Raw genomic sequence first — 72,089 nt, forward strand, 5'->3', positions numbered from 1 at the left:
AGAAGGCAGCTGGGGATGTTATGTAACAGCCTCCACATACAGTATGTGGGCCTATGGGGCTTATTGTACTGTCATCTATGACCAAGTCAGACTCAGTGATAAACAATGACACGAGTGAGCACAACATGACAATCTAAATCTACTGCTCTCCTGATCAGAGTTGAAATCCCTGCTCCATCTTCTCTTTAGTTGTCTCTAGTTTTAAATCATTGGACTAACACAACTTACAAACTTGTTTCCCTCTTTCTCTTTTTAGTGCTTTATGAGCCTTAATACTGACAAAGCCTTGGTAGGTGTATGCTACTAACATAACCAACTAAACAACTAAAATGATAACAGGAGTTTCAACCGTTTGGACAGCATTTTACATTCTTTGACATTATTAAATACACCAATATCAGTCTATTGCAGGTGCTCAATAGTTATAATAAGATATTTCTTTAGTCATAGCCTGTAATGGATCTAGTGGAAATACTTTTTCCCCTACAGCTCTGACACAGGAAGTTGGTATCGGTTGTCCTTTTGCAGCATGCTAGCTGTAATACAGCACAAGCCTGGCATGTTACAGTCTCAGAATCCCCTGTCTGGTATACAACACAGTCTGTGACGTCAGAAACCTCTGTGTTTATGTGCGTGTGTGTGCAGGCCTTGCTGTCAACCCCCGCATGGCTTAAGAGGAGGAGGGGTAGTAGATGAAGTGGGATGGAGGGATGGAGAAAGACAGACGTGGGCGGGAGGCGGGCTTTATGCTGTGATGTAATTTCATGGAAATTGTTTTGTGTGGTGATGCTGCATCCTACAGAAGCATTAGACAGCCCAGCCCCCTACTGGCAGTGAAGACACAGCATGAACACAACATGAATATAATCCTGACTGGAAAAGTATGAAGTTTAGCAGTCTGCCCTCACCCACACAGATATAATTTGAATATATCAATTAAAATAGCAGTGTTTTCACTAATATTGCTGTCTGTTGATTGTGGGTTTTAAATTATCCTCTCTATTGCAGTATTTTGTTCATATTAAGCAAAATGCGTTATGGCTTTTGATATAAGAAATGCAAATCACACACATGAATATGACCATTGAGAGAATATACAGACATATGTTGTGTTAAAGGAAAATTTGGTACAGGTCTGAATACTTGGCCCCTACAGTGAGGTGATCTGGTAGCTCTGTTATACCATGGGGGGAATTAGGCTAGCATGATTTGGGTCTATTTGTCTCTTCAGAGGGAAGGGTCCTTGCAAATCATAACAAAGTTGTTCTGGGTGATCACTTTTATCCTATGATGAAACATTTCTATTCTGAAGGAAGTGGTTTCTTCCAGGATGGCAATGCCCCCATCCAAAGGACAATGATGTGAATCACATTCTATAACCTATGCAGTCACCAGATTGCAAACCAATTAAACACATATGGGAGATTTTGACATTATTGTATTAGGCAGCACAATCACCAAAATCATCAAAACACTAAATAAGGGAATATCTTTTTTGAGAATGGTGCCCAACAATTTACAAGACATTTTTTGTTGGGTTTTTTTGTTGCTAGTCTGTGCTTGGACCTATTAAAAAAAATAAACAAAGAGCGCCATCTGGTGGTATCATGGGTCCCTACATTTGAATGTGTCAACTAAAAATGTTCAATTCTATCTATTTGTAATTTGAGTTCTTCATGGATGCTGCAAGTATTGGGATATATTTTACCAACTGCCTAATAGAAACATTTCTGCAGACGAGTACATGGGACATAACTTGACATATAAATGAATTACAGTTCACAGAAGATGTAAATAAAAATGTAAATTAATTCATAATTACATGCCATCAGTGCACTAAATGTTTTTGACACAAAACATACTGTATTTAACCACACCTTTCCATGAGTAAAAAAATGCACTCATTAATTTAACAACAATGAAACACAGGATATCAGCCAGTTATCCATGAAACTGAGTTTAATAGATTGTTAAAAATAAGGCTATGATGCTGTTTTAGCAAACATTGATCAGGAGGAACAACCGTTGTGGTTTCCACAGAAGTCCGGTACAACGGCTAAACGTGACCATTCTCTGGAGTATTACAGATGGACATAAACAGTGAGCACACATACACTGCACATTTGCAATATCAAACACACAGGGACAAATGTGTCTCGCACTCAGACATCTACGTGTACTGTACACACACACACACACACACACTCAAACATAGACATCCATCCCACCCAAAACGGTGGCAATAAACAGATTTAGCAGATAACATAGCAGTGTTCTCTTAAAAAAACATGCATAGCTTAGTACATGAACGTGTTGTTTGAAAACCACTAAGTTAATGTTTGCAGACTTTGATCTTATGGTTTGTCAAAAAATTTCCAACATGATCACATTACAGTTTTTTGTTTTTTTATTTTATTTAACCATTATTAACAATCATGTAAACTCATTGGACTATCTTGTTCACAATAGCCTCTATTTATATTTTGCTCATGTAGAAAGTTACATTCTGAACCAAGATAGGCTCGATAACAAAGGAAATAAATACTGGAATGGCAGAAACACAATATAAAGTTACAATTGTGAATGATGGAAAAAATGGACTGAAGACCGATCTTGGACCAACTTTTCAGACATAAAGACAAACTAAAACACCTGCTTAATATTGGTATTCTGCCTTCATGTGACATTAAAATACTCATTACTTCATAAAAGTGTCCCACAGATACAAAACAACAGCAACAACAAAAAAAAAATTGCCTCCCAGGTCTCCAAATGCATTTGTAACAATAAAACAAGGAATGATGAAGCAATCAGGAGACTCTCTTTAGTGCTATGTGCATGACCATTAGAAGGTGCCACGCAAAAATGTTATTGTCAGTCAAATTCCCTTATTCAAGTTTTTTTCCCCCCTAAGAGGACATCCTAAAAATATACATGTATACGCTTCAAATGATTAGACTCACAAGACTGTTTAAAGTTGGAAAATAATGAAATTCAGTTTCACGGTGCTTCTTCTTTCGTCCTTTGGTTACTGGGGTGATGAATTGATATAATATTTTTTTTGTTTTTTAACATATTGTTCCCTTCACACAGTTGGCACACAGTACAGTAGTGTAGTGTACATTACCATGGGTATTTTTCCAAACCTCAAGCGACTAACATCTAACATTTTAAAGTGCCAAAGAGCTGAAGCAAACAGGAAGCACCACACTGGTGGCACAGGCACATTCTCCTCACACAGCAGACTAGGGTTGAGCTTTAAAATGGCCGAGCAGGCACACACACTTGGACGATAAAACGGGATTCCCCCCATGCAGGCTAATGCTAACCTACAGTACGCTGGTTCTTCTATTAACAGGAAACACTGTGTACCCAAACTGCTTAGACATTATTGATATCACTAAACTTAAACCTGTGGCAAAATAGGGCTGGGTATCAATGAGAAGAAATGTATACAACCTCTATAACAGTGTTTTCTTCTATTAGTTTTACATTTACTAATGATAACCTAATTCTTTTGTGTGTAGTACTACTTGTATGTGTGAGAAGATTTTCTAAGTCAATCACTCTAATCAGACAGTACAGTATAGTAATCAGCCTTATATCACAGGTGATGATTCAACTTTTTAAGATTTCCTTCACCTTTTGTTTTGTACGCATCACATTTTGACACCCAGACCTGATGGTAAATATTATAAAAATGGTCAACACAGGAAAGATGTCCGTGAGAGCATACACACACACCTCACGCTCACACATGTACAGACATGTGGTATACAAATGTAAAAGTCTTACGTGTATAATATAAAATATACTTCAGTTTAAATGAAAACTTGCTTCCTGCTCCCTTTTTAATGACTTAAAAAATGCTTCAAGCACTCTTCCCTTTATAGTGATCACATCCAGACTCTTTTTTTAACGTTTGTGAGACAAAAAAATCGTCCATACTTTACCTGATCAAACTGCCCACACCTTTAGGTGTGTTAACTTGGCCCTTTTCCTGTGTGCAACAGCTTTTCCAACATGAAACCCAGCAAAAGGGAACACTTGGACCTTGGACGTATTCTTCAAGTTAACATAAACTTCACCTTACCGATTTTAAATTCATAAAGAATAAACTGTACAAAACATGGACTAAAAATAATTGTTTTTGTTTTTTTACAAAGTAGTCAACTACTCAGGCATTAAGAACAATCAGTAATATCAAATTAAAAACTTAGAGAAGGGCATGCAGGGGTTGGTGGGCGGCCCTGGCGGTGACACAGCCGTTTGTGATTTTCTCAGTCGTGAGAGGTTGTGACCTGCCAGACGATGAGGTGGCTCCGCTCAGCCTTGGTAGGTGCTGACTGCTCGCTGGCTGTCTGCTCTGATAAACCGTCTAACTCACTGCCTTCATCACCTGAGGAGGAAGACAATGAGTTAATGGGTCACAGGTTTAACAGTCAGAAAGTACATTGTATATACAGTAAATGCAGCAATTCATATTTTCAATTCTATTAGGAAGGAGGAAATATGATTGCTATGTGTTTACTCCACCTCATTTTGCACTACATGTGGGCTTTTTATTACACCGGTTTTTCTTTGGCAATCCTTTGTGTGGATTTTTAATGGTATATTGTTTTTAAATGCTTTATACAGTATACAAATGCCCACACACAGACATGTACACATACATATGGCATACTCACCAATTCTGAAGTCAATATAACCTTCTCCTCCACTCATGACCAGGTATGATTTGGGTTCAGAGGTTGCTGTGTCAGAGGATTCAGACGCAGGATCATCAGAGCCTGAATCAGCACTACCTGGAGGGGGCATCGCCTGACCTGTGAGGAAAAGTCAAATAAACCAACAGTCAAAAACATTTCCAGTTTATAGTAATACGAAACTGAAAAAAAATGGTTTTATAAGCTATAATTAGGAAGCAGGTATCATTATTATGTGTTATTGACTTAACAAGTGGACGTGATTGTCAAAGTTTTCAGCAACTAATTTCCTCTCAATTGATTATTATTGACGATTACACAATGGAGCACAATTACGATGCAGAAATACAGAAATAGAATATTGATGTCTCCTCAAAATCAGATGAAAAATAATGTCAACTAATCTGGCCCATACAAGTGGCTGGCAATTTTTATTGAATTAATGGGTTTTGCCGTCTATTCATTTCTCAGCCCTCATTGTTCCTGCATTTATTGATTACCTGGCACAGTGACAAAAAACTTGACAGCATCTCGATGTCCGTGGAAACACAGCTGGGCGTGGGCCATGGAGCAGTATGGCACGAAGCTGCCTGGCATGTCACCGGCTGCACTGTCATCACTGTAAACCCGTACAGCACTGCCGGGGCGATTTGGCACTATTCCTGTTGTCTTGTTGGCTGCAGAAAAATAAAGTACTATTATTACTAAGAGCTAGTATGATCACAGTGGGTACATTATCTTATTTTCAGACGAAAACATCTCATTTGATTTGTGAATTTTGCTGTGTTGTATTAAAGCAGGGAAGGAAAAGACTGATTCTACATCCAAAACATTAGAAAGCTAATGAGCAGAGATGGCCTGCAGGCAGGGTCTCTGAGGGGTCTGTGAGTTCATGACAGTCAGACAGCAGCTGAGCATGACTGGTCTCATTGTTTTTGAATAAACATGCAAAAAGGGAGCTGTATGCCTCTGACCAGTGAGCAGGATCCATAATGGAGAAACAAGAGGTTTAAGAAAAAGAGGACCTTGCTCGCCAAGGCTTTTTCTCATATTCATACTCCATGACAACAAGAGTACAAGACAGAAAACAAGTGCAATAGAAAACTACACAGAAAGAGACAACAAATGGAAAAGGAAGAAGATGGGCCCAAGAAATGCAATGAAAAACTTTCTGAAGAGCCAGACAAAGTTTGTGGATCTCTGGGGGAGATATTTTCATCATTTCAGACTAAATCAAACACCAGACTGTAAAAATACTTTGCGGAAGGAGACTGTAACTCCCTCTCAGTTACCAGATTAGAAAACCAGCTTCCACGCTCAAAAAAGTTTCACTATTTGAAAGTCCTCAACTTCTTCTGAGCACAGTATGCCAAACAGTGTCATGTTTGCTACACAATGACTGTAAAACTTGTATCCATAGCAACTTGGTCGTCTCTTATCCGGGAAGCCTGGGTGGTAACAATTGTTGACTGTCTGAACAAGCCGTAAGAGAAATTGAGGTTGCATCGAGAGGATGTGCAAATATCATTTTGAAGGGGAAAAAAAAAAGTCAAGCTCTCTGAAAGAAATGCGAATCTACTTAAATCATGTGGTTGAACAGAACTTTACTTTTACTGTACTGTAAACAAAAGTGGATATTTAGATCGTAGCATGGATTAAATCCGAGTGGGCTGTTGATGCTGTGTAGGTTGGATACCTTCAGACAGTGGGATGGAAATTATGACGCCGTTTCCTGTCCCCACCCACAGTCGGTTGCAGGACACCACCAGAGCTGTGATTCTCACAAACGAGAAGCCCAGTTTACCCGTACCTGCAACACATGCAAAGAACAGAGTTTTTGCCATTTCTATTGATATCCAAAAAATATTCAGTATTTATCTATAATATAGAGATGTTGGTAATTCCTTACTAGTTCATGCTCAATATTAAAACAAGAATGTGGGTAGGTATTTAGATCCAGAACATCTCAGGCAAAATGTCACAGCTTTATGCAGAACTGATTATGCATGGCCTATTGTCCATGGTACAAAATGTTCGAACTTAAATCACATTTTTACATTAAAGCCAAAATTATGTTGTTGTGTTCCGGAGACTGTTAATATAACCTTCAATGATCAAACGTTCGATTAACTTTCATAAGGTAATTATTGAGAAAAATGGTCAGTAAACAGGTAAGGATTTCTGTGAGTAAGCTGGTAAGCAGTGACAAGCAGACATACCCAGCATTTTGCTGACATAAGGTTCGATGTCCACATCCTGGAGGTGCTGGTAGGTGTGGGCGTGAAACAATCGCAGGGTAGAATCCAGTCGGATGGACACCCAGATACCATCTCCAACCCAGGCCAGCTGCCGGACCTGGCTCTCCTTGCGAGGATGAGCGTCAAATGACTTCTGCTCAGGTATGACAGGGTGAGATGATGCAACGTTACAATACTGTGGAAATCAGTGCGAGATGTGTTTTTGCTGATTTCTGTTTATTTTCTTTACCTGTGATAAAAGATTAATTGTTGCATGAACAAAAGTATACTAACTATCAGGTTAAAGAATAAAATGTGGGCGACTGGAAAAGAAAACTCATATAAGTGACAGAATGTTTATTGACTGTAATGAAAGCTGTACCTCTATCCTCATTGCCTTGGGCTGGATGATGTAGATCTTGTTCCTGTAGCCACACCACACTTTGTCGTGGACTACTGTCATACAGCGGATAGAGTGGTGGGGCCGGCCCAGATCCAACAGGTGGTAGTTGGTTAGATCCCACTGACCATCTGCTTGGAAGAAGCACAGAGACTTGATGAGATCTTTGTGGCAAAAAATGGCCATCAGAGGTTTTGACAAAACGGTTCAGACAGTATAAACACAGTTAGATTGCTTGTTGAAAATGTACAAAAAAACCCAACAGACTTACCAATGCCTCTGTGGAAAATTGCTAAAGTCCCATCTGCTAATGCTACCAGAACTCTGCCTTTAACATGCCTGTAACAAGAGATGAAGACTTTTCTTTACACTGTTTTTCCTGTAAGTAAAAAAGTATGTGTGTATGTCATAAGCAATGTTATACTCACACTATGCTAAGGATGGAATCTTTCAGCTTGATGGCATGGAGACACTTCCTCCATCGAGCCACAGACGAGTGGACATAAAGACTTAAGAGAGAGATAAGGAGATGAAGAAAATGTCAGACAACAACCCTCCTATTATCCTCAAATATTACTAACACATTTTATCTGCTTCCAGAAAATGATTTAAATAAAATTGTGACCAAGTTTTTGTGTCAGGCACTTTGTTTATTTATTGAAAACATAAATAACCCCTTGATGAAACTTATTAGCGAGTTGACCTTTCCTCTAGCGCCACCATCAGGTCAAACTTAAGTCATAAAGTCATTATTCAAGCTCTTCATATAACCATCAATTGAACATATTGTACTTGGGATGATCATTTTAGAGGGGAGGTATGTGTAGTTGACTTGGAAGTGATCGAGCCGCAAGCCGACATTAGCTTCCTTATTTTGGCAGGAGTTCACAAGTCAAGTTATTTCCCATATATAAGGCTTGATTTGCATGCATTTGTCAAATGTAAGAACAGTTTTATCAATTAAGTTAAACTTCCATTTCACATCTGAGTCCATTGGTTAGGATAAATGTGGAATTTGGCCTCTTGTATTTTTGCTGTACTTAGAGCACCATCTAGTGGCTGTTGCCCTACTCACCATCCATTCTGAGCTCCCAGCCACATGGTGGGGAGGGCGCTGCTCATCCTCAGAAATTCCCCCTCGGAAGGGTCCGAGTCCTCTGCTAAGGAGGTCACACCATCCTGCCCAGAGCCTCTGTATCACAGATAGAAGATCATGTACACTTTATAATAAACTACAACACTTGTGACAGATGACCACCTAGTTAAATATCATGTATTAACGTTACCAGGGTTGTTCTTGCTAACATTTCTGTTCTGAGGGTTAAACTTTTAATGCCAACCAGGGGAAGAAATTTAGATTGAAAAGTATAAATGTAGGCTTGACACTATTTCTTTGGCATAGGCAGTTCATCTCCACTGAGAGAGTAAAATTATAAATAAAGCCGTCACGTTGAAAATAAACTGAGGATGTGGTACTACTGACAGCAAAGGCCAGTTGAAAATTAGCTACTGTAGCAAATGTTTGTGTTTCTACTGTAGTGTTGTTGAAATGCTGAAATCAAGAGAGATTAGTTTTTAGTTCAGGCTGTTAGTGTTTACACCCCACAATGGCAGAAATTATAATCCTGAACATGACTCTTCACCTTTGTGTGTCAACAGGAGAAGAGTCGGTGGGCCCCACACCCAGTGGGTCTGTGAACACATGCTCTGTGTACATTCCTGGCTGGTTCTGATCTGCTCCCTGGTCCTCCTCTCCTTCTGCACCCACACCAGCATTGGCCTCCGTTGCTTCTGTTGCCTCTTCCGCTGTAGGAACCCCATCCTCTGCTGGACTGCTCTGTCTTGACAGTTCAGCTGTGGGCATTGTGGGTTGATCCGAGATTAAGTTAAGGTTAGGATAGGGATTTCAGAAGATGAAAATATAAATGTCTTTGCAAGGGTGGATTGTCCCTGATACTTGGGGTGGGATGTTCTCATTCATGACTAAGTTTAAGATGAAGCACATAGTGATGAAACAGTGATAACTGTAGATAGATGGATAGATTATCAGTCGAGAATCCATTTATTTTAGTAACAAAATTGTTTTTCACAGATTAAGGACACACGCTATCAAAGCATAATTCCAACAGAGACATACCTGAGCCAGAGATGGCACTATGCTCAGCTGGCTGGTCAGTGACACCTGCACTGGCCGTCTGGGGGATGGCAGTGGTCCCCTCTGCTGCCATGGCACCATCACTGCCTGTTGAGCCCACACTGGCCACACTGCCAGCCAGCGACGCCCTGTCACCTTGACTAGCCTCCAAATCTTGTGGTACCTCCTCACCCGCCAGATAATCAGTTTCCAACACACCTAAAAATTGACATTAACAACCTTATAATCCAAATTCAGTAACTAGGTAGTCATGGATGACAGAGTAAAACCAAACAGCCAACCCCACACAAATAAACAATGTGACTAAATCTAAACCTACCAGGCACACTTGCAATACAGACGACATGGGTGTTGCAGGCGTAGAAGCTATCAAGCAGGTCAGAGGGTTGACTGGCATCCAGCACCATAACCTTGGTGGAGGAGTGGGTGCTGGTGCACACCCATACCCTATTGGATATTTCATCCTGAAGGATCAGCTCCTTCTCCTGCTCCCCTTTCTCTTGATCCTGATAGAGAAAATTAGCCCATGTCATGACACTATTCAAACCAAAGTCTGAAGAACTTACTGAACTCTCTGGACCTACAGAGAGCAATTCATCATAACATTAAAAAACACTATAAGTTACAATAGCTTCTACCTTAAATGACTCACCCTGACCTTACTATCTTGCTCCAACTGGTCCAGGCTACTCTGAGAACCCTTTGTCTGCTTAGTGAGCTCTGATATGGGTAAGTTCCTTCCCCCAGACAGGTTAACTCCTGCAGCACACCACAGCTAGAAAACAGACAAGGGACACATTAAAACATATTACGATGATATCAACTAGTGTGATACACTGTACTAAAAAGGCATACAGTATGTTCTTTGTATGTACATGCTACATAGCTGTTTATGTATGTACCTTCATAGAAGCATCTTTCTGATCCAGAGGTCTTAAGTATACCGGTACAGGCAAGTTCATTTTGTTCTCCACCTGGCCACCGTTTGCCACCTGTCAGGGTCAAATTTCATAACACATTTGATCAAAATACAGACTATAATGTGAGAGCACTGAAAAGTATTCAACACAAACAAATCTGCATAAAGCCAACATCTTTCTGTAGTCTCCCTCTACAACAATTATAGGTCTAAAGAAAACATCATGGCGGTAGGATGAAAGGTTATCTGATAAGCATGATAAGATGAATCAGCCACAGATTGCACCATTAAGTCAATTGTGAAGATACAGGGTATATGTTTGATTTCAGTGTCCAATCATGCTAAATGTTACTTTATACCACATGACACAGGTGGACAAATAAAGTATTTTTAAATTTAAAAATCTACCAACTCTGTCTTTTAATTATTTTGATGGCGTAATTTAGCCCCAGTGTAACTAAAGCTACATTTTGCTGAAGTTACACAACACAGACGTGGCAGTTAACTGAAACTGGCCATATAGGCACAGTAGAAAAGAAGACACTCATAAGTAAATGAAATGAAAACAAAGTATTTTTCAGTCACTCTCAGAATGTGCACGTAAAGATTCATCATGCTGATTTTATGCCACTTGTACCTACATATACATCTCTCGAGGTTAAGTTCTATCTAGTGGACAATTTAAATGAATATGTTTTCTTTAAGGGTAAAATCAATATTATCCAACTTTAAACTGACAGTCTTGATCATGAACATTGAAAAATAACAGATTTATTTTCAAACCTTTTCATTTCCCACCTTGTATTTACTGGGCAGGCTCCAGCCATGTGCAGTGACTCGTCCATCCTCCTTTTGCATGTGGGCTTTCACCTGTCTGTACTGGGCTCTCTTCTGCTCTTTACGTGATGGTGAACTGCACTGGTCTTTTCTACAAGAGCAACAGAAAGAGAAATGGGATCAGCTGACATGTACATTATGCACATAAATGTTATTACGGGTTATTAGGTTTCCTCTAAACATTTTTGGAATGATGATCATCAAACTCAAAAGGCACTGCAATGTCTTGAAAGTCAAATTATTAAATTGTAATCATTAAAAGTAACTGTTATTTTAAAATCTTTGACCTTGTATCATTTTAACACATTTCACTTCAGAACTTCTCTGCACATTGTCCAACTCACTCTTCATTGAGGAAGTCGAAGGTCTTGGACTTCTCCGTGGGGAACTGGGAGAAGGTGCTACTCCTCTTCACCATGCTAGATTTTACGTTGGGCTGGGGCTCCATCTTCTTTATAGCAGGGGCACTGGAGGAGGAGCTAAACAGTCTGCTGAAGCTGGAGGTGGCGACGTTACAGAGAGCCAAGAAGGACACAGAGCCAACAAGAGTGCAGGGAAAAAGCAAGGTAGGGGTCACCAACCAACCAGATAACCAAGGGTCACCAAGTACCACCAACATTTACTGTACGGTAACGTAAAGCATGCTGGGAGTCGTGGAATAGTTGAGCGCTACCTATAATATCTTACTAGAGCTAGGTATTAAATATCAAATACTGTCTTTAGCATCAAGTATCAACATTATCTTACTGATACATGAAATAGCTTTACACTGTTAAAATGTAATTTTGTATACGGGGGAATGAGAGTGAGCTGTCAGTGTAAAAAAAAAACAAAGGAATACCCAGTGCAAAGTCTGTGAAAAAAGCAGATCTGCCTCTCTATAGCACACATACAGTAATTAAACCATTTAGCATGTGTAAAGAAAGAGATGCCAACAAACAGACAAAAACAGACAAAAACATTATGGTTCAAAATGTCAGCAGAAAGTTAAAATATCTCAATATTGAATTCATAAATTCTTATGGTTTCCAAAATCTGCTTGAGTCATGCTGTCCTGTACAGTTCTCCATATAAACTGTACAATATAGAAAAATACAGTAAATATGCTGATGTGTCATTTCCCATAATATACAAGTTACTAGCTTATTGCATTACTTCTTCAATATTTTTTTGAAGTCTACTAAAGTAGACTTAATAAAAACAAGGATAACACATTTACTATGTTCTGTTAAAAATGTCTTATAAGAAAACTGACTTCAGTGTTGTAAGCAACAGAACATGTAAATGTATTCAGGCTGCTGAGGGACCCCCATGATCCCTCTTTAGCTCCCTATGAGCAGACAGAGTAGGAAAACATCAAAAGGCACACAGCAGGCAGGAGACAGGAAAGTCCAGGAGGCACAAGGAGAGTCATGTCTGAGCAGTTAGTGGTAACAAAAAACTGTTACACTGCACGGAGAGTAAAGATTATGGAGAAAGACACATCAAAGTTGGATCCATTTGTAATGGAGGAACAGTTCTGTGTCAGTGGAGGACAAGATAGAGGTTTGGCAGGGAGAAGATTTACTAAACCATCTTTACCTAATGCTGCCAATTCAATGGCACATCCCCGAAAAGATAAGAAAAAACATTTATTTGAATAATTTGAGAAAAAATATCACAGGAGTTAAATGAAGAGTGTGCACTGACCTCAAAAGTAAGTTTAAAGCCCTTACACAATAGTGGATAATGTTGCAAAAACAAGAAACTATAAATTTAAGAGGACTCACAACTGCCAAATGCTGGATTTCTTCTTTTCTGCAAGAGTTGGATTTTCCCTTGAGGCCCTTCAGAAGAGAACAAGGTGATGTCATGTTATCTGTTGTCAGCTTGAAGTGCAGGTGGAGGATGTAGAAGGGGTCAGTGCAATCTGCTGCATCCTTCTGCTCTGTACAATTAAAGCTGAACTCTGCCTTCTTTAGTTAGTAATGGCATTATTGTATTCATCTGACTGGTGGTGAAACACTAGAGGTGGTGTCCATGTTGCCTGAGCATTTCACTTCATAAATTCACAACACACTCATTCAGAATATTGTTTTGATGAGTGATGTTTTTACTGCAAACAGACAACACTGCTGGAGGTTTTCTCATCTTTGCCGTTGTAATAACATGCAGGAAGTTATGGATTTTAGCTTTAAAATGAGAAATTTTAAATTCAATTAAATTTGAATCTCATGAATATTAAGTCCACTTTACCGGATCATCTCTGTCCACCTCACAGCTTCCTGCAGCTCCATCAGTCTCTCTTTGTACTGGTTCCTTTCCATCAACACTCTGGCCATTTCCACTCTGGTGAAGCGCTTCCTCTGGGCTGTAGGTACATCACTCTGTAAACCCGCAACATGACCACACAGAAACACATTCATTGTTTTAGTGATAAGCTACATTTCGATAAAGGTGGGAAATGTTATAGAAATTGTTGTACAAGACAAGACTCACATCTTCTTCATCTTTAGTTTTGTGTTTCACTTCCTCAATCTCCACTCGCACTCTGAAAAAACAAAACAAAAAAAACATTTACTGCACTTTAAAAGATATACATGGAATAACTTACAGTATTTGTAGGAAAGACTGTAAGGAAGGCATTAAGTGTATTTTCCCTGTATGTGTTCACATGTTTGTCCAGTAAAGCTGATTCCGAACACAAAGTTGTAGCTATAACAGCAGACAATACTTCAGATATACATGTTATTGCAAAGAAGCATTATACACATCTTCAACCCAGAAGCACAGAAGATAAAATCACCACAGTCTCAAGGTGGCTACCCAAGATTAGTGTCACCAGTTCAGTATCAGACCAAACGCAAAATATGGTCTTCTGATCCTGAGGTATGGTGTTAAATAATGACCAGAAAAGTGTTGATGCAGATCAGGACAACTGGAAAATATTATGTCTCTGGCCACAACTGTCGCTGGTGCAGAGGTATTATGGTACCTGCTATGACTTACTTTTTGAGTTCCTCCTCAAGCTCTTTGTTCTTATCCTCCATCTTGGTCTTGGCCTGCAGCACTGCCTCCAGCTCCCCCTGCAGCATATCCTTCTCACAGGTCAACTCATCCAACTTCAATATCAAGTCTTTATTCACCACATTCAGGGCATTCCTATAGAGAAAGGGAAGAAGAACAGTGTACTCATACTGTACAACACTGTTGATATTTTTTCCTTTCAAGTCCTGGGCACATTTTAACTGGTACAATGAATTAAAAAATGATGGATATCAAATACCAAAACCTTTATACAAAAAGACATTAAAAAGAGAGCTCCACCATCTGTTTACAGGCCATGGGGGAGTACTACTGCATATGTGAAAACTATTGTATAAAGACACATGAGTTTGTGTGAAATCAGATAAATTGCTGCAAGTGATGTCATCTTAGTGATCATCAGTCAAGGATGAAAACATAAAAGTTTAAAAATTAAAACATTTTGGGATTGTGGTGTAAAAAAGAAGTGAGGTTACCAAACCTCTGTAGCCCACTCCTTATTTCTGCTTAAGACTGAGTGATTTGAGATGAGATGCATTGTGAGTAATGTAGGTGTGTCTTTTTTCAAACAGTCCATTATGAGTCTCACAGTGTTATAGTAGTGCAATGCTAAATCGGTTAAGTATTCTTAATGTTTTGTACTTACTTTGTCTCAAGCAGTTGGGAATTTTCCTGAATGAGATTTTCAACTTCCCGTCCCATACCTGTAAAGAATTGATGACCACAGTGGAGTTTTATTTCATAACAAAACTTTGACCGCAAACTGGAGCAGTGACTACATAAGCACTACATATTAACCACTGTAAATTATTCTTACTAAAATCAAACAAAACACTACACAGGGTGAGAAATATCTCCTAGTAAGATATCATTGACTGTATATAAGATGGACATCATGACAGCTCCCCAAAGGTGAAGCCAAAATATCTCCTGGTGGCTGGCTTCAGTATATGTCATAAATCCCACCCCTGCCATGTTAGCAGATATGAGCTAAGCTAAAAAAAATCAAAGGACACATCAAATACCTTTTTGCCAAAAATGGTTTCTGTCATTTTAGATAGTTCTCATCATGCTGATGTATGTTCAAGTGCTCATTTTTCTAAAAAGTTTGTTGTTAAATAGTTATTTGACACTATAAAAATGGGGGAGACGGACATCATGATTGACAGCTGTGATAGCCACTCTCAAATGTCCGTCAGACAGCGGGACAGCTGAGGGGGCATGTCCCAACTCCAAATGATGTCACACAAGCAAGATGGCAGTTCCCATAAAGGAGATATTTTGGCTTCACTTTTGCATAGCGGTAGAAAGTGGTAACATGTTGTCCGTATATACAGTCAATGTGAGATATGTGTTACTGTAGGTTTCACAATACAAGAAACTTTGTGCAGAAACAACCACAACACACAAAACCCACAGCACAGGAGAAGGATGGATAGAGAGGGTGAGGTCTTACCAATCAAACTAAGGTCTGAGAAAACCATGCAATCCAAGCCAGGCGGAAAGAATAAAGAAGAGAGAGAGAGAGAGAGGGAGAGAGAGAGAAAGAAATGCGGATATAGTTTGAGACAGTGGAATGACCAAAATGATGGAGGAGCCAGAGCTAAACATGTAGCTGCTGACTCCACAAGCAAATAGGAAAATATGCTGCTGGGTCTCTAAGGCTAATCGCAGCATTGGGGAGAAGGAAAATACAAAGGCAAAAAAATATTTTAAGCTGTAAAAAGAAAAGTTAGACTAACTTTATGGAAATGATGCATCATTTGAAAAAAGGAAACACTGAACTCCATCATCCATGCACCAAACTTTGTCTAAATGATTGCATATCTGTGTGTTTTAGCTCTGAGGCAGTCAAAAGTAGACAGCTGAAAAGCTACACACAGTGCATTAGAGAACCTATGCCAACTGTTATCAAACAGAATGAAGAAGAGGCTGTGAGCTGTAGCGATGGCGAATATGGCAGAAAGTGAGTTGTGAATAGAAAGTCAAAGGGAAACCACGAAAGAATGTTTAGCTAAGGAAAGGTTTGAGGTCATACACACCGGAGTACTCCACTGGGATTATGGACAAAAGCAGGGATATGAGACACGGGAGAAAGAGAGGTGATGTTAACATAGGTAGATGGCCAACACTGTGTATAATAGCTGGACCAAAGCAGGTGGTGTAGCATTGCAGCATAAAGCAGGCTTTGGAGTTATTAAAAACGAGTGCTACCAGTAGAACAGCTGCTAGCCAGCCATGGTACAAGAGCTTCAGCTTTACAGTCGTTTAAAAAAAAAAAACAATAAAAGCAGAAATCAAAGACATAAGAAATATACAGGGTTATTTGACAGTTATTTTGAATGCACTAACCCAGGTTTCAACGATACAAGAAAATAATGATACAGAAATAGTCCATTAAATTATGAAAAACTGTGATGTGTGATGTCACATAATTTCTTGAACACATTTTACTTGCATGATGTGTCCTAACAAAAAAGTTGAAAATACACACGACCTGAAGTAGAGTCTATCCATTTTTCTGTATATTATTAAGTATATTATTGTACACTGGGCACTCTCAAAAGAAGCAAAAGGTACATTGTGTATTAAGTTGTCAGAGCACCAATGATCAATCAAATTGTAAAAAGTATACCTCCTCATTTTATATCTATTTATGTTCTCTAAATCACTCAAAGGCCTGCAGCCATTGAGTTTTATTGACCTTTATTTTAAATTCTAACAAATTAGAAGCTTTTGATCAGATTTGTGTTAAAGATGCCTCAACAGACCTGTACAATTTTAAAAAGACACCTGCCAGCCAGTTACAAATGAGTATCTTTCATGGCTGTGATATCATAGTACACATAACTGTACTGTATATGCTTAAGCTTTACACAACATGCTAAATATTGGTTGTTTGGTTTTTTAAAGAGTAGAACTTCAGAAGTTTTATATTTCAATCATTATGTATTCTAAAATGTGAAATACCATTTTGAGTTAATTCATAGTTGAATCAAGTCATTTCATCCAGACTATTCCAACATTAAGCAGGTGAGATATTTTCAAGATATTTTTTACTTACCCAGCAGGTCAGCCCCTTCATCTACATCCCCTATGAGCCCGGTGCCTGCAGACGACAGCTCTTCAAACAGAGAGTCTGTATTGCGGTCAAATGCCATGTTCTCAATGCCTTTGGTTGGGGTGCTGGAAGAATAATCACAGCAGGAGGTGATGCTTTGCTGCCTATTGAAACTTCATCTAAAACTGGCCCGACAGCATGTTCTCAGTACTACCTGCATGCCTTGTAACCAATGATATCCATGTCCAGCTCAGGAGTGGACTCAATGATGTCCTGCACATCTGAGCTGTCCTCATTTTCAGGCAAACCTGTGTAAGACATATGACATGCCAGAACAATATATGAGTAAAAATCTACAAAAAACATCAGGTTAGGTTAGGTTTCAGAATTTGTTTTGATTGAAGAAACAAAAACTTTCTATGATGCATCAACAGCATAAACAGAGTATACCAAACACTTTGTTCATCTAGTGTATATGTGAATGACTAATGGATGATGATGGATGATGTTTGACCCTACCCACTGATATGGATCTGGTCCCTGGTGCAGCCTGCACCTCCATACTCTTACTGTTCGCATCTTCCTTCTCCATGTCCGAGGCTGTGGTGGAAATTGGTGTGGCCGACTTGGAGCCGGTGAAGTCTGACAGCTCATCCTGTAACAACAGGGGACTTATTCACGGCAATGAACAGATAGCTAATCCAAGTCAAGGGTCAAGCTGACACTCAGGTAGATCATAAATGAACCAGAGCAAAAAACAAGAAATAAAAATGTAAAAGGACATAATACACATTAAAACATATACACAACATATACACAACATAACAAGACAGCTTATGATCTAACAGGTAAACGTGAGGCTGAACAGAGAAACATACGCTAGACAAGACACACAAGTCCAATTTCCTCCAGCTCTTACATGATGTAGTGCAAAAGCATTATGAAGATCTCAGAATGTAGAAAATCTAACTCTAAAACTTTTAATTAATGTACTTCATTCTATATTACATCAGGGTACAATCCTTTTAACATAAAGATCTGCAACACTAAGCTATAGGAAATTGTTGGGTTTTTTTAGAAATTGGACTTCACGAAAACATTAGGACATCTAATAGAAATACTATGAAATACGCAACACAAGAAAAACACACAGCAACACGAGCAACACACAGCTAGCACACAAACACTAAGTGGACACAGAACCTCACAGACTGCAGCGGGGGGTGGGAGGGTGGGGGGGGGCTTCACACAATATCAACTGAACATAAATCATGGCCACAATGGGAGTTGCCATTCTGCCTCGGACACACAAGACAACACAAGATTCACAAACTAAAAACAGTTTAGAAGAGGCTGAAATCATATATCTATTGGACATTAAATCCAATATTACACAACAACAACAACAGAGACAGAGTACTATCTAAATACATGATGCTACATTATTGCACGATGAAAGATCAGAAATGTTACTGTAATGTTGTGATCTATGTGAATGGAAGCAAACTACAAAGAAGCATGTGAAATCTAAAACTACCATGCATTAAAACTGAAATGAAAAACAAACTAGACGCCAGATGCAACCAAGCTGTCCTTGACTTTGACTGATTAATAATTCACTGTTTCCTTCCATGACACAGCTGACTGTTGTGTGCCTTTAGATTTTAAAAAGAACCCCAATGTAGCCTTCACATACGGCATGGTTGCATGTAGCATAGTCCATCACAGGTGGTCTGTGAAGTGATGGCCCACATGTGAGAGGCGACGCTTGAAAAGATGAAACAGCATAGTGGAGGAGACTACTGAAGCCCATACACGCAAAAACACAAACAGTGTGCTGCCCAAAGCCAATGCAGGCGTGCTGCTGTTGGCACTTTCACCAGCCGCCACTCATCCAACTACCTTGCAGTCGTCTGCCAGTGAATTCCCCCAAGAAGAGTCTTGCGCACTCTTACCCTCCCTTTCCTTTGGGGGGTCGACAAAGTCCAACTGCTTGGGGGGGGAGAGTAAGAATGAAGCTCGTACTGTATGTGCAGAAGCAGTTCAGCAGAAATGCAAACACTGCAAAGTGTGCATGTCTGTGAAGTCAATGGAAACGTTGTGTGTGGCAAAGTACATTCATACAGACAGGTGACAAATTAAAGGAAAAACCAGCATAAAGTATGTTAGTAAAGTGTTGGGTCACCATGTTTCACCAGAACAGCTTCAGTGCACCTTGGCATTGATTCTCCAAGTCTCTGAACTCTACTGGAGGGATGAACACCATTCTTCCAAATGATATTCCCTCATTTGGTGTTTTGATGATGGTGGTGGAGAGTTCTGACTAACATCTTGGTCCAAAATCTCCCATAGGTATTAAATTGGCCAAAACTGGGCCTGTTTAGCATTTTTATAGATGCCACAGTTATTTACTTAATTGAATACTGTGGTACACTCATGTGGAAGTAACTGCATTGCTTATGTTTCTCCACTCATTTATTCAGGTTTTAACTTGTATTTGTCACTCCCCTGTGTGTGTACACAAGTGGCAGGTTTTAGTTTAATCTACAGCCAAAATGCCATGTACATTAATATAAACAGTAGAAACCAAAGCAAATGTTGGCTTTTTTTTTTTTTTTTTTAAAGTTTACCGCAATGTTTGGTATTTTCATTGAAAGGGCTCTGCACGGCCATTGTACACCTGCACAAGTGATTTCATGCATTTTGGATGATTAGAGCTCTTCTCAGGAGCGTGCAGACTGTTGGTTGACATCTTTGAAGCACCTGACAAGACAAATTATATTTTATAATTCTTACTGGTGCCTAACCTGTCAAGATTAAGTAAAAGCACCTGTGCAGGTATGCAGGGCCTTTAATAAAGACATACAACTATTCATTATGAAAATGACAAATAAATATTTGCAGAATTCAAATCCATAAATGCTCACAAAATTATGTCACCATGTAATGCCCATGTGTTGTACCAGTTGCATATCCTCTGATGTGTTTAAATACTTTGTTTAGGTCCCTTTGAATAAGAAATGATTTAGGACATATAATTAAACCAGACTCGAAGGCAATGGAATGAGCTTACTTATATGACTCATATTGCTGATGGAGATTAAATCATGACATGCACCTCATTAACCTACAGTTACTTTTCTCTTCCATATATGAATATGATGGTTAACTATAAGGGCATGTATGAATATCAAAGCCACTCATACTCAAAAGATTGTGGCTCAACAATAACCGTCCTGTGGCACTGATTACATAACGACCAATCACATTCCAGCTAGCCCTTTTTCTCCCTCAGTGACTGGCTGCGAGCCATACAGCGGCATCACTCCCATCATGCACCGCGACACAGAGCTGATGTCCCAGTTTTAACAAAAACACAGCAGTGGGATGAAATAACATTGTCACCCTCTAGGTCCTAAGTGCCACAGATACAAACAAAACCTACGCACCCAAAAATGTCAACTATTTAGAGTAACAGCTACATTTTAACAGAAGGAAAATAGCTATTATATCATCTATGTGAGAAGATCGAGCTGCGTTCCCAGCAGTATTTACAGCAGTTTAACATGAATTAAAATAACTGGAAACAGACGTCATACAAAGAAGAAAATTCAAAAGGAAAAATAAATAATTCGTGTCGGCATCAAATAGAAAATTCCTGCAATTATGAATATTCATGTGATGCATTTAATGATCTCCTCTGACTAATGCTCCAGGTGATCAGACAAGTCTGCATATTCATCAATGACTTGAGAGGATGTCTGAAAATAGAGACGGCCTTGTCAGATGCCTACTGAAATATGCTTAAGCGCGCCCAAGCCTTATCAAAGGCTCTCTATTCTTAAATGGATCCAAAGCCAAAAACCTCTATCTTCTAGCACTGGCAGAAGGACTGGAAACACTCTAAGGAAATGGGATAAGAGTGATTATATTATTCTCTATATGTTTGCATTTTTTGAATACATGTATACTGTTGACACTCATTTTGACCTGACAGTAGAAATGGTCAGAGCGTTTAGGCAGTTAACACTCAGCTATCAAATAATTTGGAGTATGTTTTAATTATTTACGATAGATCATCATTATCCAGACCGGAGGATCAGCTTTTAACATGCTGCCAGATACGACACACTACACTACTGTCTCTCTGGACCACAGATACTGATGAAGGAAGTCCAGATGAATTAACAGTGACTGGGGGAGGAAATCATTTATTAGGCTGATATCATGTAAGTCACCTTTTTTTCATGTAAGTAAGTTTAAGTGAGGGAAATAATGACTTGTTTTGCCATCCGCACACTTACCTTGAGGCTAGTGTTGGACCGTGGCTGTGCTGTGTCAGTGAACCTCCAGCCTTCTGCGTTTGGTGTCTCTGCTTTAGCCTGGGGGTCTGGGATAAGCAGAGACGCCCCACCAGATGATGGGAAGATCCCCAAAGAAAGAGGCCGCTCTCTCCTGGAGAGGTAAGAAGGGTTTTTTTTCTTAAATACAGAATCTGTAAACTAAGGGTTTGCTGTGTTACCGTTTTCAATTGTAGGGGCAGTTTTTTCCCTTTCCTTTTTTTTAAACTTTTGCTTTTAACTTTGAAAATAATAATTTGAGAAACCTGCTTTTGTGCTCTTGAATGAAGTGTTTCTTGTGAGGACTTACCTGACTCGGCCAACACCGCTCGACTCTGAAGTCTCACTAATCTGCTGCATTTTGATCCTCTCTACGTGCTCCATATAATTATGGATCATCTGCAGAAGTTAAAGCAAACAACCCAGAAGAAAGTCATCATGAATGTCACTTATGATTACAACTCAGCAACACCACCGCTCCCCCCCTTACCTCCGAGTGTCGCTGATGGAGGGAGTTGTATTCCTTCTTGAGCTCCAATTCTCGTTCTTCTAACCTGCCAACTGAAGAGAGCTGCTTAGGTTAAGGTAGTGATATTGAAATGCACAAGACAAGGATCCTACTTTGCCAATAGATTATGTGTAAATGAGAATAAAAATGATTTAAAAACAGGAATCAGGCATGAAAATTCAAAATCCTTAACAATTAAGGAATTATATGTGTATAGCAAGTCTATGAGTGCAGATGAGATGTTGATTAAATATTTTACACCTTCCTCATTATAAAAGAGCAGCACTATTATTTCAAATGTGACTGTTGACCAATCCTGTGCATCCCACTCGCATAATTTTGCCACGTAAGCACTGGGACAAGGCAGAGGGGGTAATCTCACTCAAATAGGTTTCAATGTTTGGCCGACTTATGAAGTGACAAAAACATCTAATCCCCTATTAGCACGTCAGGTTTAGCCTAAGCCACACACAGAGCTGCTGCAACAGACACATACATAAAGCCTGGATACTATCAATTACAGCGGCTACAGTACAGCTTCCGCATGTTGTTATGCCTACGTGTGTGTTCTGACACGGCCGAGGGATTTCATTCTGCTATCATGATTCATGGAGACAGGTAATGAAGCCAAACTCTGCGCATAAGGGAGACAACTGAAGTCTCTAGAAGTCTCTCTTGTGGGTTTTGCATTTGCGATGTGCAAATAGCAGCAGTGTGGAGACGCTGAACATTAAAGCAATAATATTGATTGAATTTATTTAGCTAACATGTGTCTAACACTGACAATTAAGTACCTTGACTTCTGTAATATCTACTCCAACAGGGTATACAACTGTGTGGCAGGCAAATGGAAATACAATAAATAATAAATCCAAATCATTGCCTGCTAACTAACTGTGGCCTTATTACTGTAACACTGTAGTAGCTGTGGACTCCTGGACAGGGAATGACTCAGGTCACAACCAGCTGAGGTTCTGCAATGTAATGAATGAATGATTTACCATTGACTGGGAGCGGCAGAGAGGCACTGTGGTTTGCTAATAATCAATCATCAGGTGCCACATGCACATCTGCAGTTTTCGCAGGTGCCTACACGCTGCTGTCTTGTTCCCAGTTTAGTACAAGAGTACACAGAGTGAATTCATTATTTCAGAAAAGAAAGAACGTGTGAGCCCATCACTTTGCCTCCATTCCTTAATCCACCAATAAGATGGGCGGTAATGCAGTGCCGCATTAGGAGGATGGGAATAACAGAAATCCTATAATCCCATTACTGTACCCGCAAAAAACCAGAAAGAGGGGGTGTGAGTGTGTATGGTTTTGTGTGTGTGTGTGTGTGCGTGTGTGCATGTGTGTGTGTGTACACTGAGAGAAAAAGTAGGCTTAACAAACAATGACAGAGATAAATAGAAATGTTAAATTATACTGGTGTGTTTCTTCATGACACAGTGGAGGACGGTGACTATGAGAGGAATGATGTGCATCCGAGGGAAGCGAGGTGCAATAAATGACGACATTGTGTGTGCATGACCCTGAGTGTGAGCCTGCGTTTGTTCTTACTCTGGTCTGCGTAGTTCTTGATCTTGAGTTCCAGCTGCCGGGAGTGGGACTCCATTCTGTCCATGTGGTTCTGCAGGTCCTTCTTGTCCTGTTCATGGGTGTCCTCAAACTCAATGAACTTCTACTCGGAGACACAGAAACACAAACACACACGGAGCTCAGTCAGGCTCGCTGTCACTCATAAAAATTCAGCTGCTACTGTTATGTTTGATGTGGTTTAAAGTGATAAATGATAGAGTGCTTTTTTCTCATTTACTAACATAATAGTAAGAAACAAGGGGAAGCTGAGGTCACTCATGTCTCACTATAGCTATATCTCACATGAGTGCACTATTAATGGTAGTAAGGTAATAAATCCATTACTACATTTTTTTTTTGTATCAGCCTAACACTGTATGTGACATAAAACACACTATTTGTATGGATCAGAGATGCAACTGCGACAACATAACTTTTCATAACATGTTGATGAAGGTGGAGCTAAAAATATGTGTAAATCAGGATCTTGAACTCATCAGCACATTAGGAAATTCCGGTTCCTCTCAGTTTCCTTCAGGGGCTGACGTCTGAATGAGTGGGTGTGTGTGTGTTTGTGTGTGTTTGTGTGTGTTTGTGTCAGCATCTACATCCTGTCCAGCTGAGCGAGCCCCAGCCCTAAAGTGGCTGCCCTCTTTCCTCTGGATGAATGACTCTCACTGAACTTTGAACAATGCACAAACACATGTTACAGACTTCTGGGTACTGTATGACAGCTATATCCATAAAAAGCACAATGTATTTTTGGAGTAAAATGAGAAACTGGAGAAATAAAATGATCTGCAAATAAATGATCTGCACAGCTGGGAAGATGAACGATTTTCATTATTATCATCAGTAATGTATTTGTGTTTGTTTGGCTATGTCTTCAATTAACATCAGAGATTAGAGGAAACAAGGCAGATAAAAGAACTCAGCGGGGATGAAGATGCTGCTATCTGTTTCATGTCCGCGCCCATTACACAAACAAACACTATACTGTCTTAAAAAGCAATGAATGACCAATTGAGGATGCAAAAGGACTAAAAAAAAAAAAGTCAATACATGTTAATTGTTCCTCTCAACTGTATGCAGCCTCCTGAAAAGAAATGTGACACCCTTTTGCTACTCTGGTACGGGAGGGGAGTCAATCTGTCACACCAGAATTTGACACTAAAACTCAAGACGGAAAACAAAAAAAAAGGGAAAATGCAAGCTGGGGGATGTTTCCCTTTCTGCTACTTTCTGACAAAGGATCACATGACCTGGAAGTAATACTTTGCTACTCCAACCCACAATCATGCTCAGTGTTCCCCTCGCTCACTCACTCCTCCTCATGGGTGTGGACAAAGAATATTTCCCCATACAATCACAAAGACGCAGGTTTAATGTGAACATTTTTTACATAGTGTGTTGTTATATCCACGCAGGATACAGTACTATCGTCAGCAAATGTTTATGTGCCTGGCTGTCACACTGTTTCAGTGTCACTATGTCCACCACATACTGGGCCTGTGTCTCTGCTGGCCTGATGCCCTGAGTCAAGGAAGCTTGTTGGAACAGAAGGTCCGAGTCAAATCACATTGTGCCTCATAGAGAGGCTTGGGGCCAGGAGGCAAAACATTCACACACCCAAACCACACACACACACACACACATATCAACCATTATCCAAGCCAAAAACACAAGGTACCAACACATATACATTTGAGTTGCATGTTTGCTGGAAACTAACAACTGAGAGCTTTTGCTAAGAAATGTAATATTTTGGTTGTGACCTGCTGCTATTACTTTAAGAGAGAAATACTGACTTAAAACCATATTTTGTGCCCACAGCCAAAAAACAGTATAAAGTATATATGGAGGAAAGTATAACTTGGACATGAATGAAGATGAAAAAAATAAATAAATACAATTCGGCCCTGGCTCAGCTGTCCTGTCCCATTCTGGATTCAACCTGGCACCCCCTCCTCCCCTGGGACGCAACCAGAGATGCCCCCCAACAGCACTGTAGCTTCTTACTTTCCCTTTTTTTCTCTCTTCTTCTTCTTCTCTTTTGTCCCTCCTGCTCTCTCTCTGCCCTGTATATATTCACACACACAAACACAACACCTACCCACCTTAATTAGTATTAGTCTAAACCAAAATTGTATTGAATTTGTTCATGTTGTGGTTTTGTTTGGACACACACACACACACACACACACACACACACACACACACACACACACACACATTTGACTGTTTTTATACTACAGTATATTTGGTGTCTTGACTTGCTGTACACTGTGCAGAACAGATTTGACAAAGTAACTGATATGTGGCAAATGAAAGAGGCTAAAGTGCTTTGCACAGGGGTGAATGGCAGAACTGATGATCTGCTACCTGTACAGGAGTGCTGACAGTAACTATGCATCTGATTAAATGTGATCATCATAGGAGACAGCCTGGGTAATGCTGTGGTGGGATGTTTTGAATATTTCTTTTGAAGCATAGATGCTATGGCAAGCAAATATGTCTCAAGCATCTCTCTCTCGCTCTCTCTATATCGCTCTCTTGCTACATTATATGACTTATCTCTCAGCGATGGCCCAAAATGCTGAGTCACTTCACCTGCTGTTTCTTCAGTCATGGTCCCACAGGGTCCAAACCCTATCTGATGCAATAGGCGATTCCACAGATTATAGGTTAGTTTGTCAGAGATGTGGCAGTTTTGCTTGTTAGACTGACTCTGCTCAGGTAATATGAGTTAAGCCCTCTCATCCTTGGATTAGAGATGCAGCTCTAAATCAGTGACTATGCTAGAAAGCATGGCTAAATACAAAGAGAGGGCCATTCCATTCTGACGTTAGCCATGACACTGCCTTGTTTACATCCTCAATGATGGCAGGACGGGCGGTATGCAGCCCCGCCACGTGCAGGTTAATTCATCACACAGGAATGCTGGGAGGTGAAAACACCTGAGGTTACCTTTATTCCTCCCTGTATCGCTTTTTCCCTCCCTCAGCTCCATTCAACTCACCTCCTCTGCATGTTTCCTCAGCGCTTTCTCCCGCTCGTACTGAGTGATGAGCTGCTCGTTGTCCTCCTTCAGCAGCTCCAGCTCCACTTCGTGCTCCTGGTTCTCCGCGAATACCGAGTCCAGGTTCTCCAGGACGGCCACGACCAGCGGCATCAGCTCCTTCACCACGTCCTCGTCGTATTTGCCAATGAGCCTCTCGAACTCGCGGTAGATGGAGTTGGCCAGGCCCGACACCCGCTCAGACATCATCGCTGATGTCCCCGGGTCGTCCTGGTACACAACTCCGTCTTCCAGCTCCATTTTAGTCCTCTCCCTTTCAACAAACAGGACCAATGTGGTTTATTCCGCGTTATCCCGCCACTATGAACACCGTTATCCGCTTAATTGAAAGCAGCGTTTCTTTAAATAACTGGACACATTGAGAACATTTCACGGCTGGACCATTACGATGCAAGAGGCTACGTGGATTTCTTCCTCTTTTTTCCTCACTTGTCCCATGCTGCCTTCAAATGTTCCTCCAAAGCTTGTACTTCACACTTTCACCGAAGTTCCGAAATCACACGCTCTGAAAAACACGTTTATTTTGTAAGAATTAAATATATAAAATGTGAAAATGTAAGAAGATCAAATCATGGTGTCTGAGTACAATATAGCACTCTGTTCACAAATAAAATATGTCCAGCGCCACTATTAAAGGAACTATTCACATCAGAAATGCATGATTTATTTAATAGCTAATATAATTCGCTGAGTTTAATCAATACTTTTAAACACAATGAATTATGTGTAAACAGCATTCACTAAAAAAACACCAACTTCCTGAATTGGTCACCTAATGTTTTTCATCCAGGTGGCCATGTTTGCAACATTTCCGACAATCTTTGAACGCCCCATCACAACAGCTGAGATGTTGACCAGATCGCGTGATGACGTCACGGTCATGCTAACGTAAGCTTTTTATGCCCCACCACTCTGTATTGTACATGGTATTGTACTGATTTTTTTTAAACACATAATCTTGTTGAATTACTTTAAAGCCTAACACGAGAATCACTAAAACTGAATATTTTCATCAGTAATCCCTTTCCTGATGAAATTCAGAATTTATTTGGTATTATTGCCATACCACTCTGTATCACATAATAGGCCCATTTCTCAAAAAAATCCAACTCAAAACTCAACAAAATACACTCTCACCTCCCTCTCTCAAGAGCACCACTAGGGAGCGCCAATAGACAGAGTAGTTATTCTTAACATTTAATTCAAATTTATAGAATGACTATCAACTTAACAAATAATTCTAATAATGGTTTCTATTATTGGTGATACTGTACCAAAATATAAACATAGGCTAGCATTTCACTTCTTACTAACACAAGGTTATCAGGAAACCACATTTGAGGATAGATATCATAAAAAGCTTTACCTCTACTGTTGTGCCCTTAGAAAACAATAATAATAATAATAATAGTAAGATAAGAAGAAGAAAAAAAAGTTTACAGATTTGTTGATGTGTAAATGTCATATTGATGTCATAATTTTATCGACTTCATGTACTGCTGGATAGTTTAATATATAATGATTTGTGGTATTTTATTAGTTGATAATGTTATATTTCTCTATAGTAGCATATTTAAGTAACAGATACTTCTGCTCCACATCTATGGATTCACTCCCTTTTATTTCTGAGGGACTCTTGTCCCCCTGAGACACAGTAACAATAGCTGACATTTACCATTCAATACTTATTTTATTGATAGCTTACTGTATGTTAATCAGCTAAACATTTCAAGTTTTCCAGTGACTGATAAACATACAATACATACAATGTACATAAAATGTACAAACATTATACAAATCTGTATAATTATATATGTGAAGATGTGGTATTTGTGTGATTGAGGCTGCAAATTCAACATCTTCAAAGCCAGAGTAAAAATCCAGGTTTTAGTTACAAGGCAAGTCAAGGCTGTTTAATTCTCTAGTGCATTTCATACCCGGGGCACCTCAATGTGCTTTACATAAAAACAAAACATTTAACGGTAAGAATTGTAATCAAAGAACATAAAAACATACAATTTGAAAAAGTAAAAATAAAACCCAATAATAGTAAAAATTTGAAACATTAAAACATACAATTAAAAACAAGAAAACCTGAACGAATCACAGCAGAGTGATTCGTTATTCATATTCAACAAGGTAACAAAGAACAAACTCACTAACTCCTGAATCAAAATAAATACCATATGTACAATGTCAATTCTAAATGAAAATCCCCAAAAGATGTGTAAAAATTTACAACGCAAATGTGTTAATATGTTGTTAATATGTTTAGATCATGATGTCGCACTATATTTTGCTACAATCAAACACGTTGATTATTGAGATAGTCTTCTCCATAGTTTATTATATGTCCCAGTGTGTTCAGCATCATTGTGTCAATGTAGTCATTTGTGTAGGTTTCTGAACTGTAGTTCTTCACAAGGAAGATGCAGCTCTGTGGAAGGCCCACCACCTGCTTGCTGAACATGTCAACCTAAGTTTTAAGAAACAGTATTTCAGTTCACAATGAATTTAACAGAGCTGATAAAAGCATACTGAAATGTGAATTTACATTATATTTCAAAGAATTTACAAACAAGAAATTACAGAAAGAAAATTACCTTTTCCTTCAGATACTTGCTTTTATAGACATCCTGTATGTTTGTTTTATTCTTAGGACAGGCTTCATCTATTTTTGTTAGAATTGCCACTTGAGGAATCTCTGTTGAGACAAAAAAATGAGCCAATATTTTAAACTTTTTTGTGTGTAATTTAGATTTATATTAACTTAGGGAACCATGACTGCAAACAAAGTAATAAGCATGTTGATGCCTACCCAAATCACAGGCTGCCTGTCGTATGTCCTTCATTTTCTTCACAATGTCTTCATCCATTAAAGATACTTTACCAGCGTCAGCGACAAAAACCAGAACATGAACTTTGTCGTCTGGCGTGGGGTTTGGGTTGTAACCTTCATCACCCTCAGACAATGGGGATTGATGATTAAACTAGAAATCAATTGAAATCAAACCATTACATTTGGAATTAAATGTATATTTTTTATTTTTTGTGAAAAAGAGAAACTGTTGTTAAAGATGAAGAATTGTACCGTGTAATTTTCTCTCACGTGTCCTTTCATCACCAGTTTGATGTCTTCCACATGGACTCCATGATAATTTTTTGGCTCAAGACCCATGGTGTCATTGAAAACAAAGGGATAAAAGCTTTCACAGTTTTCATTCTTGATTTTGTGAGTTTTGAACTGTGAAAAAAAGAAAGTACAGTCATTTTCAAGCGTCAGATGACTTTTACATTCCTACAGTAAGCTGCAGATATTTACTCACAGAATCTACACCTACTGACTTTCCATCAAAAGGTCAAAATACTTTCAACCAAAGGAAGGATTTCTTAGGAACACAATTTAATCATACTATGTTTTTGTCTTTCCACATGCTGAATGTTTTAGTTATTACAGTCAATATGACAGCTCTTCATTCTTTTTTTCTGTCTTTCTCTCCTGTCTGGCAATCTGTTAAATTAAATTTTATTATTTTAGCCATGAATATCATTCTTTACTTCCACTTTTGTATGTGTATAATGTTAATGTTGTAATTTACAGTAAATAATTGCAATAATTGTATCTAGTTTGAGTCAGTGTACTGTTGCTGTCTTGTGGTCAGCCACTTAAGTGTTTTCATTTTGTATGAAATACATATAGATGAATAGTTTTGCTTATAAGTAACACAATCAAAAGACTTACTTTTGTGGTGAAGCTGTTCCCGGAGGTTGCATCTGTGAAAGCTCTGTTACTGTTAATTTTGCCTCGTAAACAGCTGCCGACAGAGTTGATGAAACTGGACTTGCCGGCACCAGTTGTTCCAACAAGCAGAATTCTGAGATGTTTGATCTCTTTCTTTTTTGGTCGATAATTTTCCACAAAGCTCAGATCATCCTCTTTGCTCCTTTTTAATAGAGATAAACATTAGATTAGATCAGATTTTTTATTCCCACAGCAAATTATTATATATGATTTTTCTCAGTGTGTTATCTGTTCAGTAGGTTTGCCTATACTGTTGTTGAGGTGTTTGGGCTTCATGTTTACTCCAGAAATAAAATCTTAACACATGAGTTAAAAAAGTTATTATGACTTATGACCACCATTCATCCGCCATTATATGTGAAAGAATAAGTATCAAAACCAAGTAGTCAAAAATGTACTTAAAGGTGTGGTATGTAGAATTTAGTGGCATCTAGCAGAATGGACTTGGCAGATATGGAATATAATATTCATGTTTAATTAGTGTATAATCACTTAAACATAAGAACTGTTGTGTTTTGTGACCTCAAAATGAGCCTTTTACATCAAGACAGACAAACCAAACACTGACTCTAGAGAGGGCATTTTACATTTTTCACAAGATTTGCAGCCACTGTACAGTAGGTTCCCCTACTACACACTTGGAAGTGGAGGATGAGCTATATGCCTACACACTGGTGCTTTAAGGAAAAGTAAACTGTGATATTGGATATAATGAATGAAAAAGACAGTTGACAGTTACAATCAGAGATCTTACATTTGGGAGATTTTCTTTGGTACTTTCAGATAAGTTTAATGATAACACTTTCCTCTGCAGGCTTACTAAATTTTCCACAATAAATGCTGAATAACTTCATTATAAAAAATAAAAAAACAGGCAGACATTCTGATTTGTCAAAGCAGTAAAAGCAAATAATGCAGGTGTAATTATTAACATTAATGATGGTTCCTTACTTGTCACAGTGAGCCATGCCAGTAAGTAAGCATGCACAATAGAGCCTGGATAAGTCAAAATGTCTGCTGTGAAAAGCATCTATTAACTTAGTATTAAGGGTCTCTTTAGCTTTAATGGTGGCACTTTCATGACACAAATACCAAGAAGTAAGGTTTCAGTACAGTGTAAATAGCAAAGTAGTACTCACTCTGGCATATCTCTCCATGGCTTACTGAAACCTGCAGATATATAGTTTACATAAGACATAAATAATGTATTAAACATAATCATATTACTATAATCAAGGTTTGAACAATGTTTTGCAATGTTTTGAACATGTTACCATGAGAAGGTGGGCATGTTGGCAGGTCAAAACTTACCTTCTCCCATAGCTGTAAAGTAAGACATTAACATGTAAAACTTGAACTTTATCATAATATCTGAAACAACATTTAAGTCATAACCTAAAAGAAAATAACAAGGACAGTAATAATTGGTAGTAAAGATAGTTAATATCTTCAAACAGTATAAAACTGTATGTTCACAATCAAGGTCCTTACTGATTTAATCTTTCTATATTAGTGGTTAATTGACCCAATACTGTATATTATAATACTGTATCAAATTGTTTGCTCTATCTTAATGACAAAATTATTTTTTTATTTTAACTCTAAAATGATTTTTTAATCTCACTTTCAGTGGTATATGGGTGTTCATTTAACTGAATTACAAAATAAATTATTTTAAGTTAAAGGGCACATTTCTAGATCCATATTTTTGGGGCTCTACTAGAATATCTTTCCATGAACAACAATGAAAAACAACAACAAAACAAAACACTTATTTAACTTCGTGGCTGTTTTTGAAGGGCTGCAAAAAAAGTCATTAAGACAGAACAAACAAGTTTGTGGAAGCTGCCACTAGGCAATGAGGAACTGCCCATAAATAGGATATTTATGGGCAGTTTGTCTTACATTCACCTTATGTTTGACTGTATTACATAACATAGACATCCAACATCAGTACATAACGTAGAAAGTCAAATGTCAGCAAAACAAACAATAGTTTATTGTTTAAATTTTTAAAATTACCACTAGTTCTTCAATACATTTACTTCATTAAGAGAAGGATAATGGTAACACCATAATAGTAACTGTACTGACATTATTAACAAAAACTGTAATAGTACAAAAACTACTTGATCTTCTAATTAAACTTGAAAATCAACAAATGGCTTCTTAGCTTCACAATCAAACTAGTGTATCTTACTAAGAAAGCTATAGACAGACATAATAGGAAAAGCTGACCTCTACAGATGTGTCTCTGGAACAAGGTGACGCTTCAAGTGGTGATCATGACTGATATCCTCCCCCTTAAGCCATTCGTTTGGTTTCAGCTAACCACGTGACTGAGACCACAGCATTTAAAGCTAAACAGAAAAAAAATGAAACGCAGACACAAACTTTTATTACTGTCTGCAACAAAATAGTACAAAGTCCTGTCAACTGCAGAGGATTTCAGATGACTGCAGTTCTTGGTGTGTCAGAAGTGTACAAAGACCTTTGGAACAGTTTGGTGGAGTGGTGCAGGAGGAACAAACTTTCTTCTGAATGGGGTCAATACCATTGAGATGGTGGTGAATTTCATCAATCAATGGGTCAGATGCAAGAATATGTTTGTATTTTTCTTCTTAAATCTGTCGTACTTTTTTCGTGAGGTGGAATTTACATGTGTGCCACGTCGGATTCACCAAACCAGGATTGGTCGGATTCGTATCACCAGGAAACAGTCGTAAATGACCTTCGTAAACATGATGACTCCCACCTGTTCTAAATGAACGCACGTTCCAGAGAATAGTAAATTAACATGTAGTTCACACCCATTACCCCAAGGGTCTCTAAAATACTGACAATATAATATACGCTCAGCCTGTGGATCGTCATTATTCATTTCTCTGTTAAGTGGTAGTTAGCATACAGTGATGTTAAAAAGAAAATCCAAGTCAGTTGACTCTGAAGCTCAACCGCTGATGTTACACCTGCTGTCGGATTGCTGTCAGCACAGACCTACTAACACCCAGGGAAATTTGAGTTCCCCCAAAAGACATGATAACGTTGGCACACTGCCATTAGACAATTAGACAGTAACAGTCATGTTTTATTACTTTGAAGGACTGCCGGTTGGTTGTGCGTGACAGGTACGACAGGTCTGCATTACTCGTACATTTTGTTCGTACCTAAGAGAAAATCCACAATAAGAGAAAAATTGGTGAATGCGGCAAATTCTCGTAAATCACTAGTACGCATGGTTTAAGAACGAATCTGTGCGTACGAGTGGTTCTTGCGTCTGGCCCATTGTGTTGTTATTGTACTGTAAGTGCAATATTTGATCTTTTGGATAGCAGCATCATCAGAGGTAGCATGTTTATATTCTACAGAACAAAGCAGCTACAGTTGTTGGATTTCATCTGTGAGACCAAAGGGAATTGTATCATACATCAAAATGCTACACGTTAGAGCTAGCGATAAGTCACCAAAAACTGTACAGATCAGTTTATTGGAACGGCGTGTTACATAGGCTAAGTTCACACTGCAGGCCTTAATGCTCAGTTCCCATGTATTGCTCAAATCCGATTTTTTGTTGACTGTTCAGATTGCAGTCGCATTCAAAAAATTCTGATATGTATCTGATTCAGTACCACATTTGAAAGTGGCCTTTTTTATTGTTTGTTTTTACTCTTAAACAAGTGAAAAATCATGCCAATATATTTTTTCTTTATTATACTGTATTTTGAGGGAGTTAGCCATCTATAGTGGACACCATGCATCAACTGTATGAAAAGTGATTCAATGGAAATTAATGGAGGTACAAAAACAAAACATGTTTTATTACGATATTAACATTCACTAAGATCAAATGATATTAATATACATAGTAACATTAAATAACAACAATAGAGAGGACATTTGAATATAATGTATGTATCTATAATGTCATATAATGTTTCGAAACTACACTAATTTTATACAATTAACAATGGCATGGCCATATCAGAGTTGGTGGATGAAGGTATGATCTTTGTTTTTACTATTTGTTTTTTAAAAGTTGTTCACTTTTGTGGTCCTGCTATTGTTAAATGAATTCAAATGAGTTTCAAGACACAGAATGACTGATTTTTCAAATATATTCTATACTATTCATATACCATTTAAGTGAACACATCACTGTTAATATGGCCCATGGGCAGTGAACATTAAATATATTGTGCTGAATATAACACAGAAAACACCCATTCAAAGAAAAGAAAATGGACAGACTACCTCAATGACCTTTAAACTACAAACTACTGAGGCTCATGGAAAATCTCAAACGATTGTTGAAATATAAAATATGGCTTAAATGTGAAATGCATCTGACACAGAGAAAGAGCTAGCAAATAACTAGGGGAGAACGGGGTTGGTTGTCACATTCATCAGATCTCGGGCCCTAGAGGGCACTGTTAAAAAGTTTTGGTGCTGAAAGTTTCAGAATTTAGGTGAGATGTTACTTCAGAGGTCATTTCTGGGGTAAACTGCTTGACATTGAGGTGAAATGACATTTAGTGTTTTTCATGTGAAAATGTAAACATCCAACTCTTCAGTGTTTCTCTTCTGGGCTTTTACACAATGAGTTTATAATAAATCAATCATTACCATTAAAAAGTATGAAGAGAGAGTGATAGTTAGGTTTTTTGTCTTAGATACACCAAAGCATGTGGTTGTTAGCTTTGCTAGTAGCAAACAATCCCAGTTGGGGATGCTTTTCACATTCTCTTCAGGGTTGGTTGTCACATGTTGGTATATACATATATAGTGCGCTATATCTAGTTATTTCTTTCTTTTAAGATAGAAAAATGACCTGGAACTCTGTCAGGAAGACAAACAAGGGTCAGACTCCTTCAGAGCTGTCAGAGGTGAAAATGAAGAATATTGTCATATAAGGACAAAAAAGGCACTTAATGTAATGATTTTTCCTGTTTATGTTCTCTTGGTGCAGGGGATGTGTTAGGTTGTTGTATTTCAATTAAACTAAACATTTTAAATACTTTTTTAAGACTGTATACATACAATAACACAGGGACAACCATCCCCACCACCCTCCCCATCACCACTCTATTCCTACCTGACACTTTAGGCTTTCATTACAAATGAAAAGGGAATTTATTCAGTTTATGGTTTATGAAGAATTCAAAGGAAAGTAAAAAGTGTGACTACCAACCCTGTTCTCCCCTACTAAGTACATGGTGTATAGTGAAATGCTTTTATAGGACACAGATAAGATGAGTTCCCCTTCCCAAGGCTAGTTTCATATTCGCTTGTATATGTAGATGACTCTGTGGCAGGATGGACAGCGATGCTCCACATCTTTACAGGAATCAATGCAGAATGGGATACAGCAGCAGAGGAAACACCTGTAAGAGGAAGCAAGGTGAATTATTTCTTCTGTACTTTCAGCTTTAAAGTTTAAAATATCTTTATCTTTTCTGGTTCCTTTTTTACCCAAAGAGGGCAAGGCCGCCGCAGATGGCCCAGGTCATCAGGCCTGCTGAGTGCTCTGTCTTGGTGACCACTGACTGCTGGCAGTGGGGACACACCGTTTGTCCAGGGGTGTCATGCAGTGCAGGCGTTACAACAACATGAGTCACTGAAAATGAGAAATGCACATCACCTAACATTAATACTTCACATTACCTATCAGCCTAAATTTAGTGTATATAGTGCCCCCTTTCTGCACCCATTTCTCACTGCAGTATTTGATCATCTATTGGACTAAACACATTTTAGACGGAAACACTGGAAGTGATGTTCACATGCAGTAATCGTTGAACCATTTGATTGTACAAAAAAGACAAATGCTGACCTCTTGTGGATATATGCAACAGACACAGACACCAATATGCAGACCAAAAAAATCAGTGTTCAACTATTGAGAGTATGCCATTCACATTTGAACAAAATGTAACAATATGTCAATATGTGTAACTGTAGTGGCCAGCCTGTCAGTGAGTAGGACATTTCTGCTGTTACTGCAGACTGTGCATTTGTGTAGCTGTCGTTACCAGAGGATCAGGAGATGAATGTACTGACTGCATTGATTTAGAAAGACCAGCAGAGGCTGACATTTCCACAGTAGTTACTTATGAGCAGTCCCATTTTGTTGTTTGACTGTACTGTAATATAAGTTTATAGTAAGTTTAAATTGATAAAAGATTTTACAGTAAAGTATTGTTCAGATTGTTTATTTTTTGTAATATGAAACTCATTAAGAATATAAATGTGACAATTACAACACATGAGGATCCTAGAGTGTATATGAGCTCTGTGATATGAATTATTCATGTTAGAAAAAGAAACTCAAATTGTGACTGGACACCCTGAGCATGAACAGTGAACAATAGCTCTTTGTGATGCACTCAGGCTACAAACGGACTATTCTTCAGATCAGTTAGGGGGGACTTCACCCACAGACTCTCTCTTGCTGTGTAGAGGCAGTCATTCTCCTTTCACGAACTGGAATCAAAATATATCAGCTATCTGCTCACATAGGTGTGTTCACAGATTTGTTTAATTATATGTGGTATGTGTGTGTGTGTGTGTGTGTGTGTGTGTGTGTGTGTGTGTGTGAATGCACATGCATGTATGTCGTGTCTTGCATTAGATCAATCACCTCACCTGTTGTGGCAGGTGCAACTGGGCCCGGAGCATAAGCATTACCTGGCAGGGGAAGAACAGATATTTAAATCACCTGCCAAACTTTTACTACCATTCTACAACATACATCTCTCTATCACCTCTTTATGAACTTTGATCAGGTATTGTATTTTAACATAAATCTGTCTCATGGGTGGATTTGGAAATATAAGTTGATTACAGGCTATACAAAGCATTGACTGTAAGACAAAGACACATTTGTTTTTTTATGTTAAAAAAATAGTGAATAGTGAAATAGGGCGGTGAGCACAGACCTCCCTGGTATCCAACAGGTGGAGGTCCTACAGGGGAAGGAGCGAAACCCGGCTGAGGCTGAGGGTACATGGCTGGCTGAGGGTACATGGCTGGTTGAGGGTGCATGACTAGCTGAGGTGCCCCGTAGTTCAGAGGTGGGCCAGGGTAGGGGGGAGCGTCCTGTGGTTGGTATCCTTTTTCCATCTTCAGATATCGTTACTGAATACAGTATGAGAAATGTGTTATAGACATTCTTTAAGTGGCACTATTGGCTTTAAAATATGTAAAATTTAAAAAAAAAAACTTTTAGTGAATAATTGAATAAGAAATGAGGAGGAGAGCATCTCTACATTGTTAGTCTGATGAAAATCATCTAAGTACTGAGAACTACCAAATGTATACAATAATTTACATAAATAATAACACTGGTTTTGTCACCTGTGTATTTATTGCATTTCCCTAATCTAATGTATTGCTGCAACAATGTTTACATATAAATTGTGAACACTTGTTTGCCATTAATCTAGTGGTAGTATATTAAATACAAACTGGAGCCAAACACAGCATCGCACCTATATCCATGTTGAAGTATTATATAATCTGTTTTGTTACCTTAGAAACACTGTCAAGGAAAAAAAGAGGGTTTAGAGTCTGACAGTAATACCTCACAAACATTTCTGATGTTGATTGGTGGCTGCGAGAAATGACGCAGATGGTAACACAATGGCTTATTGAAGCCGGGCCAATTTAAATAAACTCATAATCAATGGCAGAAGGAAGTAAAAAAATGTAATGATTGACCGCTGTGGGGGAAGTGAAGTAATGTGGCCTTTCCTGAGGATATACACTGTGAAATCAAAAATTGGACATCCTCTTAGCAATACACACAATAGTTAGTCTTTGTCAGTTATAGCTATTAATGTGACAAAAACGAAAGGCTCAAGTTTAACATCAACCTTTTACTAGGACACATGTGTAGCAGTAGGAATTCTGAGTTTAACTAAGACAAGATACAATGTGTTACTTTCTTGATCAAACATAGCACTGTGTGTAATTTAAAGAAATGTCAAACTACAGTAATAGTGCATACTTGAATACTTGCTTGGTTCAAGGAAACCGGATGGAAGCAATGAACTTCAGCATTTGCTTAAGGGGAGTGGCATACTATTTACAAGAAAAGCACTTTACTCTGATAATGCTGCCCATCCTTAAAAGCTTTTTCCACATCCGTAACCAACATAAATGAGTGCGACAGTGTCATACCATAAATCAGCATTGTTCGATTCTTGCTGTTTTTTGTTGTATTTTCATATGAGAAGAATGCAGTCAGTCTGTTGTTTATACTAAAGAGGCCTAGTCATTTCTATAGCCAGCCATACCCTACCTCATCATAAATCAATTTTAAAGCAGCCACTGAGGACTTTGACTCAACCCTGTCTTGCCTGGTGCCTCGCCCTCTTTTGTTTGACAGCCTGATGAATAAAGCTCACAGTGACGAGAAATATTTGAATAAAAAAATGTTGCAAAAAAAACGAAAAAAAGAAAATTACTATGTTCTGACTCAAGTAGTAACATCATCTAAATCCATAGAGGCTACACTGAGTGTATTAACATTCCTATTTTACACAAACACCATAAGTTGGCAACAGCTGCTGGATATTATATAACCAGTTTGTAAAAAAGCATACCTGTGACTTTCCATCAACATAGAGAGAGAGCACCCTCTCTCCTCGAGCTGCTTGGTCCTGTGTGAGGCACAAAAAAGGGAAGTAAAACCAAAACTGGATAAATAAGGAATTAAATCAGAGTTTTCACTGTGTGTGGCACAACTTACAGAGGGAAAAAAAGGGGTTTTAGTTCCTCCAGTCCGACAAGAATGACGACTAACTGTAGGCTTGAAACTTCATCATGCCCCCTCCTTTTCCTCCTCCCACGTGACTGGGTGAGTCAGAGGAAACCGTATGCTATTACAGTTTGTTCAAATAATGATGAATATAGCAATAAAAGTGAAGAATACAGGAGTCAACAAATATAAAGGAAGTATGACAGAGAAATAACTTGTTTGCTAAGAACAAAGTGTCCTTTGTTGACCTATCATGTAATGCTTTAGATTCACAGATTCAGCCTGCAATCCTCGAAAAACCCCAACACAACACACAAAAAGTACCTTAATACTAATAAACTCTGTTACTTCAAAATAAGCTTCTGGGAATCAAGAAAATGCTTTTAAATGACAGTTTGAGAAGACACAGGATCATCCCTCTGTTGGACCACCCTGCAGTTTCCTGTAGTCGGGTTGGTTTTTCTTGATAAAAAACATGTGAGAATGCAGGAAATACCAAACCATCCTCCAATATTTCCAGCAGCTTTGCGCAGCACTAATTTAACTGTTACAATGCTGTAAAATAATACAACCGTCATGTTTTTTTATGATAGTAGGTAAGATTTGTTACATTTGTTTGCTGTAAAAGTTTCTCATGAAAACTATTTCAACAGGAAAAGTAAAAAGCTGATTTTAATGCAGCAACACCTTCAACAGGTAACAGATGTTGCAGTGGAAAAGTTGACATCAAAACCAAACAAGTGCCATGCTTCATTAGTGGTCATATGTTAGTAGCACCACACCTACACAGCTTTGTTAAGGCAGCATTTAATTATACATACACATACATAATTTCCACATACACCAAGTACGCAATCTGCTGAAACAAAAGAAGACAGGAAAAACAAAACAGCAACAACACAACCAATCAATCACTCAGCATAAGATAACATTTTTCATACAACTGACTCAAGCTCTGAACCAAAAATCACAAACATAGATTAGCTCCCTAAAGCAAGAAAGTAAAGGCCCCCACATCTCAACAAAAAATTATTCCCGACCATATTTCTTATGTGAGTCTCTCTAAAGGAAAAAAATTGTAATGTGGTTTACAAACATCTTGAAGGAGGTGATTCATCTTTCCATAAAGTAAGTATACATTTTTTTTAAGCATAGTATGATATAATTATTAGAAATCTGCATTTTGTATTATCTATATGGAATCCATGGATTTAAATCAAATTCTAATTCTAAAACAGATTTGGTAAAAAGATGAACTGAAATCCAAAACTGTTTCAATGATTCACAATACCAAAATAAATGCATAAATGTTCCTTGTTCTGTTTTATATCTAGGGCAAAGTGGTGAATAGTTTTGGGAGATTTTATGCATTTCTATTGGAGTGAGATAGAATTTGTGAATACATTTAAATTTTGTTTCTTTGATCTTGTTATTTGTAAATGGAAAATGTATTCTATCACAAATGTTTAGCCAGGTGACCTCTACCTTGCCGTACAGTGTGTGGGCTCAGCCTTAGAGATAAGGTCAGGAGTTCGGACATCCGAGTGAGGCCTTTTCTATCCTGCCTCTGGTCAGGCATGTCCGACTGGGGGGGAAGACCCCTGGGTAGACCAGAATACACACTGAGGGGGGTGGGGGGGGGTTATATATATACACCCCTCCTGGCCTGGGAACAATGCAGGATCCCCCAGGAGGAGCTGACGAGCATTGCTGGGGAGGATAAGCGGCAGACTGTAGTAAATGGATGGGAAACGTATGTGGTTGACGCGCACATCCAGAAGATGAATAAAGCAGGTGCTGGACCAAACAACAAATGACAAAGGGAATTGTCTGCACGCTACAGCTCCCAATGCAGGTCATTTATTCCATCACCAGCGTGACATTTGGAGCACAATGCTCTTCTTCATACTAAAAATCAGATAGAACATCGCCATGTCAAATACACAAAAGGCCATGGTGACCTGACAGTCACATGATATGTCAACCCCACTTAATACTGTAACGGGTGGATGAAGAACCCAATAGCAGCACTGAACCAGTGAGCAGTTTTAAATTATCTTTATTATACAGTCCCCAAGGTAACTGAACAGGTATAGGCAGAATGCGTAGGACAACAGGCAGGTCTCAGGGTCACTGATGACACAGAATAGGCAGCAGGTAAAATCATGCCAGTAGCACTCAAGGAGTTGAGGTATATGACCAGGCAGGATCGAAGCCGGGGGACACCACACAGCCACAGGCAGACAGCAACAGGCAATAATTAAGGTCAGGGATAGAAGGCTGGTGCGTCCACCGGGGTAGACACGAGGAAAGGAAGGAAGGAAGGAAGGAAGGAAGGAAGGAAGGAAGGAAGTCCAAGGCAAGCAGTTTCGGAACCAGGGAATCAGTCTGTGACTGCTGGAAGAGCTGGCATGAAGCAATTGCAAAAGACGATCTGGCCAAGAGTGAGTGGACAACAGGAGTATATGTACAGGCTTGATTACAGATGGGGTGCAGCTGAGAGTCCAGGTGATTACTGATGAGCTGCAGCTGAGTGCCCAGGTGAACCGAGTTAAGTGATGAGGTGGGTGTGGCTGATTAGCAGGAGTAGAACAGGGGTGTGGTGAATGGAAATTTACCAGCAGCAGGAGAAGAGCAGAACAAACCGTGACATAATACCTTAAACATGTGCATATAGGTGCAAACAAAAGAATGTATGAATTCTTTGAAATTCTTTTGTTTGCACCTATATGCACATGTTTAAGGTATTAAGTGGGACTGACACATCATGTGATTGTCAGGTCACCATGGCCTTTTGTGTATTTAAGATGGCGATGTTCTAGTTGATTTTTAGTCTGAAGAAGAGAATAGAGAATAGAAGGTTTATTGTCATTATATTTTACCTATAATGAGATTACAGGTCCCACTCCATTTGTGTTTTAAAGACAAACAAATAATAAAAGTATTGTGCTCAAAACATTACTCTGGTGATATCCAAATAAAATACCTGCAGTGTGCAGACTTTTCTGTTGTTTTTGATATTGAATGTCTGGCATGATATGACTGAAAGAAAATATGACATTTTGACTGCACATATGATTTTAACTTATTAGAGGACCTACAGTAAGTGTAATTAAACATGAACCCATCTGTGTGACAACTCAAGTACAGTTAAAACCTATGGCACATACCCTGTGGTATTTCTGACCTCTGAATGTTCCATGGCAGTTTGGGGTTTTTTGTTTTTGAGTAGGTTCCTGTTTCCTTTACCTCAATCACATGCGATGCAAAACCAATAACCAAATAACCAGTGACTGTAATGCACTAAAAACACAGCAACGCACAAGAAAAGGCACAGTACAACACAGTAAGCTAGTAAACATAAATGTAAAGAACACAGAATTTTAAAAAATATCTTGAATTGGCTTAATTGCCTTTATGAGTAAGAAAATGAATGCAACACTTTTGTTAAACCTCAGGGATATACACAATGCATTTTGGTGAGTATCACAGCTCCATATGCACCTTTAATCCACATTCACCCATGATGGGTTGAAGCTGTATACATTGTTTTTGGCCACTACTGTGGCAGAAGAGCACCAGGCTGATTACGGCTGAGGTTTTAGGAAGAAATTACCTGCTCTACTATGTAGCAGAGAGATAAGTGTGTTTCTGGCCACTTGACAAATGTCCAATATTCATTCTCAGGGATTCAGATGAGGCTAATAAGCCTCTTTGAGGTGCACAGGTGTGTGGTAATTCGCGGCGAGATTGTCACCAGCAATCCCTTTTACATTACAAGTAGTCATTCAAGCCTTTTTTTCATTTAAAAAGCCAAACTGAACTACCATGACAACACATGTGTGGCCTGTCCTGTGCAGTGACATATGCTTTGTGCCAGAGCATTTGGATGATTTCAATTGGGCAGAGATTCCATACACTGAGGTCACATGAGGTCAAACAATCTCATCAATTAAAGAGGATTATAAGGGTGTAATTTGTTCTGTCCTAACAGGTAAAACATTGCTAACAGGAGAGTCAGAAGGATGTCAATAAAACATTAGACACAATGGTACCATGATGTGCAGGGCCTGATGATGCTTTGTTTCACTCCACAAGCTGTATTGCTTGTTACACAAATATGTACAAGTACACAATCTTAATTTCACATTCAAGAAAATTCCAGCTTCCTTTTGTTATTAGAAATCGCTTTGGTCAACAAATGCATGGTCTTGCAAAACAGTATGAAAAATGGAAGTGGTGGATGAACAGAACTACATATTAATGAAACATAAAAAGGTCAATTTCACATTTAGATAAATCATAATAAGGCAACATTTAGCTCGTGATTTCTCTCTCTCTTGTCAAAGAAACATATCACCGCCTTGCACAACACTAAATATTTGTCAGTGCCTGTTCAGTCATGTTTAGTCAGGCAGTCTCTCCCACACACTAAGTTAGTGTGAATGATCCACTTCCAAACACATGACTTTAACACATGAAGACCTGATGACAGTCAGGTTGGGACAGAGGATACTTAAAGGTCACAGGACTCTCACAAGAGCATTACCAATCACATCTGGAATGTGCTTCGCTGCAACTACTCAGATAATTACAAACAGACACTGGAGGATGTTCTTCTGTTCTAGAGAATATAAATATCCACTAGAGGGCAGCATAATGCCAACATTTCATTGTTGTTAAACACTTATTTTCTTTCCCACTAAGTTGGAATGAAGGATCAGTTATAGGAGACACACAGAGAGTATATAATTATACCACATGTGTCCAAGAATTTAGACATACAGGTTTTTCATCATACTTTGTTTTGGCCCTGGTTTACCTGGACATTTTTTATTAATGCCAACAAAGCATTTCCAGTGTTACTGAAACATGTTTTTCAACTTTGACTGCTGAATGTGTTTCTGCTTTTGTTGTTTCTATTACACTTTTCATTAATGGTCTATATATGACAGCCAAGGAATCACTGTTTGTCTTTAGTTTACATCACTATTCTTTACTCATTTACTCATGTACTGTAGTGGTCCAGAAACATAAAACTAAGCCACTGACAAGACACAGGTTTCATGATTGGCTGTAATGAAACATGAATAAGTTATCGCAAGGATTTAGAAGAGACAGCACTGAGCATTTCCCTGGCGACCAAGCAATGAGCATCATCAGTTAAGTCCACTGTGCTCCAGGTCAATTCAATTTACTGCAATTTACTTCATTCCAGATGATGAAAGGAAAAACAGAAAAAATAAAAACAGCCATTGAACATATCTACACTCATCAGCATTAAGCTCTCTGCAGGCATGTGTCTTTTGAAATGGGAGTATACACACCTTATAAGACCTTATAAGTTTCATCAGCTTTTGCGATTTAAAGGCATTTATTTATACAGTAAGCATGCCTCAGACAGCTTCTATAAATGTGTGAGCTTGTGTGTGTGTGTGGGGGGGGGGGGCTACACAAATCTGTTTTCAGTTTTTGAACTGTCTCTCATCTTTGTTTTTTGATGAAATATTGTATCATTTGAACATGTATTGAAATGAAACCATCTGAGAAGTTTACAGTTAAAAAACACTATTTGGTGGAGCTTTTCACAACTCATAGATATCTGAATTGTGACCCTAACTACTCACATTTTTTTGGAAGACATCAAAAGCCAATAATAGTGTGTTGTATAGTGTTGTATAGTATATATAATATGTATATATATATTGTAAGCTTGTTATATTATCCATTGTGTCAAATCTTCATCTGAAAAGTAAGTAAGTAAGCTGTCAAATAAATGTAATGTTAAGAGTAAAATATTTATCACTGGAATATAGTGGAGTGGAAGTGTAAAGCAGCATAAACCTGGAAATAGTCAAGTAAAGGACAAATACCTCAAAATTAAACTTTAGTACAGTACTTGAGGACATGTACTTACTTAGTTTCCACCACTATTTAGAATGTCTGAGTATTGTGCTTAATAAGAGAGCTTGATTCTATTTGTGTCTAAATCATGTTGGTCTAATTCATTAAGTGTATTTGTGATAGTTACAGTCATAGATCGATTGCTAAGGCTTACAGAGGCTGACAAGGTCTATTCACTAAATGCAGTAAAATGTCAACAAGATAAATTCATGCACTCACACTACTGACACACCTATTTTACCTTTTTATGGTACTCAAGTCTTTCAAGTGCTGACTATCTGTAACAGTTGGTGTTTATGGATGCAGTACAATATCATAATCATATTCAAACGTATTTTTCATGGCACTCTTCTTTCTATCTTTTAATAGGATTTATTTTTAAAAACACAAAAGACAAAGTTCTTGTTTTGTTTTTTTACAGCTTCTCCAATGAGGGTTCATTGGAGAATTTATTTTCCCATTAGATTTTTTTAACAGCAGCAACAGCAGATTATATCAGGGACAGATAGTTAATTATTCTACATCTGTAATGGATATTTCTTAGGTTTCATTGTCTTAAGATTATGTTATACTGCCTTTATAGCCAAAAGCACAGTGTAAGACTCTCTGCTTTCTGTGAGAAAATGTTGTCAACAGGTACCATCCAAGGTGAGCTGTGGGGCTAAACTGTAACTTTACTGCTCATTACACAGAGGCAGAGAAAGAAAAAGGCCAGGGAATGAGGAAAAGGCAGATAAGGATTCAGACTCCTTATTGTCAGCAGAGACCGAACGAAAAAGTCCCTACAAATACAGCAAAGTAATTAAAAAAGAATAACTTGTTAGGGTGACGAATATGGGATGATTGTGAGGCATGCATCTACACGGTCGCCCATAAAGGTGGAATAAAATATTTTTTACCTCTTTCAATGAAATGATTGTAAAAATGTGATTTATTCTTGATAGATAAAGGGTATATATTCTCATTGCACCTGGTCAAAGGTGATTACTGATGTGTATAAATAAAAAATAAAAAGAGGAATTTGTCTGACAACAAAATGATCCCAAATTTATGGGTGACCGTGTATATGTACAGATACTGACACTGAACTTCACACAGTATCTGTTCAGCCTTGCAAGCTGGGGATCTGCATCTGCATATGTGAACTGTTTATTGCAACAAAACTCTGAAAGACAACTTGCTGTCTGTGAACTCATCTTTAAAATTCCACCACATTGTAATAGAACACACAACTCCATGCTGATCATTGTTTTGCTGCTTAGATTCTCACCCGCATTTGTGACCTCAAAAACAGCAGATTACTTTGGGACTAAGTGTGGAGTTACATTACTGTGCATGAAGTGGTGGTATCTGACTGAGCCGTCACCTCCTGGCTGTGTTTACAGGTGTGTGTCAAATCAATGTCACAGTAGAAGGTGTTATAGAGAATTTATCTGTCAATGGTTAACCTCAGCAATGGAGAAAGTGTACAGGATCCAAGGATGTCTTATGCTGTAAATGTTTATTGAAGTTTGACCAAGGAGTATCAAAGTATTATCAATACACCTGGCTGATGCATGATGCCACCATAATTCTGAGGAAACTGTCCTCTGTGGATAGTCTTTAAGCCTTCACAGATATTATCATGGAAACTATATTCCCATAAATGGTCATACTCAATACATCTACAGTAATGGATTTGGGAAATGGGAAACACAGTTACCCATGTGAGGTTAGGGACTCCTGCAATCCCCAAAACACCAGAGACAGTTGCTTTCACTGTCTCAAGGAGAGAAACAGTATGTCCCTCTGCCAAGACAATATTAATAATAAATTGTATTTATAGGCGCCTTTCTTGGCACTCAAGGACAATAGTGCAGCCTTTGTTGTGACGTCAATGTCCCTAAAGACCCTAAAGATGAAAAATAACTCCCTTACAGAAGGGATCTTTAAAACTCTCTTTCATCAAACAGGTTACAACAAGGGAGCAACACAAACACAGACACACACAGTTGGTGTTATAATCAAATGATCACAGCCTGCAAGACCACCTCAGTGGTGTGAACAAACTTTAACAATTGTCCATTACTGCTCTGCTGCCCTCTGGTACTAAAACAATATCAACAAGTATTTTTATAATCAATTTATAATTTAAGTCATTGTTTAGCAATAATGGAAAAACAATCTCTTGTGATGTAAATTTTCACTATTTTCTGACATTTTATCCACTAAACAATTATTTGAGGAAACCACCACAGTTCTGAAGGATTTTACATTTGTGACTCTGAGTGAATTGTCCAAACTTGTGGATTGATCCTCTGACTATTTGTTTAGTCCTGCATCATCAGGTAAATGTTTAATACTTTGGTTTATGATGAAATAATTCAGCCCATGTAGTCACCAGTCTTAACTGTACTGTGTGTTTAGTGCTAATTAGCAACTATTTGCATGCTTACAGAGGAAACTATGATGAATGGTAAACATCAGAATAGTAGCATTGCCAGTGTAAATATGCCAGCATGCTGACATCAGCATTTAGCTCACGTCATTGCTGTGCCTATGTGCAGCCTTACAGAGTTGTTATCACTATAGACTTTTGTTTTTTTTATGATAATAAAGCAAGCAGTTCTCTTTCTCTTTACAATAGGATAAACTAAAACAGTGGGTTTGCATGCATGCTGCTCTGTGCTACTGCAAAATTCTACAATATTCAGGGAATGCAGCAATCTCTTAATAATCACAACAGAAGCCATTAATCTTTCCATTTGTGGTTGCAGTGCTACCTAGATAGCCTCCATTATCAATGGTATACTAAAGTATCTAACATATAGTGTTCACCATTGTTCTGACTGTAGTAGACATTACCAAACTACATTTGTAGGCTAGCTGTATAAACTGTAGTTACAGCCACTTAGTCATTTGTTATTATCATTATTATTATTGTTGTTGTTGTTGTTGTTGTTGTTGTTGTTGTTGTTATATTATAACAATAATAATAATAATAATAACTTCATTTATATAGCAGCTCAAAATACTTTATAATGAAAGTAATTAGGTACACCAGGTGCGTCACAAAACTAAACTAACCACACAACAAAAACAGGAACAAGGCGGTTAGGATGGTAGCATTGCAGAAGTAGGTTTGAAGGAAGTTTTGCTGTTGGATGGTTCCTTAATTTAGGCTGTAGTTATACATTTTGTTAACCATTGCACCTGGCCCTGATCTAAAGAAATTCAATCAACAAAGAGATTTCCATAATATAATAACATTATATCCACATGCTAGCATGGAAGTTACGTACATTACATGTCATCTAAACACATGAGACAACATTTATTAGATTTTTTAGGAACAAATGTGCTTATATTTTCTGAGTTTTTCCTGCTAAATTTCATGCGGCAAAATTTCTCCAAAATAGTATTAGGTCAGGATACAATGTCAAGCATAAAAAAAGCTGATCCATACTACCACACAGGAACCTCATAGCCATCACAGACAAATGCACACAGTCATGCAAGCACACAAAAACCATGCAGAGTTACATTTTCATGGATATATTCAATATTCCATGACTGGGAGAATGTTAAAAATGATAAGCTGTTTAAAAGTTAAGTCATGCTCTCTTTCCTCCAGGGTTTGTTGAACGCTTAAGTCTTTCAATATTCTTTCAATTAAATAGGTCCAATGGGACTTATTTAATCTAGATGTCTCCATTGTATACTTTGACCCATCCAATTATTCTGTCTGAGAAAAGAGCCTGAAGCACAACTCCCTTATCAGATTTATTTGATACTGAATAGTTAAAACCTTCATTTAAAGTTAGACAAGAAGAAATTGTGTGCTATGCATGTATAATTAGCAGTTCAAGTTGTTAAAGGTGCTTGTGTGTGCACTAATAGTTGGCAGTCTGTAACAGTTGGCAATCTGGTAAACTGTTTTTAATTTAGATCAGTGATTTATGGCCCCTATTCTGTCTTCAAAAGTTCTAAAGTTCATATCCTAAATCTTGGATCTAGTTTCTCTGTCTTTACCTCATACCAAATATAATCTTTCCACTGTATGGAGGCCTAATTATCCTTATGCCTCCTGCAACACATTTACACATTTGAATGATGGCCTTAGCAACCCAACCTAATGCACACAAATGATAAGCAAATGGAAATGAGAAACCCCCCTCCCACGCACACATACACTATCTTTATAACTCTGGTACACACTTGCGCAATGATGGCTTGTTTAATAGGAAGGAGGAGGAAGTTTTGATCGGGCAACAAACAGAGTTCACATTCATCGTCCTCTCTATATGCATCATACATGTTCAGGCAGCACTCACAGGCAGCACAGAGGGGCTGATAGAATCAAAGAAGAACCTGAAAAGAAGAAGAAAAATATTAAATCAACTATTAAAAAAAGAGAAGAGGACCGTAACGGTAACTATTAAAAAGGGCAGGAGAGGCAAGCTGGTGAAGAGTTGAGAGATTAATTAAAGATCTGACAACAGGATTACAACTACCATGGCCGTGGAGTTTAAGACACTGATAGCACCTGTGGGCATTGTGCGGATACTAGAGGTGATCTTCACCCTTATAACCGTAAGCCTTGTGGGATCATTAACCCACCAGTCTTACTCCCTCTGGGTATGGTGCATCTTCACCTGGTCCTTCTGCGTCAGCGTCTCCTTACTCATACTCATCCTGGAGCTCTTTGGTCTCAGTGCAAGGTTACCCATCTCCTGGAATGACTTCACTACATCTTTTGCCATGTTGGCTACCCTAATGGTTTGTACCATTCTATTTTATCTGTTTTTGTCTACAGACATTGTCAGGATAAACTTATTGCAGCTTGTTGGTCTGTCACTGTCATGAGGCTGAAGATTGGCAGTAAGGATTGCCCTAAATATCGATCAGTGCTCTCATTCACATATGAGCTCATGCAGGAAATGTTCCTGAACATTTCAGGGATAGACTGTGAAGGAATGAATGTGTGAAGGGGCTTTACTAAACATTACGGTCATTTGGAACATTGTAGTCTACATTTTACAGAGGAAAACCAATTTACAAGGAACCAAAATGAGCCAAGACAGTATACAGTATGAGCTCTGATAAACAGTGAAGGTTTTTGGGAAACCTCATTATCCTCAATCACTTTGCTCCCGCAGTCAGCCAAATCACTACAAAATTCATATATAGCTGTATCTACAATGGTTCATGTAACATATCAATATTGAAGTTATAAGATTAACCACTTTTTCCTCTTCTGTTTTAAAAAATATATTTTTAAGGCCACAACCATTATACCCCCAACTTCCCAAACAGATCATGATGATCACATGTCTGACTTTAGTAACTGTAAATATGCATGTTTACAATTTGCTGGTACTAAAGACAAATGAGGTATATTTAATAATAGTATATTTGATAAATAAATAAACAGTGTATACCACCTTTGTTGTTTCTCTTTATACAGGTGCTGGCAGCATCCATCATCTATCCTGTCTTTTACGCTTGCTCCAACTGTGGCATACAGATTGGTGCCACTGTTACCTCCATTCTGGCCTTCATCCTATACGCCGTTGAGGTTGGGCTGACCCGTGCCAAATCTGGTGAGATAAGTGGATTTCTGGCCACAGTCCCAGGTCTCCTCAAAGTTCTGGAGGCCTTTGTGGCCTGCATCATCTTCATCTGCTTGGAGGAAAGCATTTATAGTCATTATGTAGGACTCCAATGGTGTGTTGCTGTCTATTCCATTTGGTTCATTTTCTCCCTACTTGTCATCATTTTAACTATTGGCCGCCTTTTGGCTTACTTACCATTTGAAAAAATTCTTATAGTCTGCAATGTGTTGGCTGTGTTGATGTACATGACAGCTGTGGTCATCTGGCCAGTGTATGTCTTCAGGAACAATCCTAGGCCAAGTTACTGCTCAACACATATTATTTGTCGATGGTGGGATAATTTAGTTGTCATAAGTTTCATGACCTGTGTCAACCTTGTTGCCTATGTTGTTGATACTGTTTATTCTTTTAGGCTGGTCTTTGTCAGTACAACATAGGTTGGAAATATGCATCATATTTCAGTCCAGAACTCAAAAATTGAACATGATTTGTAGAATATTATGTAACATGTTACACCTTTTATTTCAATGTTGTTTTTATGATGATCCCAACACACTTTGTTTTGGATTTGATCTGAATGATATATAATTGACTATGATTTTCAGACAATATAATGTTTGTCTATTTTTTTACATTCTTTTTTTATCTGTAATTCTGGGAGGTGTTGTAATCCCAATCTCCTCTCTCACCCTCTTTCCTCCTCCACAACTCTCATCTGATCTTCATAGATCAGATACATTACTCATATTCATTCAATGCATATACTGTGAATTATGCATCAAATATAGAAAAAATGTGAGGGTTTTGTGAATACTTACACCACCATGGATGTCAAGATGTTTCAGCAACTCAGTAACCAATTACAGTCATAAATGAATACTATGTGTCATGGTTAAATAGGACGCTCTGACCCACCCTGTGGCTCTGAAAGGATGTTTGCACAGGTGTGTCAAAGTGTACATAGGTTTCAAGTTGACATTACATCTCCACTCCTATTTCTCTATAAGAGGGAATGAGAGTGGGCAAAAGACATGTCCGTCATTTATATTTTCAGTCAATTTGAATTGCAAACACATTTAATGATGAATGAAACATATCTAAGTATGCTTTGACTCCCCATGTGTGGAGTTGGTTCACATTTTTGAACATTTAGGCTTCTTCTTCATAAGTAAATGAGTAATTGGTCAGGATCGAAGACTGGTTTGCTTATCTTAATGATATCTTTGATAAGCGTAATTAGGATTTGCATGACCTTTGTTCAGTGCTGGTATTACTAAGAATGAAAGAAAGAGTGGAAATCAAAATGATCCTGTGACCATAAATGGAGAGAGTGAGAGTGAGAGTGAAAAAGGAAAAGAGAAAAGAAACAAAAGAAAAAAAGGGATTTTTTTTAACTAATTGTTTCTGGTTTTCTGCATTGTAAAAATAGACAAAATAAAATATAATTTTAGACATAATTTAAAGCTTCTTGCCTGTTTTGTGTTGTCAGATTTTTAAAGTGGTCCACATTCATCTCTTCATAACACCTGAAAAAGTCCTATCTTTATTTCATTAAAGCCCTGACAGCTATCCGTCCTTCCCAGAAACAACTGAATTCAAGGACAGAATTCTCATTATTTTCCATAGGATGTGACCTACACCTCATCATAGTGTTGGAGATTAGCCTCAGAATGAAGCTTGTGTGGAGGACCAGAGTCCAGTGTGAGTCATATGTTGAACATGATAACGCCCAACCAGTACCCAATCAGTGGCATGAAGCAGGGGCCATAAACTGTAGAGATAAGCCCAGGATGCTCTCTTTGAGTATGCATCACTACAGTTTCGGTTTTAGAGAATAGACCTACTTGGGCATGGATCTTGATTAGGAACAACAGGAGCAGTTTCAGTGTCTCACAAGGACTTGTTGCGCTAAGGAATGCACTTAGTGGAATAAATTGAGTTTTAAGGCAATTTTTTTATGTCAGAGAGACTCATCCTGTCCAGCCATGATCAATGTGGATTTACGGGCGCTCACAAAGCCTGTGGGCATTATGCGAATAATGGCAGCAATCCTCACCTGTATGTCTTTAAGCCTGGTGGCAAGTGTTGGATATGATACAACTGCCTACTGGGCGTGGTGCATGTTCACCTGGTGCTTCTGCTTCTTCTTCACCCTTCTAATTCTCATCCTGGAGTTCACCACTTTCAGCACAAAATTACCTTTCGCCTGGGAAGACTTCACTGCTGCCTTTGCTATGCTGGCAAGCCTCATGTGCCTGGCCGTTTGCATCATCTACCCCACTTTTTTCACTTGCAACAACTGCCCCCGTCAAATTGCTGCCTCTGTAGTGTCTGCGGTGTGTTTCGGGGTGTATGTAGGTGAAGTGTCCCTAAACTACTATCATCCGAGTGGACAGAACAGCGGGTTCCTCTCCACGGTGCCTGGTATAATGAAGATGCTGGAGATCTTCCTCGCCTGTCTTATCTTCACATCTCTGGAGGAAAGTCAATACTCAGCCTCCCCAGAACTGCAGTGGTGTGTGGCCGTGTACTCCCTGTGCTTCATCTTTGCCATACTCATAATCGTGCTCTCCGTTGGACAGTGGACCTCACTTTTTCCATTTGCTTTTGAAAAGCTAGCAATCATTTACAACCTTTTGGCAGCACTGATGTATTTGTCAGCTTTGGTGATGTGGCCACTGTATAGTTTCCACAATAATAAGAGACCCGGTAGCTGTGTGATTATACGCCCCTGTCCCTGGGATAAACAAATGGTGATCACCTTCATGACAATCTTCAACTTTATTGTTTACACCCTGGACAGTGCCTATTCTATACGCCTAGTGTTCTGTGTTGGTAACCAGTGATACTCTCAACCAAATGTCTTCTTGAGGTTTGAATCATTGTGTTCTGTAAACTTTTAGCATTTTTTTTTATAAAAGATTCAGTCAGTTTTTGTTGGGGTGATTTTTATCAAGTGTCATTGAAGCAGAAGCAGAAGCAGAGTTAGTTAATGATTGAAACTGTTGTACACTGTCATAAATTAAACTAGCCTAGTAGAACTTTGGATCCTGATACACAAAGAGTGAATTATCAAGATGTAGGTAATAATACTGACCTCTTACTTCAGTTTATTACACTGAGATCAAATTATGACGCAAGTGAATCCATGAGTGGTTTTACATGAATGTGTTTTACTTATGAGTGCTGCAACTTGCTGATTAAGTTTCATATTTGGGGAAATCCACGTGTTCACTTTTTTGCAGAGTTTGATGAGATGATTGATACCATTTTCTGTATATCGTAAGGCGACCACCAGCAGCCAGTTAGCTTAGCTTAGTATAAAGACCAGAAACAGTTAGACTGGCTCTGTCCAAAGGTGACAAAATACTCCTAACATCATCTCTAAAGCTTACTAATTAAGATGTTACACCTCAGTTTGCAAAAAAACAATGGTAGAGAATTGACAACAGATGTATACTGTTATATAATGCAGGATAGATGTGATAAGGTAGGAAGCAATGAGAAGGAAACACCAGTGAAAAAGAGAAGCAACAAATAACTAAATAAAGAGATTGACTAGATAGAAGCAGAGAAAGAGAGAGGAGACAGTCAGCAAGACATTTCCAGACTTTGGAAGAAGTGTGGGAAAAGTGAAAAAGAAAATCCTTTAATCAACAGGCAGCTGCAGCATATACAGTTGGATTTGTGGCAAAGGGGTTATCTTTCGTTTTTTCTTATTTAGCTTATTTCCCCTCTCAGCTATGTGGTGGAAAGCCAGAGTGTATGACGTCAGCTAATCCTTTTTTTTTTTTTTAACCAATTGGGAACTTAAAAGGATGTCACCCAAATCTCACGTGTAATCCTACAGCTATTGTGTTACCTGGCACTGCAATCTGTGTGAGTGGCATTTAAGTAAACTCGGGTCAAATAGAGCAACTGAAGCATGAAATTTGTGCTTTTCTTCTCATGTCAGTCTGTCAGAAAGGAAGAGCATGTTTAAGTCAATAGCTTATATATGTCAGACATGGCAGTAAATTGCAGATGGCAAGGTCTGCTTTGATTTGGATTACACAAGGGACATCTCACTCCAGGTTACTGTATGAAAAAGTCTACATAAAACTAAACCGGATAGTCAGTGGATAAAGTGCCATATAAAACTGTAATAAAAAAAAACAGCTCTGGAGCGTCAGAAAAGTTGGTGTCTGTAGTATTTGATATTTTACATATTTTTGCATACATTATCCCATAAACAAAAATATGTTATTTTAATGGTTTATTGTCAAAGCTATATTGCCTGGTATGTATTCAAAACACTGTAACCACTGGCTTATTTTGTGAAAGCAGGAGCATGTGCTGTGTATTGAAAGAGGTACTCTATGTTAATCAAATCAGTGATGAAAAAGCAATGGGAAGCCAGTTGAAAATGTCAGACAATCATTAACATCAGCACAGATGCAACTTTTAGTCCTAGTGTGGTTTGTAATGTTTAAACAGAATCATTATGGTAATTAATGGAAAGCAGTGCCAGAATGTTTTTCTATTTTTATGTATTTTAAATCAAATCAAGTTTAATGTATTTAAATAAATGCACTAACAAGAGTTATTATTAATTCGCTTACCTCTGATGTTCTTGATTGTAGATATTCTAATTGTTCATGCTGCACCCATATTTTACCATATTTATCCCAACAAAGCACTGAGCTTAAATCTTGTTGTACATGATGTAATGTAATCAGAATCTGAGACTATGGGTCTCCCCTCAGACAAACCTTAGAAAGAGGTGCGCCCTCATCCCACCTTAGTTTAATTGCTGTTTGACATACTTAAGACACATATAAAAAGTCTGTCTGAAGGCATTTATTTGTTTCTGACTCTTGGAGACACACACATGGGCTATTCTATGTGATCTCCTTTTGATAACTAATGCAATAACTAATGTAATAATTTACACTTCCATTCACTGAGCCTCCACTGAAACTCCCCCCCCCCCCGAAACTCTCAGGAGCACCCCTGGGGAGGCCCACCTCCCACTTTGAAAACCTCTGATCTAAGCAATTTCTTGTAACATCAAAGACATTACCAACCTTTTCTGACTTTATTTTTACACTTAGAATTTCTACCTTTAATAAATTCACATTGGTGATTTTGTGCAATAATGTTGATAAGAATTAGTAACCCGAATTAATTATTTGATTTATCAGCAACAATCATAACATCAGATAGATTTTTTTAATGTAATTCTCCTTTACGAAATAGCTTTTGCCTCATTTTAAAAGTCACCTCAGGCTGCCAAAAAAGCCAAAAAAAGAGTATTTTATCCTCCACCAATAATATAGATGAACTTTGGGACAATCAGTGACAAGCTCCATCACCTGCAGGTTTCATCAAAATTAGGCTTGTGGTGTGGAAATTACAGTCTCTTAAAGTGACAAAATTTGACCTTTAATTATAGCTACCCATCAGACTTATCAGTAAAAGCTTTTAAACACAGCACAGTGACCACAGTGCCAAAATCTATCATGAATGCTTAGTATTCCGTGTGTGTGTGTGTGTGTGTGTGTGTGTGTGTGTGTGTGTGTGTGTGCGCCCATGCGTGCCTGTGTGTGTGTGCATGTGCGTGTGTCATCATCCTTATGTCACTGCATGCCTTGATCCACTGAGGTGCACAACTGGCAGTTAGTGGTCTTTGATTCAATTGTACTGCATACAGTTCAAATCCCTTCTGGGGCTGAAGGACAACATAGTAAAATGAATTGCCACAAATTAGTTGGCACTGCTTCAAGACATGTATAGGGAAAACATGCATGTGCAGATATCCCTGTATGTTGGCACTGTACAGAAGAACACTAAGTCTAATTATAATATAGTTTAGTGTCAGTTTGGTGATTTAGCTCCTCCTTGATTAAAGTGGATATATTGTGTACAATCCAAACAGAACTCTATTTTTTAAATTTTATTTTTATTTTTTTTTATATATAAGAAGCGTGTGCCTTGGTGTTTGCTTCCACAAACGCAACATAGAAAAATAAAGAATAGTAAAACATTGAGCAGATGTAAAGTTATAATTAAACAAAAATCACATTAAAATTAAATTCTATTTACATGTGCAAATTAATTATTGACTGTGCTGCAGAGAATTAAACAAAATATAATGTATGAATATAATTACAAAAGCTATGAAATGGGATATAAAACTTGAAATTAAATATTGAATTTGCAAAGGAGTGGAGTCTAGTCTCTCTCTCTCTCTCTCTCTCTCTCTCTCTCTCTCTCTCTCTCTCTCTCTCTCTCCTCTCTCTCTCTCTCTCTCTCTCTCTCTCTCTCTCTCTCTCTCTCTCTCTCTCTCTCTCTCTCTCTCTCTCTCTCTCTCTCTCTCTCTCTCTCTCTCTCTCTCTCTCTCTCTCCCTCTCTCTCTCTCTCTCTCTCTCTCTCTCTCCATTTAGACTGAGGATCTGAAATTAACTGTCAAACAGGAGAGGAACTTGTAACCTTGAAACCTGTAGATATGTTTGTAGATCATGCTCTTGTAATTCGTTTTTGATCTAGAGTTTGACAGCAATGTCAGTGAAACAGCTGACAAACTGCACAGATATCTAAAAACATAATAATACTGTTAATGAACTTGAACTAGAAACAGAAAACTGAGGCACCTTTTCCTCATCAGGTATCATGAACCATTACAAGTTTTCTCCACTGGGTGGCACACTAAGACCAGAAATGAATCAGGATGACTGCACAGCACAAATGAGCCAGCTGCACACACACACACACAGTCGTTGCCATGGTAGTTAACGACTGGACAGCCTGAGGACAGAGCATGCACAGACAGTATGGAGATTTGAATGGGAGAGGAACAAGGTGCACATGTGGAGTCCTCGCCCTCTTGCATTTCGGCTCGGTCCCTAATGAGGGATGTGCAACCAATCATTAAATAATATAACAGGGGAGGTGGCGAAGCTTTCCCTTATTATTCATGAAACAGTGATTTCTCAATATTCCAGAAGTTCTCTTTTAACAACATAGAGAAGTGCAGTCATAAATTGAAAGTCCATGGTTGGGGTTAACCTTGAAAGGTTGTGGTCATGTTCCTGCTAAGTGTGAATACGTTTGTACTTTCGAGTTAAGGATTTTATCTTCTGACAGAATGCGTTTTCAGCCAGCTTGGAAGAATCGAAAAGCTAATCCAGTTATTCATGTACAAGGAACAGGGCCCAGCTGGATCTAATTATGTTAATCATGCAACCAGCCCTGCAAATTAAATGACCACATAGGTCGTTTGACCATACACTCCCTCTAGCAGGGTTCTCATCAGGTGTCTCTGTCAGCAGTAACCAGCAGTACAACATAATTTGTCTGTGCTTTCCAAAACTTTTACAAATCACTGTTAAGAATAAGGATGATTTATGATGTGACTGGTTAGGTTTAGGGAAAGATGATGGTTTGGATTAAAATGATCACCTGAATCATGGCATGGGTTAAAGTTACTATCTCCTTAAAGTTATGCAACCTTCATCAACACTACAACAATCCTGGTTACAGTGTCCAGACTTGCAATTGGAAAAGTGACACACGTGGTTGGAAGTGGGAAGCTAATGACAGTCTCCTGCAGCAATGTCCACTGAGTCCACCTTTTGCAAGATACAGTAGGATCTAACCGGCCATCCAACCCATCACCTCTGGAAATTTGTCACCAAAATAGACATCATCTGGACTGACTCATAATTAGATTATTAGATTAGATTAAATTAGATGGCATGTGTCACTCAAATGTACTATAGGTTATTTTTGGCATTACAATCTGTGGTGATGTTTTTCTTGGGAAGAAAGGCTCTTATAATGTGTGTGTGAGGGAGCCATGTGTGTTATGGATGTGAACTCCTGCATGACATATATAGTACACCATGTTCCGATCTATTACCAGTGTTGGGAATACTTTCTACATGAACTAGTTCAAAGTTCAGTTCACAAATTTTAAAATGAACTGGTTCAGTTCATAATTCAAAATTTTGAACTAAATTCACAGTTCCAAAAATGAACTACTCCATAGTTCTTTTCTTTCAATATGTTGCTGCAAGCTATTATTTTTCAAAATTATTGCCACAGCCCATATAGAACCACAGACAGCAATTATTTTAGCAATTTTAACACTGAAACTATGGTTTGCCCCTCAAAGGAAAGAACAAATGGACTTTGTAAGAATGAATAATAAGTACTGCAAATTACTCACATAATGGAAAAAGGAATATAAATGTAGACTCAGATTTTTTCAAATGGGAATTCAGCAATATTTTATAGCTTCTAAAAGAGCTTTGATGTTTCATTAAAATTCAGTTTGGATATTTTTAGGAAAAATATCTCTAAATTGAAATCAATATATTTTTTTTAAATGCAGCAGGCCCTTGACTGTGCTTTGCTTTCACAGTCAATGGGCAGGTATTAACCAGGACATTAGGGTCAGTACTATAATCTGCCATTAGCTCCAACAAAATACAGGTCAGTGTTTAGTCAAATATCTTAACTAAAATAATGAAGCACTTCCCCTTCAGTCTGCAGTCAATGCACAAAAACAAAACATAACTAAAGGCAATACATCAAAGTCAGGATTAGAGACAATTAATTTTCTCTCCAGCTTTGCAGCAACAGGAAATATGAAGACATTTATTTTATCTGAAGCATCCTAATTATGAAATGAAATCCTCTCAAAGCCTCTAATAAATTCCAGATGTGATTGTGAAATACCAATATCAAGTGAAATGAGTTGAAATCATCAAAAACCATCTAAATGAAATGATCAGTTTAATGGTTTCAATAACTTTACTTGACTTTACTTGAACTTATCCGTTTTGCTCAAACCTATAGTAGCCCGGACAAAATTTTGGTCAGCTGTTATTTTAATTGTATTTTTTAAAGCATGTATATGTATGTTACCGAATTTAGCAGAAATAACAGTAAATTATGCTCTTTTACACAGTATTAGATCTTGCTTTAAAGAGCTGAAAAATACCGGTTGGTGTCAAATAATCAGTCAAATCAAACCACAGTAACCCAGTTTTAATTGGAGTTCAATTATACCCCATGTTGACTACCTTGGACAAAACATAGCCACAGGGTAGCCACAAAGTGAGTGTCCATGATTGAGTTGCCACTTAATCACCACCCACCCCAGAAACTGGTAGCCCATGGCAACAGTCTGCAGGAATATGGGAATAATAGTGAAATCACACTGGAGAAAAATATACAACACTGAAACCAAAACACCCTGAGTGTGTAAGGAAAGTTATTAAAACATACTGAGTTTAAACACTAAATTGTTACCCCAAGGTATTAACCCTTTATATTCCCCCATTGAGTTACTTATTTCAAAAGTACAATCACATCATTCTTTCAAAATCCCTTAAACTTGCTAAAATGTGTAACTATCTGTGTGAGCACAACACTGACATATCATTACCTTTAAGTTGATATGGCAATTGTTAACTAAAAGTTGCTTAGTTTACATATCCAGCAGTAATGGCACAACATTATCATCAATTTTTGTTCATGTTACTTGATGTATGTAAGTCCAACATTCACTGTCTTTCAGCTCTGTTTTTGGTCTCCACCAAAAACACATCAGGGCTTTAAAAGCTGATTTGCCCATGGGTTGTTTTCCAACAGCCAGCTCACGTCCAGTACTGTAGATTTTGGCTGGGACTGCTTGGAAGGGTAAAAAAGTCAGGTATAGTTTACTCTTTATTTGAATCCCCATTAGCTGTACCAAGGCAACAGCCACTCTTCCTGGGGTCCACTTTAAGAACATATACATATACTTTCCCATACATGCATATATAATTATATATTTTTTAAATTTACATCACTAACCCATCCCACACCAATTAAGTTGATATGGCAATTGTTAACTAAAAGTTGCTTAGTTTAGATATCCAGCAGTAATGGCACAACATTATCATCAATTTTTGTTCATGTTACTTGATGTATGTAAGTCCAACATTCACTGTCTTTCAGCTCTGTTTTTGGTCTCCACCAAAAACACATCAGGGCTTTAAAAGCTGATTTGCCCATGGGTTGTTTTCCAACAGCCAGCTCACGTCCAGTACTGTAGATTTTGGCTGGGACTGCTTGGAAGGGTAAAAAAGTCAGGTATAGTTTACTCTTTATTTGAATCCCCATTAGCTGTACCAAGGCAACAGCCACTCTTCCTGGGGTCCACTTTAAGAACATATACATATACTTTCCCATACATGCATATATAATTATATATTTTTTAAATTTACATCACTAACCCATCCCACACCAATTAAGTTGATATGGCAATTGTTAACTAAAAGTTGCTTAGTTTAGATATCCAGCAGTAATGGCACAACATTATCATCAATTTTTGTTCATGTTACTTGATGTATGTAAGTCCAACATTCACTGTCTTTCAGCTCTGTTTTTGGTCTCCACCAAAAACACATCAGGGCTTTAAAAGCTGATTTGCCCATGGGTTGTTTTCCAACAGCCAGCTCACGTCCAGTACTGTAGATTTTGGCTGGGACTGCTTGGAAGGGTAAAAAAGTCAGGTATAGTTTACTCTTTATTTGAATCCCCATTAGCTGTACCAAGGCAACAGCCACTCTTCCTGGGGTCCACTTTAAGAACATATACATATACTTTCCCATACATGCATATATAATTATATATTTTTTAAATTTACATCACTAACCCATCCCACACCAATTAAAACAATATAAACATTAAAAAAAAACAATTACAAGAGACCATGTGAAATTCTCTCTCCATTCATCTCTCTCTCTCTCTCTCTCTCTGCATGTAAGTCTATCCATAATCTATGCTCAAAACATCAGCAGGGCAATTTGGGGCATGAAAAGCTCATTTTGGCTCTTTTTGCAGTACTTGTAGGTACTAGTCTGTAATTCTTTGAAACACCTGAGGCTGTGTCATACAATGCATCATACCTACAATGATGAAACTATCATAAAAGTTTAATTGCTTTTGACTTGTAGGGGATCTGCATATGACCCATTGACTAAGAACTTTTGGTAAATCTAATTAGATCAAGTCCATTAAATAATGTTATGACCTCATGATCATTATCTTATACTGCCCTCTAGTGGTTTATACCGAGGTCTCTTTCTTAAAAAAAACTTAGGTGTAAATAGTTGCTGAAAGAGAATTGGCCTGCATAGTTTTGCTTTTGATGTTCTTATTATTGTAGTTAGAAAATGTAGATAATTATTATAAATAAGACTGTGCCTACTAAAGTGGTTGTGGTTACATAAGGTATTGAATACTGCATATTAAAAACAGCAACTTTATGCACTAATAACTATTTTTTTGAAGTGCCCCCAAAATGTTGTTAATGGTCCAAAATTTCATTTCATTTTCAAAGAGCAATTAACTCATCCACATTTTTCTTTATGACAAAAAAAAACTGTGGAATCATCAGCACAATTGGCACATTGTTATAATGGAGAGGAGGAATGGGTCAAACTAACTTCCACACAGCAGATGGACTACCATTAAAGAAAACCTTTTGTGCTCTATTAGGAAAGTATCTCCTCATCCAGTCAAGGGTTGAGGTATTAAAACCATACACAGCAAGTTTCATTAGGAGTATTCAAATGGTCTCAAAAAAAGCACTAAAATCGATTTCAGCACCCACAATCCTTCATCTGCATTCAACCTTTGCTAGAAGAGAAACCACTCTTGTAGGCATAGTGAAAATCATGATTAAGTTTATTGACAGAAAAATAATGTACAGTAAGACATGATCAAACAGCACATGTAGAATGCTGATAGTGCAGCTGTTAGCACCTGTAAACCTGTTCTTCTTGTTTTGAGGTAAATTAATGATTTTCACTTTCCATGCCAGGAGGCATACACCCTTCTGTAAAAATATACACAAGAAGCTTTCTGGCAGACACCACCACACACAAACATAGCAGACACAGGAGCTCTGTTATCAGTACTGTTTCGGGCAAATAAGCCAGCTCATTCCAGAGGCAACATGGTGACCCCGGTCTGTTGTTGTTTTTTGTTCACAATGTTGAAGGTGTTAAGTATGTGGTGATGATGGTGATGGTGATAATGATGGTGATGATGATGATGATAATACGGTGCAAAAACAGATGGTGGTTCAGGATAGTTATCAAAATCAACTAAAGCAATATATCAACTCAGGCAAGACAAAGTAACATACTTGTGGGAGAGTAATCAGATTTGAAGTAATCAGATTACTTTTTGGAGAGTAATCAGATTACAAGTAATCAGATTACTTTTCCAGGAGTCATAAAATTAGTTTTGAGAGACTAATCAGATTACAGCATAACCAGATTACTTTTTGGAGAGTAGTCAGATTACAAGTAATGAGATTACTTTTTGGAGAGTAATCAGATGCAGAAATTTGTGTATAACATTGCCTTGCTTTTAATCAAATAAAAATGTACACGTTTTGTCGCGGAAAACTATTAAAAAATGGTTAATAAGAACAATTAGTAAACATTTGCTTCTTGTCGTTGGACTTGAGTGGACCGCTCCACCATCTTCAACAACTTGAGTATTCCAAGTTCAAGTCCCTTGACACACATTACCTCTTGTTCTGTATCCTACATAACACATGCATATGGAAAGTATAATAAGTAAAGAGAGTATAATAAGTATTCAATAATGTTTTTAATTTTTTGTCCTCCCATGTAACAATACAATTTCAAGGGGTCTAAATACTTCCTGAATGCACTGTACATCACTCCTAAAAAACACATGACCAATTCAGTCATGGATTTTTTAATGTGACCAGTCATGTGATGTGGGCACCACACTAACTAGTAACCCTGATGCTTTCTCCCTAATACTGTCTACACTGGACTTGGTTATGTTAAGAGGAACCCCAACTATTGTAGGCTTTATTAGATATTGGTAATGCAATAGAGCCAGAAACCATTCCTTTGAGTGTCCATTCAAGGTTATCTAATCCTGAGGATTATCCTCTATTAATATGAAGTTTTTCTACCCTATTCACTTGAACTATCTTAAAATCAAATTTAGAATCTCTACCTTTCATATCATTCATTAAATGTTTTGAAAGTGTGCTATCTGAAACTGCCATTTCATCTTTTAGTTTCTTATCTTCTTTTCCACAAAATATTAATTAAAAGTTAGCAATATCTTGAGGTTTTGTGATGAAGGTACCATCTGACTCTATAAAGGTAGGTGTATTATCCCCAGATCTACCTATGATATCATTTAGAGTTCTCCATAGTTTCTTTCCATCGTGTTTAATTTAATTGATCTTATTCTGATTTCATTTACCTACTAATTTTGTCACTTGGTTTCTGAGTGAGTAGTATGACTTCGAGTCAACTGTATTGCCAGACTTGATTAACACCATTTTCATTTTATCCCTGTGCTGTGAGCCATAAAGGCTTTTAGTTCCTCATCAATGGACGAGGCTTTTCTTCATCTAACTGTGAGGGTCATGTTTATCAGCCACCTGTAAAAAACATTTTTGTAAATAGTTTTGTGTTGTTGTTATTGTTGTTTCGATATTAATACTTAACTCACACTATTTTCCATTGTACTTTATTTATATCACTAACAACGTCATTCTCACAAAAAAAATTAAAAGATATTTAAAGATTAGATAAGACTTTAGATCAAGCAGAAGCAATGGCTGCATGAACAGGCATAGACTGTTCATGTATTCAGTCCACGACAGGATAAAATGACCTAAACACCCAGAACCAGCCACAGAGACAGCACTTTGGACATCATCTCCCTAATTTCTTTCTTTCTCCTCCAATCAACCCTCCTCTCCTACACACGCAGCCCTCAGTGGTTCTTCTTGGTGATCTGAGGTGAAGTAGGCTTGGTTGAGAGTTCTTCTTACCCACAAACACCACAAACATAAGACGCACTCCTATTAACTTGAGAGAGTTCTCCGATCGATCCCTGCCAGCTTTTTGTCGTCAGCCCAATAAAGTAAGTGACTGACACCACTCTGATATAATCTCAGTCCACAAGCCTGCAGAGAGGAAGCTTGATATAGAAAGGCAGGCGGTGCATGCAAACTGTTTGAAGCCAGAGTGACTCATCTGAGCAAGAACGAGGCTGAGTCTTATTTTTAATATAATGATGTAAAAGATTAAAGGTTTTTTTAAAGATTTGAAGCTACTGCATATTCACCCTGTACAGCTACAGAATGTCTTGCTGATCACTTTTCTGTAAGCAATACAAATCGAGTAGTACACAACACTACACAGTAGTTTATAAGGAAGCAATTTACTGCTCAGTGTATCAGTATGCCTCCCACACTTAAAGTAGTTATTTGCAGCAAAACAGAATTTCTAACAGAACGTTGATGAGCGTGTCACTGACAACGGGCAAGCACATACTTACAGCTAAAACTGGAAGATCTTTTAAAATACATACAAATCTACAGCAACACTTTTGGTCCAATATTGTTAAAGCAGTGTGTGTCCTTCTGCAGTATGTGTGCATCCCATCCCAATATCTGCTGTTTCACATCATGGATGACTTTTATGCCCAGTTTTTGGTGAACATGGTGGGGTAGGTTATTCTTTTATTTATTTGTTTTTGTTTAGATTAATCTAATCTATGTGAGAAAATTAGATTACATTGCAGCAAATGTAATCAGACCGTAAACACAAGACAAAGGACATTTAAGGACAACCTGGGACTATCTGGCTTTGTAAAGACACATTTCACAAAGACACATACATTTAACCATCTTGACTACTGTGTGGCAAGTTCATGTATGTTCAAATTAGAGGAATTAAATGCAAAAAAGACTACCAAATTACAATAAATAATCAAGATAAAATAAAAAATGGGGATAGACCATATCAATTTACTCTGCTGGCAGCTTGTATGGTACATGTACAGAGATAATGAGTAATATAATACTGAAATTATTTAATTAATAAATTATTTATACTGTGGCTGCAGACTTGTTTTAACCACAATAAGAGTACCTGATAAACTGGCAGCTGGGAGTAATAAAATAGTTTGTATACATATATATACATAGTTAGTATCCCTTTGAGTCTGATTTAACACCTTGTTGTTTTGGTAACTTTCTGTGATGCCAACAGCTTTTGTTAGCCTACTCAATTACAAAAAGAAATGGTCTTTTTAAAATTCTTAAAATTGGGTTCATCTGTCATAAAACTGAAAATCCGGTATGTTTAAGAGAGTTTTGTCCTGGCACAATAACCTTGAAAAAGATTTTGCCCAGACTGGATAAAACACAAGTGTAAATGAGCCGTACCATTATCCTGGCATCCTGAGTGCCACTACACACCTCTGTGTCTTCAGGGCAAGCCTTTATGTGACACTGTTTATACTTACAAGTCTCATAAACCTGCCTATTTGGTCCGGTTAGCACTGTTCAAATGCGTATAGACGTCATCAACTTCCCACTCACCCTGTTTGACCCCCTCTGATTCTTTATACTGGCGGGAAATGCAGGAAAGGTGTACATGCACTAAACCTGCACACACTGCTCCCAGTTGGCCAAAAACTGCCACTGGTTGGTCTAAAGCTTGTTGGGCCCAGACATGAGTGTGGGGCGTTTCTTCTTAATGTGTGAGTGTCTGTGTGTGTGTGGCAGCCTGTTCTTAACGCTGCACTGACCTGGATGACAACAACGTGAAGCTAATGGTTTAAGAGTAGGCAGCTTTCCCAGACAATTACCATCAAATCTCTCTCTCTCTCTCTCTCTCTCTCTCTCTCTCTCGCTCTCTCTCTCAACGTGCAATCTCATCCTCCCTCCACGGTTTTTCCATTTCACAGTAATTTCTCTCCATCCATCTCAGGTGCCCCAGGCCACTATCAAGGTGATTTATTCCCCAGGCAGTATCTTGCCATCAACCCCCCCCCCTCCCCCTCAATCCTCTCTCTCTCTCACACACACACACACACAGACACTGTAGGAAAACTGTTTGTAGACTGTCACCAGAAGGCAAGCTATAAAAGCCTCTACTATTCGGGAACATAATGGAAAAAGAGGACTAGAATATATTATTTTAAACCAAAAACTGGTTTTGGCTGTGAGGAGATTGCACCCTCCTATGGGTGGGACCTTCATATCCAAAGGCGGGGTGACATCTTCCACGCATAAATACTCATGGTGCGTCGAGACTACATGACCCTGTGAGTAACTTCTCAGGAGCGTATCTCTCCATGCACGATTTCATTCAGAATTAACCTGTGAGAGGGGAAAAAAAGCCCTGGGAAATGAAAGGTAAATGTTGGCTTTGGTCCCTGTGACTATGGACATTTAAACGCGCTGCTGACATTACAAAAAAAGATACCTCAAGATGGCAAGGCAAGTGTGAGGCGGGTTCCATTTGAAGCGACGAGAAAGCGAGAAAGTTGATTTGGACATCAGAGAAAGTGCACCTGTCCAAAACCACATGAATACTGCGAGAGACGCGCATCACTCCAGCGGATAGTGGCATGGAGAGGATGAGGCGCACAGGAGCTCACAGGAGCGCACAGGTAGGTTGAATCCCATAATTGAATGTTCACTTGACATTTACGAGAAATATTGTCTTAAGGGTATGAAAAATGAGATTGGAACTGCTGGATTTTTTAAGAAAGACGTAACCGTGAGACCATTTTTACTTTAGGGTGTTTCATTTAAATGTGAAACGCATGTGTTTGGGTAAAATGCTGTGAGCACTGGAATTAAAGTTCAATTTAATTCAGATTTAATCAGTCAGGCTTCAAAAGGCTGACGTGACTGTGGGCTATGACTGTTATACTTTGGTGGACAAAAATGTCAAGCCCCATGCAGCCTGAAGGGGACAAGGGCTTCAACTGTTTGTTTTCTCAACAACACACTGCGGGCTGCGCGTCATTCCCGTGTTTTGGAGCGCGGTTCAGTGAATCTTCACGTCAAACCATTTATTTGTGCAACACATTTTCATAGCCTCCGGTTGCGTCGTCCGAAAACTTAAGAGATTATTATTATTTTAGGTCACCACCAAGGCACCAGGTGAGTATACATAATGGGTATCAATCGGACCTTTTATAGGCTACAGGTTAATGCAAGTCAAACTGCTTTACAGATGACTGGCAAGCTGATAATAAGACAGTACAAATGTAAACTATAAAACTTTTTATAAAAATGACAATATATAATAGACAATAATAAAATGCAATAAAAATGAACAGTAAAATAGATAAAATACTATAGCATATCATAAGAGGGAGTAAACGGTTTTAAATATGAATACAGTTATTAAGTAAGACAGATAATGGCATTTTAATGGCAATCATAATGGCAGTATGAGTTAATTACGAGACTGCAAAATGCCACTTGGGCATTGCACTTATTTCAGACTACATATATATTAATACACACACATATATATTAATGTACTGTACATGTATTTGGGATACCCCCACAGCCAGCTTGCGATTCAATAAAAAACATATTACAGTTTCACAGTTTGATGCTTTAAATTTTTAACAGCCTGACTTAAGAGACTTAAGAGGATTCCTTAATCTATTTATTTTAAAGACTTACTTAATTAAAGTAGTGTTTAAGTAACGATGGAAGTGAACTTGTTACGATTAACAGCAAGTGTCTTCAATTTGAGTAGCATTCTACACTTTAGCTGTCCATCATAATCAAAGCAAGTTGAATTATAGTACAAACACAGTGACAATAAGTGGTGGCATGATTGCAGCAAAACACTGGAAAGATGCGAGTAGCAGCGAATAGATGCAGATCTGTAGGAATAAGACACATCTGCTCCTAAGCTTGAGCTTAAAATTTGTTGCTATTCCAAAATGTATGACTGCCTGAATGTTCAAGAGCAAAGTCACAGCAAATGCCCGTACTTCACCTCCTGTTAGGTCTTAATGCACACTGGTATGAATCCGCTCCACAGCAATCTACTCTCTCTCTGCACCAGTCATGTATCCAATTTGGGACACAAAGTGAAAATAATTACTTCCTGCTGTGATTCAATTTTCAGCTCATCCTCAAGCACATCATCACATTTGTTTGGCAAAATACATTGCTACAATATGTTTTTAAAGAGAAGTAACATCAATTTGTACACTGGAGGGACTTCACAAAACTATTGGGCATTTTTTAAATGTATGCCAAATATGTTTGGCACAAAATCCCATTTCAACTAAATTAATATTAAGATCATTTATGTTTTGGCACTCTACAATAGTGTAGGCTGTTTGCTACTTGGCTGCAGTTTATTTGTTTCTGTCTCAGTCCCTCCATTACAGACATCTAATTTCTATGGCAGTGACAATGCTTGTAACCTGCTTAAATGCGGTCGTCTCTTTCTAAAGTGCAACTTCCCATTAAGATAAATGGCATGTTGGCCACTTGCCGAGACAATTCAGTGGAAATTTTCTCTGCAGTACTGATAAATATGGGCATCACGCCCAGAGAGCACACATGTGATGCTCTGAGTGTGTAGGGTGAAAAAGATAGACATAACATAAATTCTCTGAGGCAGAAATTCACAGAACCCTAACAAGCCACAATGCTGTATTTTCTGTTTTTTCATATCATGAGTTATTGTGATAATAAGTATGATAATTGTAAGTGTGTCCTTCTCTTCTCTTACAAGTTGTAACCTCCTGTAACCTCCTGTAATCCAAATGGATGCTAGCACTCCCTCCTTCAAGATGGATTATAGTAATTCAACGACGATTTCTGAGGATGTCGGCATATCTTCCTCCCAACCTTTCACTATAGACTATCAAAATGTCTCTGTCAGGACTGAGCAAATGCCCTTTAATGTGTTCACCGCAGTCGTCTACACCATTGTCTTCATCGTGGGTCTTCTGGGTAACACACTGGCCATCTATGTGGTGGTTCGCTATGCCAAGATGAAGACAGTAACTAACATGTACATCCTCAACTTAGCCTTGGCAGATGAACTCTACATCCTGGGAATTCCCTTCCTTGCCACTAATAGTCTGCTTTCCTACTGGCCATATGGTGATTTTTTCTGCAAGGTGTGCATGACTGCTGATGCCATGAGCCAGTTCACCTCAACCTTCTGCCTGACAGTGATGAGCATCGATCGCTATCTGGCTGTAGTTCATCCTATTCGTAGTGCCAAATGGCGAAAGCTGCAGGTGGCCAAGGTTTTCAATGGCATGGTGTGGGTTGTGTCCTTTCTCATTGTGCTCCCGGTCACCATCTACTCACATGTACAGGAGGGATTCAACACTTGCAACATAACCTGGCCCGAGCCACAGAATTTGTGGTCGATTGTCTTCATCCTTTATACATCTATCCTGGGCTTCTTTTGTCCTCTTGTTGTCATCAGCCTCTGCTACCTGGTCATTGTCATCAAGGTAAAACTGGCCTCTGGCTTTTGTTGTTGTATAACATATATATAACATTTTACTGTGAGGTTGTACTCTCATAATCTCATAAAATGTTTTCAATCCACAATCTCAATTTCAGGTGAGGTCAGCGGGTGTGCGAGCAGGCCTGACTAAGCGGCGTAAGTCTGAGCGTAAAGTGACACGAATGGTGGTGATCATTGTATTGGTGTTTGTGCTTTGTTGGCTGCCCTTCTTCACGACCAACATTGTCAACCTGGTTCATATCATCCCTGAAAACAATGCCACTGCTGCAGTCTACTTCTTGATGGTCATCCTCACCTACGTCAACTCCTGTGCCAACCCAATCCTCTACGGCTTCCTCTCTGACAAATTCAAGCAGAGCTTCCAGAAGGTGCTCTGCTTCCACAAACCAAATGGTGTCGGCACAACACAAGATAGGAGAGGTGGACAGACTGCACCCCGAGGCAGACCAAATGAAAACCATGATGCTGTTTTGTCACTCAGAAATCAGAATCAGAATGAAAAGATGCAGCAGGCCCAGGTATTGTTCAAAAATTATTCATCTGATTCATGTAATTTCTGACCACATTTGCTACATTTTACTACAGGTTCACTCTCATATCTTAATCAGTCCAGCATCTGATGCAATATATGTCAGTATATCTGGCATTGTGTACTGAACAGGCCTGAGCTTTTGACTTGAGCCAGAGGCCTAGTCCGCATGTACACTGGTATTTTTGAAAACAGTGTTCTAATGAAATCCCATCCACACAAGCACAAGCACAATTCTCTGTCTAAATGAGAATGCAAAAACACTGTCAAGAGCATGTCAAACCAATAGGTGTGATATATCCTTAACTACAAAGCCATGTTGGCAAATCAGAAGCCTGAAAAAAAACTTTATTTTCAGTTGGCTACATGCAATGGTACATTCTGAAGATTCTGTTGCAAAATATAGCAGAAGAGTAACGGTACATTTTTGTCAAAACATAAAAAGTCCTGTTAGCAAATTTAGACCACATCTGCTATTGCACTAAATGTTGCCTCACATAAACAAATGAAATAACGGTGCACATTCTGAAATCACAAAATCTCTGTCTATACATCAACACTGAAAGCAAACCTTCTGAATATCATCACAGTTTTTCAAAAGGTCTGTTTTCAGCGACCAAAACACCCATGTACGTGTGGACCGGGCTTGAATTGAATCATTCCACTTAAAACTGCATAATTTACATAATGTGTTGTCCAAAATCAGTCCCGAAGCCAGAAGGCAATATTTTAATCTTAAAACTTAAAAAGAGGGTTGCCCTTTTTAAACCGTAATTAAGCCAAACCTGCAGTTTAAATGCAAAGAGAGGCCCAAAACAACCTCTTGAGCCCCATGCAGGTTATAACCATCAACAATGACATTTTCAAGAATTAAGGAAGTTGCACTGTTTGTCATTCTATAAGACTGCCTCTGTTGTATTCCTAATCTCTGTGTATGTGCTATTGTTTCAACAGTGTGTCCAGATGGAGGTTATTAGGGACACTGGGAGTGACCCTTTAACTTCAAATACAGTGGTTAATGGCCACTCAATGCTATGAGTATTCGTGCCAACCCATGTTTGACTGGTGTGCTACCACATGGAACTGAGATGATTTACTTGTGGAGTTTATATTGACTGTTTATTCCTGTCTTTTTTGGTGATCCTCTCACCAAGTCTGGGACATTTCTGGAGAGGAGCAAAGAAGGACATGTTGGTTCTTTATGTTTTTGTGCTGTTACCAGATGCACTGAACAAAGCCTCTACATCAAAGTAGAGAAACATTCTTTCCTGAAGAGACTATGACACCACTTATTCCC

At 38.3% G+C, this 72,089-nt stretch overlaps 6 protein-coding genes across 7 annotated transcripts in view; 3 read left to right on the top strand and 3 right to left on the bottom strand.

Annotated features, from left to right (window-relative positions):
• Positions 1-1,998: 1,998 nt before the first annotated feature.
• spag9a (sperm associated antigen 9a) lies at positions 1,999-27,233 on the bottom strand. 2 transcript variants are annotated; one of them, XM_053338578.1, is made up of 29 exons: positions 26,785-27,233; positions 23,748-23,868; positions 22,170-22,240; positions 21,990-22,078; positions 21,644-21,794; positions 17,859-17,994; positions 17,554-17,647; positions 17,343-17,464; positions 14,925-14,982; positions 14,243-14,395; positions 13,733-13,784; positions 13,490-13,620; positions 13,024-13,080; positions 11,599-11,751; positions 11,216-11,345; positions 10,401-10,490; positions 10,157-10,273; positions 9,818-10,004; positions 9,481-9,696; positions 8,987-9,197; positions 8,419-8,535; positions 7,772-7,852; positions 7,615-7,682; positions 7,326-7,474; positions 6,926-7,097; positions 6,403-6,516; positions 5,207-5,383; positions 4,689-4,826; positions 1,999-4,399 (listed from the first exon to the last, which is right to left on the bottom strand). In XM_053338578.1, exons 1-29 carry the CDS (start codon positions 27,082-27,084, stop codon positions 4,281-4,283), a joined length of 3,774 nt encoding a protein of 1,257 aa, XP_053194553.1. In that variant the 5' UTR covers positions 27,085-27,233; the 3' UTR covers positions 1,999-4,280. The 2 variants fall into 2 exon arrangements, with proteins under 2 accessions (XP_053194553.1, XP_053194552.1); XM_053338577.1 differs by having other exon boundaries at positions 10,151-10,273.
• Positions 27,234-29,149: 1,916 nt separating this feature from the next.
• On the bottom strand, positions 29,150-31,937 carry LOC128379246 (interferon-induced protein 44-like). Its single transcript, XM_053338871.1, has 6 exons — positions 31,921-31,937; positions 30,587-30,788; positions 29,936-30,088; positions 29,663-29,834; positions 29,448-29,548; positions 29,150-29,320 (listed from the first exon to the last, which is right to left on the bottom strand). Exons 1-6 carry the CDS (start codon positions 31,935-31,937, stop codon positions 29,150-29,152), a joined length of 816 nt encoding a protein of 271 aa, XP_053194846.1.
• Positions 31,938-35,755: 3,818 nt separating this feature from the next.
• LOC128378991 (lipopolysaccharide-induced tumor necrosis factor-alpha factor homolog) lies at positions 35,756-39,412 on the bottom strand. The gene is made up of 5 exons (XM_053338588.1): positions 39,250-39,412; positions 37,582-37,780; positions 37,289-37,330; positions 36,116-36,260; positions 35,756-36,027 (listed from the first exon to the last, which is right to left on the bottom strand). Exons 2-5 carry the CDS (start codon positions 37,763-37,765, stop codon positions 35,922-35,924), a joined length of 477 nt encoding a protein of 158 aa, XP_053194563.1. The 5' UTR covers positions 37,766-37,780; positions 39,250-39,412; the 3' UTR covers positions 35,756-35,921.
• A 10,390-nt stretch (positions 39,413-49,802) lies between these two features.
• Positions 49,803-51,339, top strand: LOC128378990 (myeloid-associated differentiation marker homolog). The gene is made up of 2 exons (XM_053338587.1): positions 49,803-50,066; positions 50,755-51,339. Exons 1-2 carry the CDS (start codon positions 49,803-49,805, stop codon positions 51,337-51,339), a joined length of 849 nt encoding a protein of 282 aa, XP_053194562.1.
• A 1,548-nt stretch (positions 51,340-52,887) lies between these two features.
• Positions 52,888-53,932, top strand: LOC128378989 (myeloid-associated differentiation marker homolog). The gene has a single exon (XM_053338585.1). It carries the CDS (start codon positions 52,888-52,890, stop codon positions 53,746-53,748), a length of 861 nt encoding a protein of 286 aa, XP_053194560.1. The 3' UTR covers positions 53,749-53,932.
• A 15,609-nt stretch (positions 53,933-69,541) lies between these two features.
• The window catches only part of LOC128379247 (somatostatin receptor type 5-like), a 2,769-nt gene continuing 221 nt past the window's right edge, over positions 69,542-72,089 (top strand). Inside the window, exons 1-2 of the mRNA XM_053338872.1 lie at positions 69,542-70,246; positions 70,359-70,781. Of these exons, the coding sequence (XP_053194847.1) occupies positions 69,542-70,246; positions 70,359-70,781 (1,128 nt within the window). The remainder of the gene's footprint in view (positions 70,247-70,358; positions 70,782-72,089) is intronic.

The sequence above is a fragment of the Scomber japonicus genome, chromosome 18 (assembly GCF_027409825.1).
Source record: "Scomber japonicus isolate fScoJap1 chromosome 18, fScoJap1.pri, whole genome shotgun sequence".
NCBI classification, from domain to species: Eukaryota; Metazoa; Chordata; class Actinopteri; order Scombriformes; family Scombridae; genus Scomber; species Scomber japonicus.

Coding starts and splice junctions, on each gene's coding strand:
- spag9a (XM_053338577.1), bottom strand. CDS start 27,084: ATGGAGCTGGAAGACGGAGTTGTGTACCAGGACGACCCGGGGACATCA. Junction 23,869..26,784: donor TGAGGAAACATGCAGAGGAG/GTGAGTTGAATG, acceptor GTCTCCGAGTAG/AAGTTCATTGAGTTTGAGGA. Junction 13,621..13,732: donor AAACTAAAGATGAAGAAGAT/GTGAGTCTTGTC, acceptor GCGGGTTTACAG/AGTGATGTACCTACAGCCCA.
- LOC128379246 (XM_053338871.1), bottom strand. Junction 30,089..30,586: donor GGAACAGCTTCACCACAAAA/GTAAGTCTTTTG, acceptor TTTTTTTCACAG/TTCAAAACTCACAAAATCAA. Junction 29,549..29,662: donor ACAGGCAGCCTGTGATTTGG/GTAGGCATCAAC, acceptor TTGTCTCAACAG/AGATTCCTCAAGTGGCAATT.
- LOC128378991 (XM_053338588.1), bottom strand. CDS start 37,765: ATGGAAAAAGGATACCAACCACAGGACGCTCCCCCCTACCCTGGCCCA. Junction 37,331..37,581: donor ACCTGTTGGATACCAGGGAG/GTCTGTGCTCAC, acceptor TTCCCCTGCCAG/GTAATGCTTATGCTCCGGGC. Junction 36,028..36,115: donor GGCGGCCTTGCCCTCTTTGG/GTAAAAAAGGAA, acceptor TTCCTCTTACAG/GTGTTTCCTCTGCTGCTGTA.
- LOC128378990 (XM_053338587.1), top strand. CDS start 49,803: ATGGCCGTGGAGTTTAAGACACTGATAGCACCTGTGGGCATTGTGCGG. Junction 50,067..50,754: donor CCATGTTGGCTACCCTAATG/GTTTGTACCATT, acceptor CTCTTTATACAG/GTGCTGGCAGCATCCATCAT.
- LOC128378989 (XM_053338585.1), top strand. CDS start 52,888: ATGATCAATGTGGATTTACGGGCGCTCACAAAGCCTGTGGGCATTATG.